Source organism: Lygodium microphyllum, chromosome 27, assembly GCF_053477565.2.
Source record: "Lygodium microphyllum isolate KBCC chromosome 27, Lygodium_microphyllum_v1.1.10, whole genome shotgun sequence".
In the NCBI taxonomy this organism is placed as follows: Eukaryota; Viridiplantae; Streptophyta; class Polypodiopsida; order Schizaeales; family Lygodiaceae; genus Lygodium; species Lygodium microphyllum.
The window spans coordinates 114,886,277-114,947,224 of record NC_141161.1 but is presented as its reverse complement, the minus strand read 5'-3'; the positions used below and the strand labels follow the sequence as shown (position 1 = coordinate 114,947,224).

General features: G+C 43.2%; 1 protein-coding gene across 1 annotated transcript; it reads left to right on the top strand.

Moving 5' to 3' along the window:
• Positions 1 to 10,621: 10,621 nt before the first annotated feature.
• Positions 10,622 to 45,534, top strand: LOC148012730 (protein SYM1-like). Its single transcript, XM_087669320.1, has 7 exons — positions 10,622 to 11,090; positions 22,793 to 22,880; positions 22,972 to 23,066; positions 23,250 to 23,322; positions 23,544 to 23,636; positions 23,713 to 23,799; positions 44,953 to 45,534. The coding sequence occupies exons 1-7, from the start codon at positions 10,696 to 10,698 to the stop codon at positions 45,043 to 45,045; spliced, it is 924 nt and encodes a 307-aa protein (XP_087525446.1). The 5' UTR covers positions 10,622 to 10,695; the 3' UTR covers positions 45,046 to 45,534.
• The last annotated feature ends 15,414 nt before the right edge of the window (positions 45,535 to 60,948 follow it).

Below are 60,948 nucleotides of genomic sequence, written 5' to 3'. Positions count from 1 at the left end.
ATCCCCGTCCCGTACGCATGTGCGGGTAGGGGTAAAAAAATTTGCAATGATAAGGTCAAACGGGCAAGGATGGTGACGCACAAGCCACAGATGCAACGGGGGCATCTTGAGGTGCGTAAACCCAAAAACAGGCGCATTCACACGCGACACGAGAAATGCGGTCACATGGGAAAAATGAAAAAAATTTCATAAAATCCAAACCGTTCGTCGGATCGAAAAAGCATAAGAAGGAAAAATGTGCCGGGAGATAAGGGAAAAGGATGGAAACATGCAACATCAGGTCTAGGGCAAAATCAGGGTGTTCACATGGGAAAAACGCAAAAAACAAACCCGAAAACACATACGTGTATTAATATTGGAAAATCCGCGTATTGGAACGAAGGGTGGAAAGAAGAAAAATGTGCAAAACAATGTGTCCTACAACCTTATCATGACAAAACATAGTTCCAATTGAGATAGGACGCGTTCACATAGGACTCGAAAATTAATACAGGAAAAACCGTGCGCCGGAATAGAGGACGGAAAAAAGGAAAAATGTCAGCGGAGAAGGAATTCACAGGAATGACACATCAAAACTCAGTCGGAAAGGAATTTGGAGGGATTCACATGAAAAAAACACGAAAAATGCATCCAAAAACACTTGGAAAAATTAATAACTAAAAATTCGGCAGTCGAAAGAGGGTGGAGAAAAAAGGAAAAAGTGGGGGAAAGGCTGGCAGGACATGGCTGTCAAGTTAAACCGGAATTCCGATGAAAATAGGGCATGTTCACTAAAAATGTGATAAAATAAGCACGAAAAGGTCCCAAAATCCGTAAAATTTAATAACAGATCAATCGTGCATTGGAGTGACATGGAATAAAAAGAAAAAGTATAAGGGGAAATGGGTAGGACAGGGCTGGCACATCAGATCAGGGTTCCGAAGCAACAAAGATACGTTCACATGGAAAACCGTCCATTTTATGAGAATTGCTTCAAAAATTAATAACTTGAGAATCGTCTATCGGAATAGGGGTCGGTAAAAAGAAAAAATAGGCATTTTGAAGGGACAAATAGGGCTGTAAGGTTGGATTAGGATTCCAATGAACGTAGGGTCCGTTCATATGAAATAAGCGCAAAACCAAGAATAAGGGCAAACGGTCAAGGAACAACTCTGAGGACAGAGGGAAATAAAACGGAAGGGTGGGAAAGGGACCCCATCATGGTAAAATGAAGTCACGGCATAGATGCATAATCAGAACAGGGTATATGCCTGGGGGTATACAACATAGACGCGCAGGGACGCATCCCCACACTTAAGACGTTAGCAGGAAGGGAAAACCGAACATCAAGGACCTGGTACCTCACATCAGACCAACCACAACGTCCCCACACTTAAGACATGACCATCACTGAGAAATAGAATGTGTAGGGTTAGAAAAACTTGGCCCATATTGCTGAGGAGAAATGTCAACTATCGAGGTTGCGTCTTGTGTCATTGTCGGCTCTGCAGAAGGTAACAAGGTGTCTTCACAACACATGTCCTTCGTCCTTTGTGGCAAGGACCAAGCAGGAGCACCCAGGGAGATAGCTGGTTGAAGGAATCATAGGAAATTCGTCGATGGCAAGGGATATTGCAATCAACTCATGAACACTCAAATGGATTGAAAGAGCAGTCACTCGCCCCATTACTAACGTCGCTCAAAGAAAATAATTATGAAAACCCAGAGCTCACACCCAGTTTAGAAATCGACAAAGGAATGGTGCAGAGGGAGTATGCCAGGGTGCACAATTGCCGGTGCATCAGTGCGTCCAACCCATCTGGCATAGGTGCAAGGAGGAAGGCCAAGGAGCCTTGCAGTGTAGCACACATAATAGAATGGCATGTCCTGTGCTAATGGCAAAGACCCAACCCGTGGGTGCATAGGAAAACGGGAACGTACCTGACCCCAATGGTCACAATGTCCCTCAATCCTCACTTCTCAATAATTGATTGAAGAAACATAGTCAAATCCCAAGTCTCATTCTTATGCAAGGAGTTTATGCATCTTATGCATCTTGCCACTAGGTAAGGAAACCAAATCCCAAGTCTCATTCTTATGCAAGGAGTTTATCTCAAACTGCATAGCCCTCTCCCAAGAGTGACTGTCACCCCTACGCATAGCCTCATCATAAGTGAAAGGCTCTCTTACATCTATAACCAAGACATAATGCATTGAGGGCTGAAATTTGTCAGGGGGCATCTAGTAGAACGCCACTCTGTAGGCTCTGTTGCTGCTTGACCAACATTCTGTTCAACACCCTGGCCATGAGCATCTACTGTTGCTGTTGTAGCCTGTCCAGTTGGCTGTACGGGAGCACGTGGCTCCTCTTGAAATATAACCCTGTGACTTTCCACACCTGCGAATCCCATAGATAGTAACCCATCTCTCCTACATCTCCATAACCAAGGAATATACATTTAACACTCTTAGGATCCAACTTGTTACGCTTGTCCTTGGGCACGTGGAAAAATGCCTCACATCCAAAGACATGTAAATGCGCATAAGAGGGAGGCTTTCCTATCCATACATCCTCTGTAACCTGAAAATCAATGGCACTGCAGGGCGATCTATTAATGATATGCACGGCAGCCATAACTACCTTAGCCCAAAAGTGTTGGGTAGGTCTGTATGGTTAATGATACTGTGAACCCTTTCTTGGATGGTCCTATTCATCTACTCAACCATACCATTTTGGGGAGGGGTATAAGGGGTGGTAAACTGACACTTAATACCCCTCTCAACACATAACTACTCAAAAGCACGTGATACATATTCACCCCCAATATCTATCCTAAGGCATTTCAATGTATGCCCAAAATGGTTTTCTGCCAAAGCAAGCCATCTCTGAAGAACTGCCAAGACATCAAACTTCTGCTTTATGGGATAAGCCCATACCTTACGTGAAAAATCATCTATGAAGGTAACAAAAATACTTCTCACCACCCAAAGAATGACAACGCATGGGCCCTTAGACATTAGAATGTACCAAAGCCAAGGGCTCGCTCATACGTGCCATATCGAACTTCTTATGCGTAGACCTAGTTTGCCTACCATAAACACAATGATCACAAGAATTAAAATGAGAATAGTCAAGGGACGGTAAGTATTGCAAACCAAAAAGCATTTTCATTCCCTTAACAGATATGTGCCCCAAATGGGCATGCCAAAGAGATACATGAGGTAAAGACCCCACAGACAAAACATGATCAATTGTAGATCCAGAAACAACTAAGGGGTAGAGGTTGCCAGCCTTGGCACCTCTCGCAAGCACAAGCCTACCATGAATAATCTTCCATGCAGAATCTCCAAAATATACATGATATCTTGCATCATCAAGCTGTCCAATGGACATGAGATTGCATGTCAATGCAAGGACATGATGTACATCATGCATAACAGAACTGTTGCTTGAAGAAAACTGCAGCCTAATGTCACCAATGTCGATAATCTCAAGAGACCTGTCATCATCCAAGCGCACAGAACCCGAAATAGAACGGTATGAATGGAACCACTCTCGGCACGGTGTTACATGAAAGGGCACACTTGAGTCCAAGAGCCAATACTATGCATACACATAGTGTATCTCTATCATCTACGAAGCACTAGATGAAGATACTACAAGGATATAATCCCCATCACTATCCTTGGGCTGCATAACATTGATCTCTTCAATTTTAATACTTGACTTAGTAGGTACTATGATGCGATCAGAAGACTTTTCCTGCATCAAACCAGGATGATTCAACGTGAAAATACCACGTTCTGGAGATATATGCTTGCTATAATAATTTGCAACAGTGTACAATGAGAGCTAATGGTAGGCGAAAAAACAATATTTCGAGTCAACCACTGACTGTCAATGCAAAACTAGCATTAAGTGGGCATAAACAAGCACGTAACAATCAAACTAACATGAGGCAACACCCAAGCATGTCAAACAAAGTCCATCAGTAAAGTCGGTACACCCACCAATCAACAAGGAAAAATGTGCATACCACTACCAAGACCTGACACAAGTTAGTATCTGCTCAATGAATACCAAACTAAATCAGCCCAAGTACATCTACACAGACCAAGGTATATCAACCATACATCATCCACAAGGAGATCCCAGTCTCAAAGATCCAAAAGCTCAATATGCATAACCCGCAAGGTATATCAACCATACATCATCCACAAGGAGATCCCAGTCTCAAAGATCCAAAAGCTCAATATGCATAACCCGCACTGCTCAATGTCTGATAAGCATACAAAGATACTCCCACTAGCACAAAATCTGTAAGTGTCAAGGAAATAAGCTCAAACAAATCATGTAAGAGCACCAGTGATGGAGTATCCAATATCATACATCAATAAGACACCCAGAGCATATGAGCGGTCAAGTATCCAATGATAGCATCCAATGTCATGAAGACAATCCCAATCAATCTCTAATGAGCCAAAGCAATACCAAAATAAGCTCCAGAATATCCAAAGTCAAGCCCCAACGAAGCTCTAGTAGCATTCAAGTCTAAACAATGTAACTAGCATGTGTAGGTAACATAAGCTTCAAGCATGTACCAACGGGTCATATATAGACCATAGGTATAACATCTGTCACAAAGCATGCCAGTGTAGACTAATGTCAAGTAAATGCCAACCAATACGGAGCTCAAACAAGGCTCGAAATACATTCTAGAACTATCCAAAGCATTTACCAACCTTCATTTGTATCCTAATAGTCATATGAAACACTCGGGAAGCAACCAATAGGCAAAGCATAAAGTGACTAAATAAGCTTCAGCCCTAGAGTGTACAATAATGATCTATTGTGTAAAACAGAGTATTTCATGCAATCAATTCCAAATGATGGCCAATCAACAAGCATACATTCCCCTAACATTTGGGGACCATTCGAGACCAACCGGGCATCAAATGTCAATGCTATCCAAGCATAAATATAAAGTGTTGATGTAACATTGTTTGTGGCTGCATGTGGACTATGGAAAACAATCCTAGACTGAGGTAAATCAGTCCACAAATCAATGCTAATGATAAACTACCAATGCCAAGCATCAAGGGGGTGTTCCCAAGTGCCAAATGAAGTGTTTTTAAGCTGCCAATGAGTGTCAAGGGAGGGCTAAAGTAAAAAACAAATTTTGTAGGTCTTCAAGCTGGCCCAAATAGAGCTGATGTTGTTGGGTATGCTGCTAGTCCATGTGGCATTAATGGGGTGGAAGGGGGGCTCAAGTAGGGCCAGAAGAAGGCCTACACAAAGCCTTATCAAGCCTAATCAGACTGGAGCTAAGATATGAAATGGGGGAGCTCTAATGGTTGGCCCTTCCTGCTATACCCTACAAATTGAAATAAACACTCAAAAGAATGCTTCAATACCTTTGAAGGAATGCCCTGAGGGTGCCCAAATGGGCCAGGTAGGTGCTCAGGAAGCTGAGGAGTGATTAGAGCTTGAAAGAGTCGGATATGGTTGCCAAGAGTGAGAACCAATGGTGTAGGGATACAATGAATGCTGAAGGAGTCACGGACCAAGCTTGAATGCTCAAGAAACCACACTTTGATCAAAGCTTGCATGGGAGAGCTATGGCGGGAGATCAAGAGCAAGAGAGAGAGATAGACATAGAGAGAGAGAGAGAGAGAGAGAGAGAGAGAGAGAGAGAGAGAGAGAGAGAGAGAGAGAGAGAGAGTTACAATGTGGGAACTCCAATAGTCACAATGTGTGATTGGCCTTCACTTTATTCATATGTCACTAAAAGAATAAAGAATAAAGTGACGGTGATGGGCGCCCGCTACCTGTAGGTGTGTAGGCACGGGTACTGTCAGTGTAGTAATACATGGGCGCAACTAGGCGAAGGTGCCTTTGCCCCCAACACTTAGCAGGCAATCCATCGAAAGGATTATAGATCTCTATTGTGAAAGCTCTCCATTCGACCCAATACTCCAAGCAAATCATGAAAATGAAAGATATTACAGTTTGCTCGAAAATGTAGTTGAGCCAAGCCAAAAATAGGCATTCCAAATAGCCAATCAACATGAGTTCATATGCATCATATTATAGAATAACAACAGTCTCATTGAAAGAACAATGACATTTAGGAGAGGACGCGGACGACTTGCCTGCAAAAACCTCACCCTGCCTAGATATCACCTTGGAAAATGCAATGTTTCCGTCCTTATTCCCACTTGGCCATGGTGCCTACAATGGCAACATCTACCTTAGCGAATATATCAAGATGCAAGCTTCAACCCTGTTCTTTGTGTGCACCTTACACAAGCCTTACATTCTGATTCTACATCAGCTAAAATAGGCTGTCTTAATTGCAAACAACACAAGCACGACTTGCCTACAAAAAGTTACATTAACAACTACAGGCGTGCAAACAAGTACAGTTCCAATGAAGAGGTCATCAAGCACACCCTCCAATACAGTGTCCTTGCCTCAATACCGGGATCCCCATCTTGGCACCAGCATAACTTGAAGGACCTTATCATAATGGGCTGACATATGGGGAATGCCTCATTTCTTCCTTACGTTCACTACAGACGAGGTCACCAATACAAGGTGGGTTGAGATCAACAAGTTGGAATGCATTGTAAAGGAGTTTAATCCTAAATTTTCATGGAAAGACTATACCGTCAAGTGTGCCATCCTCTTCCACACTAGGTTCCATCTTTTCTTCAACTAGTACATCCTTGGTAGGCCTACCTACATAGGGCGCATCCGACATCATGTCATTAGGTATGAGATCCAACCTAGGGGCTCATTACATGCACACATAATCCTATGGTTACATGAGGCAGACATTGCAAATAGGACTAACAAGATATGCGCATACATTCCATCCAATGATGATCAGTGCAGTTTGACAAGAAAACCAAGAGCCCTCATCATGACAAAGCAAATTCATAGGTGTCATCGTGCATGCTATATAAGCAATGATAGCGAAAGCTCACAAGGACATGGAATATCATCATGTACCCTCTAGACCTTTATTATGCTTGGCCATCGAACTTAGAGCATTTAACATTCTACCACTACCACAAAAACTATAGCATAACCAAAACCACCACTACATCTAATCATGAATCCACTCTCTGCGAAGCTTATGGCAATACAATGTGGGAGCATACGAGACTGTATGTTTTATCGATTTTCACTTAGGCCACCAAATTGAAGATTTCTTCTTCGACACATTACTGCAATGATAAACCTTCAAGTTAGAGAGTGAACTAATAAGCATCAAGAACATGGCACAATCATACTATATCAAGTGCTAACTCCATGGTCTCGTGTCCAATGAGGAAGACCTCGAAAGGTTCATCATGGACTATACACAAAGAAACTTGCTCACCTTCGGACCGAATCCACCAACTAATGAACATGATCATTTAAAAGATCCCTTTCATCAAAGATAACCCAACAACATTCACAGTACCTCCAGCATCTTCTGACTGCAAAAGTGCCATCGCATCAATACATATAAAGATGTTACAACTCACGAAAGAGTTCTAAACAATTCTTGAAAGTACTCTAACAATAGAACAACAACCTCTCTACAACCACCTCATCGATGTGACATACGACCTACACATCGTTAACGACACACTAGGCAATGGAAAAAGCTTCCTCATACATTACTATAGTTACAACCTCATTACCAACAATAATATCAGTACAATTGCAAGAGACAAATGAATGCTACATTACAATAAGAGAAGCTGATGCAATCATCATCAATGAGATGTCCATGTTAACAAGGACAACGTTCGATATAATAGTGCGTCAAATAATGAGCATCTGCCAAGGCTCACTGCTTTATCCATTCAATAAGAAGCTCATGATACTATTTGGCAATCTTGCACAGTTACCACCTATTTGCAACCATCAAATCGAGTCTTGAGAACAATGTCACATCACGTCCTTCTTGTACTGGTGGGCACATGGAAAGCAACACACTCTCAAACCTTAATTCGGCATGCACGTGACTTGGAGTTCCTATAGTTTCTACAAGTGATCAGGCATTGTTGTCTAACAAAGTGAGAGATACATGAATGCTTATGTCAGTGCATGATCGACGAGAAGGACGTCCTAGATTTTGTCAACCAAAAAACAACAATCATATGCACACATACAGAAGATGTTCGCAAGTACAACAATGAGATTCTACACAAATACTATACAACTGAACAGATCCAGACTGTCAATGTTCATACGAATATAAAGGATGAGCCAGCATTGCAGACTTGGCTACATGACAAGAACTTCCACGAGATAGATGAGATAGTAGTTGGGGTAACTGTAATGATAACTGAGAACATTGACCTCACCATAGGTGTAGCAAACAATGTGATGTGTAAGATCAAGCGTATCGACACAAAAAACGAAAAAATGATATCAAGAATCCAAGTCACGATACTTTCAATGAACCAACAACTCACCTCGCTGCATAGCAAGAACCAACGCAAGGCACTGAATAGTAAGTGGTACTATAAATCCACATTCTCTTTAACCCTCGCATATGCGATCACCGATCACAAATCGCAAGGAGCCATTGTAAACCAAAAAGCACTTCTACACATTAAAAGTATGTACGTGCCATGACTAGTGTACGTAATGCTCTCCTATGTAACCAAAAGAAGAAATTTGTGTATCATTGGCCTTCCAGATTCATCTGCCTTTGCTTCGATACCTTTCTTGATACCATGACTCAAGTGAAGAAACAACACAACTCAACAAAAAAAAGAAGAAGATTAAACACAACACATTCTATCACACAACAATCTCATTTGCTTCTTGTAGCAAGTAATAAATTAAAACTTCTATATCTTCTTTCAACGTTGTTTGTTAATAGACCAATGGGTTCTCCAAATTCTCTTCTCCAACTAATAGATTTAATAACAAACAAATGTGCTTTCCTCATTTTCTCCTTTACAGATACACAACACCTGTTAAGGCAAAGATGACTTCAGATGAGGTATGTATAAACCAAACAATACCTACTATGTATTAAAAAACTAATAGATTACTTTACCTAGCCACATTCATCTATGCATGCAGATGTTCCAGCTATATATTCAAAACCACAAGAACACCTAGCACCCTATCAAGAACCGTCTTGTATATATGCAAAATCACATATACGTAATGACAAACTAGATGAGAATGGCAAATGTCGTTGGGCAAAAGCCATCAACATACGTCAACGGCTTCACAATGTACAATGACCTCCAAAAACTGATGGCCGCATGAACTCAAGTTCTCGACAATGAACAACGCCTCGCATCACTGGTACATAACCTCCTAAAACTTTACAACCTTAATTTCTACTACAAACAACAACACTAACTCACATGCACTTAACATGTAGGATTCCTCAAATGCATACTTGACAGAGTTGAACTTGAGTATGAAGATATGACTGACAATCCACTACGAACAATCATGGCCCAAGTGCTATTGGACACAAGAACAAATGGGATCGGGAGGTATCCAACAGAGCTGCTGCATTACGGATTTAACATCTTGCTCAACTAGTTGGTAGAAGTCACGAAAAAAGAAGGAAAGGACACACTAGAATATTACATGAGAAATAACCAATACAATCACGGTCATGATAATTTTGCAATAACGATCGAGAAGGTCACATACATATTGAGCATAGAGGTCTACACCAAAAAACATGGTTCCAACTCCAATCCATTCAGTGACATAAACTATGTAATAGGCAAGTTCTCAAACACATCTTCTTCTGAAACATTAAAAAAAAAAAACTAACAAGATCAAATTCTCTCGCAAAAATGCAGACAAAAGCAAACCAAGAAGAAACCAAACTTTTGCCAGCGCTAAACTTCCAGCCTCAACCACTGCAAGTCCTACCACCAGCTCAAGTACTTCTATATTGTCCGACATCGTTCCAACCAAGACCCACGAGCCAATCCAGAAGCGCCAACGCAGAGACACAAAAACAAGTACTTCATCTACATCATAAGATGCAAGAAAAATGGAAAGAAGTACTTAGGATAGATGACGAACATCGAGAAAAGAATCCAACAACACCGAAGAAATCCCCTCAAGAAAATGAAGGAAAACATAGAAACATTCCAGCCACATTAGAGGTTAACTACAAAATTAATAAAGAAGTAACAGTTGATAGTATAAACAAAGCTATGAATTTTGAGCACGCCACCATCCACAAGAAAAATGCAATCGTGACAAGGTACAACAACCTATATGGACACCCAACAAGATGTAAAAAATATTATTTTTTGAAGAGAAGAAACCTCATTTAACATACCAAAAGAAATGTGAACGTTCAAAATCACAATCAGTGACTCGAACTACATATGCATACATAATCTCCTTGCAACATCCTCCATGTATTTAAATAACACAAAAACTTATTTACAATTGTACTTTGCATCGAAACACGACGCATGTCTATACACCATCAATAAAACTGCTACATAACAAACATGCAAGAACTCCATATAGAACTTCATACTCCTTTACTAGTTGCACCTGTCAACCTAGTTAATAAAGTCACTAACCCCAAAGTGTTGGCTTTTTGGCACCTTACGCTACCGCATAAATTTAAAACCCCGTTCAAAAACCTTAACCCGTCTGGAGTAGCAGCAGTCGGCATTTGAAACCGGGATTTGAATAGGTTCATCGTCGCAGCAATGGTGGTGTGCTGGAGCCGTCTGGGGTTGCACAACGCGCTGGCGGCACTCTCGTCTCCATCATGCCTCTCCCTTCAGATTCTTCGCGGCCGCCCACGTCTCCTGCCTTCCTCCTGTAAGCTGACGCCGGACGTTGTTTCAACCTCTCTTCAACGCCGTAGTTTCTTGCACAACATTCCCTTTTCAATCTGCTCTTCTATGGCCTACCCTGCTAGAAGTTCGTCTATCTCCAGCCACAGTGAAAGCAACGTTCCTGAAACTGGCGTAGGAGGAGGCGGAGGTGGTGGCTTCAGTGGAAGTGGCGGAAGCAGTGGTGGCCATAATGATCAGAATTACTCTAGCAATGGCGGAGATGGTGCAGGGGACGGCTCTGCAAAAAAATCTTTCATCTCATGGTACTCATAAAGCTGTTCAGTTTAGTTAATTTGCATTTCTGTACCCAGTTTTGTTTTAGGTGGTGGATGTTGCACCTTTTCTTGTCCACATTTCTCACTGCATCCAGTGTAGTATGGATATGCAGTTTCACATAATCCCACTCTACCACATCCTTTCACTCTGGGACAGTTGTGATGGGAATTTCTCTCACTACCCTTGAACGTTCACAACCCCCCCACACGACCTTTCAGACATAGGGACATCCATCCTATGCTTATAAACTGTCGTCACACATTCCTTGGATAACTCCTACGCAAGGATTTCTATCCATTGCTCCCCGTGTCCCCATCCCTCCACCATGGGCTCCATAGATAGTTACCATATCCATATCCAATCCACCCTTACCCACATTTGGATCTGCTATGCACACTTCTTGTATGCATGGTGAGCTTTACTTCATCTCCCTATCCACTCTACTCCCATTACACATCTTCTCCATCTCTTAGTACTACCACTCTTGTTGCAACAACCAAGAATGCCTTTACAGATAAGACTCGTTTTAATAAGTCTAATTTCACCACTTGGTTGAACTTCATGCAATAAGTGTTCGAATCTCAAGGACTTTGAGACCTCGTCCTTGTATTGAGCTTATGCATGTTAGCTCACCTTGATTATATCCGTCAATGGAGAGCTTGTAATACCACAGTTAATATTGAGTTAATGTAGGGGTTGCTTCTTGAATTCTACTCTCAATTATAGCATTGTCCCCTCACATTTGAGTGTTGGAGTCATCTCATTGACCGCTATGCGGCTTGAGGTCGGACTCGATGCATCAATCTTGATTTTGAGCTTCAGAAGTTCTCCATCAAGGAAGGAGATGATTTAAAAGTCAAGTTGGCCGAGTATCGGCAGTTACTCGTCTAGTTTGCTATTATTGGCTCCTCGAAGTCAGATGACGATCTTAGGTCACGTTATTCTTCAACAAGTTACTTGACAAATACTTCAATTTTAGCTAGCACATTATCTCACAACCTAGATTGTTGACCTTCTACGAGTTTGTGTGAGTTCTTGGATTATGTAAGGTTGCATGATCAAGCCCACAAGAAGTCCTCCAAACACATTCATTTAGAAGGGTGAGGGTTGGTTGTCTCTTCTTCAGGAGGAAAAGCCAACAATGGCAAGCACTCGTAAGATGTGAAGGCAAGCCAAAACAAGGGTGACACCACTTCCTTCAATGGAAACAAAGAAATACGACCCCTTTGGCAGCAAATTCCTAAGAAAAATAGGTTTTGCACACATTGCTAGAGGTCGGGCCATGTGGATTAGGAGTGTTGTATCAAGGTCCAAGGTCTTCCTTCTAGAAAGCCATAGCAGACTACTGTGATTGCCTCTACTCTGGTTGGCCAGTCCAGTGGGGCTACGTCTCTCTCTTGTTGCGCCATCCATCTACTCCATCTGTCCTAGCGGTTATTGAATATGTGGCACGCGAATAGCCTCAGCAGTCTATCTTCTTCACTACTCCTAAAGGATTGGTTGATTGGTTTGCTAGTGACTCACCTATTGCACTTTACGCATCCATTCCTAAGATATTCATTGCATCTTCTAGAACCACTTTCCCACCTTGTCGTTCGCATTGGTGTCCACACGCTTAGCCTTTTTCTTTTTAGGCTTCCGCGGTATACTTAGATACTCATTGCATGGCACTTAGCTTTGTTTTATTTTATTTTATTTTCAATTTTATCTTTTGGAGCATCTCACTACTCATATTTGTGCTTGTAGATTTTGATTTCTTTTGCAAGGTTTTATATTTCAATGTGGGGCTAACATGTAAGCTTGCACTAGTCCTTTTTGAGCTGGAGATAGGAAATGCGGCCGTTCCTTTCATGGTTCCATCTACTTGGAGTTTTGCTATTCTATCAGCATGAAGGCTTCCTCTTTCGTGGTGGATCATGTAGCATCTCTCTTGATGCTGTCATGGTGGTGACTTCTATCCTTTCTCTAGTAGGGATATTTCATCATTTTTGTCCATATGGTTCTCAGCCGTAGATGAAGACCGATATCGACATCCAGGTCGAGAGGGGATTTCTACCCTTCTTGGTATTCTACAGGTTTCGACACTTGTCTTCGATATTGGCATTTTTTCCTTTGTTGTATCTTTCTCTATGCATTGCATGATTTCATCATCTTTGTATTAGGACACTTGGGCAAGTGAACAATTTTTCATGAGGTACATTGTCCAAGCGACACGTGTTGCATGAGCATCCTTCAACATGTAGCATACTATGCATCCCATTGTGCAAAGCACCATTGGATGGATCCTAAGCTGTTTCCATTCGGCGGATTACTCCACCATTCTTTTTCACATGATACTTGATCATTTTTTCCTCGTCATCAACATCCTTGAGTGATTGGATAAGCTTGTACTGCTTTGTGATGTGTTGGATGTATCATTCCTAGACATGTCGTTTGGGTCACTATTACTTAATCAATCGCCATGCTTAAAAGTAACTTTTCATTGCAAAAAAAAAAAGTTCAATGTGGTTTCATTTGCCTTTGTAGGGCATGGTAGGCCATTGGGTAGATAACGGGCACTCTTTGTTTGATGCCCTGTCCTCTCTGGGGTGCCTACTTGGACTCCCTTGGTAAGATAACTATTGCCTCTATAGTCTTGGTAGGCCATTGGATAGTCGACGTGCACCCTTTGTCTGATGCCCTAGTTGCTTTGGGGTAGGAGCCTTGGGATAAATATTGCCGGCCTTTTCCTTTTGGTCTCAGTTTTGTGTTTGAGAGGGGGTGTTGAGCTAACACACGCTTTGCATCTGATTAGCATTTTTAAATAGCCCCAAAACACCCTTACTTAATGAAAAACACAAATTTGGTGCGCGGTTCGAGAGAGTTTTAGTGGTCCCTCCAAACCCTAATTTTTTGGAGCATCCTTAATATCTATAAATAGACGGGCTGCCCACTCATCCTTTGGTGTAGGCTTTTCACTCTATTGTGCAGATTTCAGCAATTAACTACCTACCATTTGTCGTCTAGCCATCATCGACTACAACCCATCACCATCCAACCCCAGGAGTGTGTTTTCAGCCATTACCTTGGTGTTTGGAGGTCTCCATTTATTGCATCATCATAGCACCTAGTCAGTCTGCGTTTTCAGCATTTGGTGCTTTGGTGTAGGTTTCTCACTCTATTGTGCAAATTTCAGCCGTCAACCTCCTATCATTTGCTGTCTAGCTATCATTGATTGCAACCCATTACTATTTAGCCTTAGACGGTCTATTTTCAGCCATTGCCTTGTTGTTTGGAGGTCTTCATTTGTTGCGTCATCATAGCACCTAATTAGCCTATGCTTTTAGCATGTGGTGCCAAGCGATGGTTTGTTGCCATCTCTCCCACTAGGTGACTATTTTAGTACTTGCGTTTTTGCAGTCTAGCAGGCCGTCTACATCAACAAACACCTCTCTTGTTGTTGCCTCAGTTCTCTGACACTCTAGTGATCAATTTTTGGTATTTCTTACACTCTAATACTCTGACTGGTGGTCACAACATTTGAAATCCGTCTCTGGTGGATATCACTCTTTGATATTGTATTGCTCTCCCTTGGACATTTTGTACACTCTTACTGTCATGAGGACATGTATTTTTTAAACCTCACTTAACATGTGGATTAAGCTTTAATCACATGATTAAGTAAATGTTACATATGTGAGGTGCAATTGGGCTTACGAGTCCGAGACCCGAAGAAATCACGGGATGTCAAAGGCTAAAGTTGCTATAAGTTGTGTCACACAAGTACTTGGTATTTGGTGCCAGTTGTTGGCCTGGGTCATTCATTTGGCCATAAGTGTCAGTTGGTGATATTAGAAAAGTGGTGTTTAATGGTACCTAACGTTAATCGGATGGTTAAAGATGGCGCAGAGACACTCGGGAGTGGAAGATGCTTAGCCAATTTAATTTTTGGCGAGTCAGATTATTTTTCAAGGCATCGAAATAATTATTAGATTAATTTTCAGTATTTAAAGATTGAAAATTAATATTTAATTATGGATAATGCCAGAAAAACCATTTGGGAAGGTTGTCACTTATTAAAAATGTCTATGCAAGATTGAAAAACGTCTTTAGAAACTGGAGAGAGGCATTTTTAGTGTATTCAGCCTGCAAAAGAGAGAGACGAGATGTTCCTAGTTTGATTTGCAGCCATTGGAGGACCTTTTGAGGCAGCCAGGGGCTAGAGAAGACCAATCAACAGTAGGTGACAGCATCTGTAAGCTGTTGAGACAGGGCAGCAATAGTAAATGATTGATTTTCTTCAGTTCTTTGCATCTACAAGCTGTTGAGACAAGGCAACAGCATTTAGTGACAGATTTTCTTTAGTTTTCCACGAAGAAACTCTGAATTTTCTCTCTACAGCTTTCTCTCTCATCTCCCAGCCATTTCACAGTCTTGCTTTGAAGATCTCAGCATTTGGACCCTTGGAGGCTGAGAAATTGCAGATTTCTTTGTTGTAAACCCTAATTTACAGAGCAAAAATCAGCATTTAGCAGCGGCCTCGAGACGCGTGCCAGAAATTGGAAGCTCCAAGACTTGACTTTTTCAAGGTTAAAGGTGAATTTCAACTAAATTCAGGTGGAGGACTAGCCAGCCATTGAATTTGGGGAATTTCCATCGTCTATGAAGTGGGTGAAGACCAATTAAGTGCTCAAATTAAGGGGCAAATCAGATTGAAGACTTGCTGGTCACTTTGGACAACAAGGGGAGCTTGGATTGCGAAGGGGATCGGGAGAATCCCATTGTAAATCAACTTTTTCTTCAATAAAGCTAAAGAAATACCGAAAGGGGCGCCAATTTTGGGACCAATCAGATGTGCATTGTCCAAGATCTACTAGTAGGTAAATTTGTATTTTCAGATTTGCATTAATTGTTTGTTGCTGTAATTAAGTTGTAATCAGGGATTTACCACCCATCCACGGAAGGAAGGTTGGTTTCACTTACATGGTGTTCTGACATTTAATATGTGAGTTTTGGGGATGTTTAATGAGTTGAAAAAGTGAATTAAAATTAATTAACCCTTTGTTGCTTAGCACTTGTCTCAGCCCAAAAAGTCCAGCCAAGAGAGATTGCAAAGTGTAGCTCATCTGAGAGGTCTCACCCCAAAGTTGTTAGGGTATCGGACAAAGGGTGTAGGTTGGTTGACCTAGGCCTTCCAAGACTACATAGGCGATGAGAAAGTACCTCTATTTTAACTCGAGATTCTCCATCCCAAAGCAACTAGGGCATTGGTCAATTGTTGCATGTCGGCTACCCAAGAACCTCCCAAGACTATAGAGACCATGGTTATCTTCCTTGGGAGTCAAGTATTTAACTGGAGTGCGGGGATCTCAAGCAGTGAGTACCCTTTTACAAGTATGAATCATCCATGTAGTATTAGGAGGTGAAGTAGGTGAAGAGGCATACACAAATGACAATCAAACCATTGAAAGTACAATGGAGAAGAGGAAACCGTCTCCCTACTAAGTCATGTTGATGGTGGAAGAAAATGCTAGACCCTAACTCAACCTGCTCTCTAACTCCACTGGGACAGATGGTGTAGATGGGACAAACTAGAGCCGAATAGTTCCTAAGTAAACCCACTCTCTTTGGAGAACTGGAAGTGCACCTCCACATGCTCATATTGGGGGTTACAATTGGGTTTCTTGCAATGGTGATGGTGGTTTGGTTGTTGATGAGGATGGGGGACGAGGGTCAAGAGATTGTTCTCAATGAGCATGGAATGAAAAGTAGATGACCTCACAAGTGGCATCATAGAAAACTCTATACTTTGTTTCCATGGAAGTAGCTCTAACAGTGTACTCATAGTTGGACTAAGAAATAGGGGCTGATCTGAGAGAGAACATATAACTACTGTGGGACTTTTGGATACCTTGGTCTCTAGCCGAGTCTAAATATGTGAATCCTTGCAAACTCTGTTAGCTTGTTAGTCAATCATCTCTTGGTTGTGAGCCCTAGTCAGAGTCTAATAGGGACATTTGGAGCTCTGACAGTGTTTTCTCCTCAGTCTAGTATGCATTTCCAGTGTTTGTAAACTTGTGCTGCTGTAGCGGATGCCACACAGCCCCAAACTGCCTGCGAACTGCCACATCAGCATGGATATGCCATGTCAGCATTGATGACTGCATTTAATGCAGTTGGAGTCTGGACAGATTTTCAGATGTACTGCTATTTATAGCAGCTGGCTTGGTTGGACAGATCATTCTTTGTCTCTTGCAGGTGCTCCGATAGTTGGCTGCAGTCTTCTCCATCTTTGTCGTGGACTGCAGGCTGCACCCTCTCTGTCTCCATCACCATCACCATCACCGTCACCATCTCTGTCACCATCATGGGTGCTGTCATCATTATTCAGCTTGGTCTGGTGTCCTCACTGACACATTGGGCTGTGTGCAGGGACTGATTAGTCCTCATTATATTCAGCTTTCCTTCATTGTTCAGTGCAGATTTCTCCTCATCTTACTTTCTCTTCTCCTCTCCTCTTCTTTTCTCTCCGTGTTCGTGATTCTCTTCCGTTGCGCACTCTTACACAGTAATCATTGCCTATGTGAGGACATGGAGTTTTTAGCCAAAGAGGAGGCCACATTATTGCTGAAAACTCAAATTTCAATCTGCTGTTTGCTATTGTAAATGCAAAATTTTTTGGCTTTTCATCCATGACATTCGACAAAGGTGGGATATCCACAACTCTCTTCTTCCAGGTGTTGCTGATTTTCCCTCCGTTTGGGCTCTGTTACAGCAAAACGTAGTAGTCTTTGTGTATTTACAAGTTATATGAAGATGTCTAACCCTCGGTTCCAAGGCTTTGATGACTTGGATGAGGAGGTTTCCTATCACTCCTTTGAACGGTAGCATGATTATTGCGAAGAATGGAGGTCATTGAGCCCTTTTGTATGGTCTCATCATTCGGAGTAGCCTTCCTTTCCCCCCTCTTTCCATGTTTCACACAACTCGTTCTACTGGCTTTAAAATACCTAACATGGCACTACCTGTCTAGGTGCTTGTTCTTCCTTCTTTACCCAAAGAGGACCGGCTAGATGGTTTCAACTATTCACTTTGGTCATGTAAAGTGGAGTGCATCCTTGACACCTTCGGTCGTTGGGAGGTTGTTACCATACCTATACTTTGCCCCATGGAGGATCCTCATGAGCGAACATCAATGGATTGTGTAGCCCCTATGGGATTGGGTCACCTCTTGATAGCGGTGGAAGTGTGGAAGAAGCTTGCGTCTTCGTACCATTAGAAGATGTTTGCCCATAGGATTTCTCTTGAGAAAAAATTTTGGATGCTCAGTGTGACTCTCCTTCCACGAAGATCACATCAACAAATTGGAGGACACGAGGGATGAGCTTGCATCCCTCAGAAGGACAATATATTCAAAGGATATGGCAATGATTCTCTCTCCCAACTAACTACCATCTCCAAAGTTCGATGTGTTCTATATCAGCCTTTTTACATCAAGGACTCAAGAGACTCTTCTTTGGGAGGAGCTTGCTTCACTAGTCTTGGAGCATGATGAGTGGCTTATAGGTAGGAGTTAGTGGATCTAGCTCAATAAAGGCTTTTATAGCAAGTTGAGGAGGAATGAAGAAGAAGGAGAAGCCTAAGGCTAAGAAATAGGATAATAAGGATATGGGATGGGTACATATCTGAGTAGTATTGGTAGAAGTATTTCCATATGAAGCCCAAGGAGGGGCCTAAGGATTCAAAGGCTACCCTAGCTCCACCACTGAGTTCGTCTTCGCACGTGTTTGAGAAGGAGGATATTAGTTGTGCTTCTTCAACCGGGAGAAGCCTTGGCTTGTGGATAGTGGGGATTTTTTCCACATGATCTATCAACACGATTGGATTTAGGACATGAGTTCTAGAGAGGGATCTGTTACCATTGGTGACAACTTTTCTGTATCCATTCATGGAATAGGGACCATTTCCTTATTATTGGATCGGCAACATTCTTCCGCCAAAGTTCTTTTATGTATCAAATTTGTGTTTTAACCTACTTTTTGTTTATAGTCTTACATAGCTAGATACCCCAGCTGTTTTAACCCAGATGTAGTGACTATGGAGGATACTTCTACAAGAGCGGTTCTTTGCATAGGTACACGAGAGTGGGCTTTATACGTTCACAATTCTTGCTGTGAAGACATCCCATGAGCTAAGACTGCTTTGGCATGTCCGATATGGGAACCTCAACTTATTTTTTGGAGTATAAAATTGAGGCGTACTCCAACATCTGTGATTGGAAGGTGTTTGTGGAAACACAAATGTCTTTCAAGCTTTGAGGCACATTTGAGTAGACCATGGTGGCGAGTTTTGTTTTAATATATTGCCCCTTGGTTTGCTTGGGGATTGGCCTTCACCTTGCTCCTTTGAAAGTCGAAATCTGATACGGGTTGGTTAGCCTCTTGATTCTTCTTGAAATTCTTTAATTTTAGCAAGTCCTAGACCCTCAATTTTGAGCACGCATCCTGAGGTGGTTGTTAAAACCCTAATTTCTATTGTAAATTAGGATTTATAGTTTCATATATCTCCACATTTGATGACTCAGATGGGTGGATTTTATTGAGATAACCTGAAGATGGCTGTAGGATGAGAGAGAATGCTGTAGAGAGAGAAGTGCAGTTGCCTTGCTCAAACAACACATGGAAGTTGTTACCTATAGCTTAGGACAACCACAAAGGCTGCTGCCCCCTCTTGTATGGTGTCATCTGTACTAGAAGGGCCTTGGGCTACTGTTATCTACACCTGGAGGGTCCTAAATTTGTTGTTACTTGCTATAGGATTGGTCCTTGGTGATTGTAAATCACATCAACAAGATCTCCTTGCTCTCTAATAGCCTCCTCTATCATGATGGCTGGAATAGATTACTACCGGTACCCTACTACTAGCCCCCAAAAACGTTTTGCCCTCTTGCATGGGCAAGTTTTGCTAAGTGACAGCCTTTTAATCCCATTTTTTAGCATTATTCTTCTAGTGCCCAGAAAAATAATTCCAGTAGCCAATAATGAAATTGGCTAGGTCAAGTTGTCTTCCAAGTTTTCTTGAGTAGTTATTAACTCTTAGATTGGCATAAATTTATTAATTATGCCTCGTCTCTAATGTCACTGTTGACATTAGTAGCCAATAAATTGGTCTAGGCCAAAATTTGACATCGGGTACTACCTAGTACTTGTTAGATATAACTTATTACAATTTTGGTGTTTGGCATTAAGTGATATTTCAGGGTATTGGGTTCCACATTGTGAAATAATTAACTTGCATCTCACATATGCAAGTCACATTGTCACATTTGATTAATTTTCAATGAAACACTAAGAAAAGCAATAAAATTTCATGTCTCGTGACACATAATGTAGCAAAACATATCTAAATTTGTAAATATGTACAAATTTGGATAATAAGGAGAGGATTGGAAGGATTTTTGTCCTTAACCACCAATCAATCTAATCATATCAAGCATGTGGGGCTTGGTTTAGCCCATAAAGGGCTCAAAAAGGCACTTTTGACATCCATCTAATACAGTGGCCACTTATGATGGGCAGCCAAGCGTATAAGGTGGATGTACATTTGGTGAGTAGTAGGTGCAAAAGTCTTCTTGAGGCTTGAAGTCCATACCTTCTTTTCAAGGGAAACCCTACACAACTAAGCAACCCTTGTACTTATTCAAAGTACCATTTGCCTTGTACTTAACATTGAAAATCCACTTCGTGCGAATCATCTTTTTGTGACGACCAAGATCAACAAGAGTCCAAATCCCATTTTGACAGTACTGTCTAGTTCTTGCGCCATGGTTGAACGCTAGGCAGGATCTCTTAGAGTCTTCTATACTTTTCATGCTCATTATGTGCGAGATAATCAGACATGAAGATTGATTGATGGAAATATATTGATGCAAGCCTTGTGAGGCATTTAGAACCATCAAAGCAAGTTTTAGAAGGGATTATGCTAAAGTCTTTCATGGTTTGTCGGTACTAGTAAGGCAATGGGTCCCTTGGAGGTTCTTTGAAAACATACAGCACAGTCATCTCTTGTTTGTGAGCCTCAGTTTGAGTCAGATGGGGACATTAGGAGCTTTGCCTTTGATGGAGGAGGCAGTCTTGTTTAGAGCATGAATTTATTTTTTAGTTGGTTTTAGGTATGTTTACACCGGCTAAGGTTTATTTCCAGCCTTGCATTTCTTTTTAAGTGGTTGGAGAGTAATTAGGGAGAATATGGTGAAAACTGAGTTTTTTCGTTTGTCCTCATCCGGAATCGGAATTTTGAGCTTCAAGAGTCGTTTTGGGGGGGTTCGGCACGCTTCGGATGCGATGGTGATGCCAAAACGTTGAGATTTTGATATTTGATTTTTCTTTGTAATTATATGTAAGATATGAATGCAAATATCCATGTAAAACTAAAATATATAATTAGGGATGGCAAACCATGGCTTTTGCCATGGGGGAGGTTGGGCCGATCGTGCGTTTTTCTCTTCTTTCTTAATCTATTGAGTTATTCAAATCCTCTTATGTATTATAATGTTGTTTGTATTTAATAGATGAGATATTTGATTTGTTAGATTTTTCCACTAAGTTCTATTATGTGTATCATAAAGTTGTTTATGATTGAGATTTGATTTGCTAGATTTGCCACGTGTTCCGCTTCGTAACAATATTCACACCTTTTTCTTGTGGCGAACAGCTCATACTATAGGTGACTGCAATTTCTTAGAGAGGGGTGGAAGGTCACATCCACTAATGTGAGAATGATAGATTGAAAGTACAATCCCTAAGGTACTATGGTACCACATCCAAACTGGGTAGCCACATGGGGAAAAAGCCCTTCTCCACTAGAAGGTTAAAAAATGCATGTGGATAAGGGAGCGTTTACACCAGAACGATAGAGAAACATGATAAATATAACACATTATGAGTAGATTTGTGATCAATACAAGTTGATGACCCTCATTTTGGAATATGTCACCATGTGGGACAATGTTGCAGAATTTTCACCAAGGCTCTTGCATTGAGTAGCCTTGACAAGCTACTATATAGAGTTGGATTTTGACCTCCATCTTTCTCACCTTCAAATGGGGCTGCTAATTTTTGTTCCCATGGTACATTATTGTCATTTTTTGTCTCTCAGCACACTTATGATTTGGGTGCTCGTTCTGCTCCTGAAAATGGCACTGTGAGAGGGTGTTGAGTGTTTAGTCCAGCTCCATTTCAATGCTTACTTTTTGGACTGGCCGACCTGGCTGACCAACTAGTTGGACCATGTGTGGTGACTTTGTTGGACCATTTCTTGTCAGACCTGCTCTCCACATTGTATATGTATGGAGCACATATACATAATAGAAACGATTTCATTGCAGTTTGTTCACAGTCTCACATCTGAGTGCAAGTGTTTTTTCATTTTGAGTTTTTGCTGTCCAGTTCATTTCTTTCAGTTTTGTGCAGTAATTTGTTCCCTAGTGGTGTAGTCCATATTGAGCGGTAACTCAATTTAATGACTCTTCCGATCGTTTATTTCCAGTTTATGCTAGCTCATATGTTACATATTAATAAGATATTGTTTTTATTTGCTGTACTTGGTCAAGGAAATAGTGTTATGTTGAACTGCAAATAATAATTTTTTAAAATTAGTGATTGCTATGTGATGAGTTTCTGAACTTACATGCAGTTTACAAATTTTCCAGGTATATGAATCTATTGAACAGCCATCCAGTTGCAACCAAGGCCATTACTTCAGCTCTTTTGACTCTTTTTGGAGATCTTTTCTGTCAGGTAATTGGCTTGGCCTGTACTCTTTCCATTTAAGGTCTATAGAGCTGGTTGATTTTGCAGAATGCTCATAGGTTTTGATCATGCACTGCAGTTGGTCATTGAGAAGTCTGAGGCTGTAGCTTGGAAGCGCACTGGAATGTTCACATTACTTGGTCTTGTATTGGTTGGACCGACCCTCCATTATTGGTACATGAACCTTCAATCATGATCTCTTATTGCCTGCACAAGGTTAGATTATTGCATGCTAATTCACAAGATGCCAATTACACATGACATGGGATATTGAATATGTTCAAGATGCCTAATAGCTTTTTCTCTGTAGTGTACCACAATGCGTAGGATTTAAAGATTTTGGTTGTTTCCTTTCAGGTATCTAAACTTGAGCAAAATGCTGCCAGGGCCTGGAGCTGTCAAAGCAGGTCTGAGGCTTGTTCTGGATCAGGTGAATAGCCAAGTCCTCTGAGGTTGCATGTAACTCATGTGCATGCATGCATGTACAGCATGGTGGTAGGTATGGACCTCACTCTTTTTCAGGTCTATATAAGGTAGACTTGCAAACCTTGCGAAATTTCAGGGTGTATGCATTTTTGTCTTTGGTTCAGTAGGTGGACACAGCATCACCTGCAGCATCACTTGGGTAACATTGTTTTGACTGGATGGCAGTTTGTATTCTCTCCTGTGTTTATTGGAGTCTTCTTCTCAGCCCTGTTGACCTTGGAAGGCCGGACATCAGAAATTGCTCCAAAACTTCAGCAGGTCAGCAAAGTTCGATGCTATTTCCAGATGGTGCTGAGATTTAAACTTTAAATCCTCACAAAGTATGTTTTTTCAGGATTGGTTTAGTGCAGTTGTGGCTAACTGGAAAATATGGATACCATTCCAATTTCTGAATTTTTTATTTGTACCACAACAACTTCAGGTAATCATGTTGTCTGTCTCACCCCTGGCACGGCTCTGCTATTGTTGGCTTGACAAAAGTGCAAGTGTTTGAACAGTTTAGATAAAATTTCTGATGAAAGAGCATGCTGCAATGGTTATGATTAATCTTGGATGCTGATAGATAACAACTTATCCATACAACTGTTTGATGCTGGTGATTTTGAACTCATATCTTCCTAGAGGGTCAGAATAACAATTTGCTGTGATAAGTTAGAATAAGCTTTGTGAGAGCTTTGTGCAGGTTCAGTGACTTTACATGTACAATACTAGCTAGTGCGAATAATTTGGAGACAACATTTACAGGTTTCTTGTATGTGTCCATAGGCATCAGGGTGGTGTGAGTTAAGTTGTATCATGCCAATTCTCTTTGGATTAATTTATGCGCTGTATCTCTGAACCTGTGAGAGTGCATAACAGAAAGGAACGGAAACACAAAGACAAAGGAATAGAGAGAGACTGCAAGAAGAGAAGAATGAAATCTGCGCTGAACAAGGAAGAATGCTGATACAAAAAAGGGAAAGCAGAAGGAGATTGTTCAGTCCTTGCATGCAGCCCACAGCATCAATGAGGGCCCCAGATCAGGCTGATGATGATGGCAGCACCAAGCATAGTGTTAGAGTGTGCATCTATCAAGGAGGAGAAAAGACTGGAGAGAATGAATAACTACCAAGTGGGGGGACTGGCTATATATAGCCATAAATGCGAGAGTGCGCAATGGAGGGAACATGAACACACACACACACACACACACACACACACACACACACGCACGCACGCACGCATGCACGCAGAGCAGAAGATGAAAGATTGTACTGACCGAAGAAGAATGCTGAATTAATGATGAGGATTGATCAGTCCCTGCACACAGCCCTAAGTGTCAGTGAGGGCACCAGATTAGGCTGAGATGATGATGGTAACACTAGAGTCGGAGAGTGACGGAGTTGAAGAGTGCAAAGCATGCAAAAGACAAGTAATCTTCCAAGTGAGGGAGGGCTGCTATATATAGCCAACTCCCACCAAAACTAGCCGACTGCAGAAATATGTCATAAATTTGGCTCATTGCTCTTGGGAGTGGCAATAAATGTTGGCCGACTACTCTTGTGCAGTCCAATTGCAATAAATGTGTAGTTTGTTGACGTGGCAGCTCATACATGTGGCACATAAAATAGCAGACACTGTCACAAACCTATATAGTCTAGGAAATGCACACTAATTCATGCAAACACCAAAAAAAGACAATGCACCTAAAACTGTTAGAGCCCCCATGTCTACATCAAACTTTGATAGGAGCTCACAACTAGGAGATGTCAGACTGGCATGACTAAATAGGTAGACTAACATCTTCTCTCAGATTCTAGGAGTGTTTGAAGACCCATAAACCTCATGTAATGAAGCATAGAAGCCTTAGGCAAAGGCTTCATGAAGAAATCTGCTGCACTACCTTGCATTGTCCTATGTGGGACAGTACGCCACCGCTAGCCCGGAATCCATGATTCACTCTCGAACATAGTGATACTAAACCTCTATGTGCTTCATGCAAGCACGGAACACCAAGTTCTTTGCCAGAGCTAGAGCACTTTGGTTCTCCATGCGCAACGTTGTAGGTCTTGTTTGTGGAAAGCCAATTGCCGCCAACATACAATGGAGCCAATTGCTTTCATAGTGGTGGAACATAAGGCATGATACACTCGGCCTTTGTAGAAGAAATGGCCATAGTAGAGCATAGTTGAGGAAAATGGGGAAACGGAAACGGAAATGGGAACGGGAATGGAAATGCAAACGTCAAATTTTGAGGGAGGGGGAAATGGAAACGCTGCATCATCTTTGGGGGGGGGGGGGGGTTGCATAGAGTCTAGGTGCTTAGAAGCTAAAACTTATAATACAAGTTTCATACTCAAAATCAAAGCTTTCTAATTTCCAAGTTTTTAAAGAGTTCTACAAAAGGTGTAAGCTCAAAGGAGCTTTTTGATGGATATAAGCATTTTGACACACAATTAATATGCTGATTGGAAAAAAAGAACAATTGTAAGTGCGTGCAAAACCATACAAGAGAGTGAGTGATAACTAATTATCTCAAGGATTTTGGCGCACAATTAATATGTTGATTGCAAAGAAAGAACAATTCTAAATAAGTGCAAACCCATACACAATTAATATGCTGATTGCAAAGAAAGAACAATTGTAAGTAAGTGCAAACCAATACAAGAGAGTGAGTGATAACTAATTATCATCTCTTGGTTCCTCTTCCTCTCTCTCCCTCTTCCTCATCCATGTCGTAACCTTCTGTTTTTGTAGGCAATTCCTTTTCATTATCATCCTTCATCTTAGTGAAGAAAGTTGAAATGGATATAAACGACTCTAAGCTTAATCATTTTAAATGACCAAATGTAAAATATTTAGCTATTTAAGCTTAATTCATGAAACATTTAAAACATTAAATATTAAACAACTATTTAATGTTATGAGTTTTAAAGAAAACATAACATTAAAAGATTAAACATTTAACAATGAAACATTAATAATGCTTAAAGAACATTACTAAAAAAAGCGTAAAGTACATGAGAATAATAATGCTTGAATGTTACGTATAAAGTGCAAAGAACATGACGATTATTAATGCTACGCTTAACAAGCATAAGGAACATGATGATTAATAACGCTACATTTGAAACAAAAATAATATACTATGTTTTGCTAAAAAGTTTGATTCCGAACGATAGAGTTGAGCTCATCCTTCATAGCTTGCCGCCGAGCATCTTGTGCAAGAGCATCATCAACTGTAGTAGGCTCTGAATCATGGAGAATCTAAGACATAAGAGCATAGTTCACACAAAGTGAACTATCTTGCTGGGCTTGTAATTGGGTTGATCTACATGGACTTGAAGGAGTAGCAAGAAAGTGAGTAACATTTGAATCTTGCATGAGTTGCCTGTATCAATGAGGAATCTCGATAGGCTCCTCTTGTTATGAGGGAGATTGAGCAGCCTTCGGATCCTACAAGGCACCTCTTTGTGTAAGGGACTCCCCTCACTGAGTGAAGGTAGATCCTTTCCATTTAAAGAAGGCTCCCCGTCTACTGAAGGGAGGTTGAAGGGGTGGAAGTGTTCGGTGAAGAGGTAGTCACATCTGTTAAAGGTGGAAGGGAAGCCATTGTAGAGAATGGAGAGAGAGGAGGGGGAGAAGCCGAAGACAACGGAGGGGTACTAAGAGGCAACTTGGAAGGAAGGAGAGAAACTGAAGGTGGGGAGGGTTAATTGATGACAAAGCATTACTTGCAATAGAACCATCCATGGGATTCTTGGAGGCTGCAAGCTTATCAAGGATCACATCCCTACTCACCTCAATCTTTCGTGTCTTTGGGTCGTAGAGACGATATCCCTTTGTGGTAGTGTTATATCCCATGAAGATGAGCTTCCTCGACTTCGAGGCGAGCTTTGTCTTTTTCTTCTTCTTGTTCACATGGACAAATGCATCATTTCCAAAGATGCGAAAATGAGACACAAGGCTGCTTCCCAAAGAAAGCTTGATATGAAGTCATGTCCTATAAGGCAGAAGTCAGAGATCGATTGTAGATGTGAACCGCAGTAGCCACCACCTCATACCAAAGGGAATGAGGAAGACCTCTATGCTCCAACATCAATCGTGCCATCTCCAGTATGGTCTGATTTGCACGTTCCACCGCATCATTCTTCGATGGTGTGTTCGGATGAGAACACTCCACCCGAATGTTGCATTGTAAAATTGAGAAAAGAGGTGAGAAGTAAACTCGTTACTATGATTTGCTCATATGCCATGGACTTTGAAAGTAGTTTGCATCTCCGCAACTCCTTTACTTGGTGAATCAGGAGTATACCTCGCTCTTGTGCCTAGGAAATAAGACCATATATAACGACTGAGGTCATCTACAATCAGTATTAGATACTTGGCCTTTCCAAGGAAGGCAGTGCCCATAGGTTCGCAAAGGTTGGTGTGCACCAATTGAAGCGGTGTAGAAGCCCTCCTAGTGGCAACTTGTGGATATTGTTGCTCCAAGAGAAGCAATGAAAGCTTTTCTCGTAAGAGTTTCTCGCAGGTTTTCAAGGTGATAAGATTGGTGTAGAAGACATTGAACTGAGGAGATAGTAGCTGAGTCAAAAGGATCAGAGCCATGTACTTAGAAGAGATCTTTTGTCCAAGAGAGGCAAGCTCACCCCTCATATTCTCCATCTTCGTGATGTGCTCCTTCAAGGAAGGAGAGTCATCGAGATTGAGCATCTGCAATTTCTTCTCAAGGGAGATTTTGTGGGCAAACATCTTCTGCAAACTCATAAAGAGAAAGGATCTAGCTTGAGAGTTGAGCCAATCCCATAAGTTTGCATGGTCCATGGAAGGCCCATCTGTGTTGGATCTTCCTTGGGATAGGGATAGAGGCAAAAACTAGCTCCCAAAGATCGAAGGTGTCAAGTATACACTCCACGTTACATGACCACAATGAATAGTTGGAACCATCCAGTTTGTCTTCTTTCACCAAGAAAGGTAGAACAAGCACTTGGATTGATGGTATCAAGGAAGGCATCTTCACTTCAGTTGGAGTCTTTACTTCAGGTGGGGCTCTCTGTGATAGATGAGCAAAAGAGGGGTTGGTTTGAGGAGACTCCTCCCGACGACGCTAATCATGAAACTCTCAATAATCACGTGTCCGTTTAGAAGTGTGGCTAGACAAAAGCTCCTTGTTTGAGTCATCAAAGCCTTGAAAGTGGTTTTGGTAAGACATCTTTCATACTTGCAATCACCCAGAAAGTTGCCACAGAAGATGTTGTTGCCTCCAAAAGATGGCAACTAGCTGCACAAGCTGACGTGGAAGCAATAAATGCTGTTGCCTGATGAAGAAAAGCTACCGCCTATAGAAGAAAGCTGACAACTGGTCGCTAGGAAGGGTCGCCTTTGTCGAACTCCAAATGTGGCTGTATTTGCAGCAAACACAAGGTAGACAACTTGCGTTTTGGCAGCTGGGAAGCTCCTCTACAACATATATCAACACGGGGCTATCACTTAGGCAATGATACCATGCGAGAGTGTGCAACGAAAGGAACACACACACACACACAGAAGATGAAGGAAGAAAGACTGCACTGACTAAAGAAGAATGCTGAATACAATGAGGACCGATTCATCCTTGCACACAGCCCTAAGCGTTAGTGAGGGCACCAGATCAGGCTGAGATGATGATGGCAGCACCAGAGTTGCAGAGTGTTGGAGACAGAGTGCAAAGCGTGCAAAAGACAAGTAATCTGCCAAGTGAGGGAGGGCTGCTATATATAGCAAACTTCCACCAAAACTGGTTAGATTGTAGAAATGTGCCCTAAATTTGGCCGATTGTTCTTGAGAGAGGTAGGAAATGTTGTTTATGTGAGAAATGGGGGATAAAGTGGGATTGATTAGAAGGATTACCTGTCAATTTGTTGCCTGAAAAGTCACTGCTCTGGAAAGAACTGACAAATGCATGATGACAATTTAATTGGGATTGGTTTGGAAGTGGAAGCATAGAGAATTTATGGAAAAAAAGAAGGATTCATTTAGTAATGTACATTAGGGTTTCCAGCACTGTTTTGCTGCTATAGAATTAGGGTTCTCTGGGAATAACAAGCCTGGAATGATTGTGCATTTAGTTTTCACAGGCAGTAGTGCCCTTGGAAAAGGAGTGCACAGGGATTTGTCCCTTGAACCATTGACAGCTGAGCAATAGCACGTGTGCCTCAAAGTGTAAAGCTGGGACTGATTTGCAGCGGCCATGGTTAGGGCTTGTAGTGGAACATTGATTGGTGGATCAAGAGTGCATGGTCATTGGTCAAGTCCGTCGTAAACCTTAATCAGTTGGGCAATTAGAATTTGAAATGTTCTCCAAAAATCTTAAGAGGCGCTAGGCTGTGGGGCCCATTGGTATTGTTGCCTTTTATTGGGAGCATTTTAGCTCAATTGTGAGTATTTAATTTACTGATTACTACTTTAAGTTCATTATGCTTGCAAAGTTTGTGTCAACTTTCCTTTGGATTGATAGTGAAGCTCAGTTTCAGTAGAAAAAAACTTGCTTCGTTGAATTGTACAACAAGGAATGGTGAGCAGCCTCGAAAACAATGTAGATAATGTGTGCGTGTAGCAAGGAAGCACAACACAACAGCATGCTGGGAAAAGAAAGTGGATGCTCTCATGCTCTAGGGGTATTTCCCTCTTATATAGGGAAAACACATCCAATTTGGGAGCTGGCCAAAGTGGCCAGCAGATCAGCAATCTGACTTATAGCAAGTTGGTTTGCACGTAAAACCTATGCCATACTTGGGTTAGGTACCCTGCATCTTGTCTGAGTGCCCCCCTAAAGGTATGTATAAAGTTGGCCTAGAGCTGGTGGTCTAAGGGATGTATAAGGTTGGTCCATTGGATGCATAGTGTCCACTTCAGAAAGGTGCAGATGATACAAAAATTGCACAATAGTGAGTGGTCCAAATGGTTCTTTCTTCCAAGCCAGTACAGAAAGACTGATTTGTCAGTTTCTTTGTGCTTTCCCTCTCCTCCTTTCACTCTCAAACTTTAAACATTAAATCCTCATCTCTAAACCATCCTCTCTCTTGCTCACTCCACCTATCACCTGCGAAATAGACTAGGATATAGACATTAGAGTTCCCTTGGTGGACTAATGAACCTATCTCACCCACAAAAGAGATCTTGAGTATTAGTCTTTTGTTCGATGGTTAGTTTTGTGTAGTTTCATGTTACTGTCTTTTGTGCTTTATCTTACAAGCATGAAGGCATTGGATAGAGCCATTGAGAGATGCAGAGTGCACCATCCATGGGTCCCATGTCCATGTCCCTTCTTGAGGCACCATCAGAGGATATCAACAATATTGGCACATGCAACCAGCAGCCTACCTTGATAGTCGTGTCAGAAGGCAGCCACAGAGGTTTCAATCATCTTTGGATTGCATTTTATTGACTAATGAAGGTGAGCCATAGAAACAGGAAACGGCCCGAACGGCCCCCCCGGCACACTGAATCGCCATCCTCAGCCGTCATGGCATGTGTTCCAAAATTGTGGAATGTTCCCTGTTCTGTTTCGGATAGGGAACGCCATGTGGCATCCCACTTACCTCCGGCTGCTCCCACCCATTGTTTCGTGCTGCCTACTGCTCCTGCTCGCTTGTTGATCTTGCGCGCTCCTGCCTGCCTGTTGACTGCACGCTCCCTTCCGCCTCCTGTCTGTTGCACGTCCCGTCCACTTCCATTTTGCTGCAGCCTGCCCTAGGCCCCCGTTGCTCCAGCCTCCAACCTCTCTTCTCTTCTTCCTTCTCCCTTCTCTTCCTTCCCCCTTCTGTTCTTCCTTCTCCCTTCTCTTTCTTCTTTTCCTCTCTCTTCCTTTTTCTCCATGTTCCAAGCATAGTTGTCAGGTACAAAAGGTATGATACGGTACGGTACGATAAAATACGGTACTAAATGGTACCTTAAGATTTTATAAGGTACGGTACGATATTAGTACGACAAAAAAATACCTTGATTATTTTAGATAAAAGATAATAGAATAGATATTTCAAGTCTAAATAGCAATGCGATTAGAGCATATAAGATGAGTACTTGAGGGTAACATACCAAAACCTAATGCAGAATGCGCAACATACGCTACTGCTACCTACAACTTATAACTACATAGATGGGAGTGGATACATCATACATGCATGATCGTACAAATAAGAGAAGGTGGGCTTGAGAGAGAGAAGGTTGAGAGAAATTGTTTGAATCTCAAATAACCTAATCTCATGGGAGAATCTTATTAATATAAGGAGCGTTTAGCTTGTTCCAAAGTGCAGTTCGAATGGGAAAGATGCATCCATTAAGTTGGTACCTTATGGTACTAATACGTAAGGTACGGTACCTAAAGTATGGTATAGTATCAAACCTTTCGTACGTGGTACTAGTGCAGCGAGAGAGAGAGAAAGTTGTAGACTCAAAGTAGAGCGGCCAAAAAGTGCCAATTTTCTCGTACTAAATCGTATGGATATATACCGTACTGTACCGTACGGATCAGTCCGTACTACATATGGAGACAACCTTGGTTCCAAGTTCTCCATTCTTCTCCTCTTCTCTTCTTCCTTCTTCCTTCTCCCTTCTCCCTTCTCTTCTTTAAAAAAAAAAAAAAAAAGTGCCTAGTTCTCAACTTCTCTCTGGGGCTTGGACCCTCACTCTTGACTCTTGAGTCTTCTCCCTTCTCTTGAAACTCAAGTTCTCACTTCTCTCGAGCCATTTTTATTTCAATTTCCAGCCTGAAATGGCTTCATCTTCTTGCCCCGCTTGTCGGGCGGATAGCCGAGGAAGAAGGTGCGATGATTGGTCATGGTGGGAAGAAGTAAATGTTGACCGCCCCTGACCGCCCATTGAGTGGTGGAGGATTTCGACCATGGGCTTGCAAGCTTTGCCCATACAAGTGAACTAGTGGAGTAAACAAGGTAATCCATTGAACTGAGCATTTCTATTTCAAATTTTTATTGATTTTAATTTTTCAAAGTTACTTAAATATTAGAATATGGAATACTAATTGCCACTTGTTTTGTTTGATGTATAATTAGGTCCAAGCTCATCTCTTGCAAGAGCCAAATTTAGAGGTACAAAGGAAACTTCGTGACCGTGTAGCAAGTCAACAAGCTTATCTTGTATCTAGACCACGACGTGATGTAGTTAACCCGGCAACTTTTGTGATACCATCCCTATCAAATGTGTCTAGAGCAGGGTTAGTATTAGGAAGTGCTACCTCCACACCTATTGCAGGCATTGCATTGGCCATGGCATCAACAACGCCACATATTGCATGCAGACAGAGCACACTTGATGCTAGTTGGGATCCCAAGAAGAAGAAAGAGATGGATACATCAGTGTCACACTTTTTTTATTATGATCACATTCAATTTCGTGCAACTAGGTCACAGTATTTTAAATTGATGTGCAAGAAGATTGGTGAGTATGACCCTTCGTATGTACCTCCATCATTGGAGACCTTAAGCACCACTTTGATTGGCAAGGATGTTGGAGCTCAGCTGTGGATGTGCAGAAGTTCGAGGAGGAGTGAGCGTGAGAGTGTGACGGCTGGTGAGAGAGTGGAGTGAAAGTACGATCCAATATGAGTGTACCAACAATTGTGTTGGTACACAAAGAATAAAATGTATTTATACTTAGGGCATGTAAGGGTGCATTCACATGTACAGCTAAATAATGTGTGTGCGTGTACTATACATGGAGGTTAAACGGGCCTTTATCCCAATAACCTCCCACTTAAAGGTCCGAAGTGAACCTCTAACCAACTCCCACTAGTCGTATGCAATGCTCATGTTGAGCTTTGCTTAGACTTTTAGCGAGAACATTTGTAGGGTTGTCATGTGTTTTGATCTTGGTCAATGTGATTAGACCATCTTCCAGAATTTATCTAATGCAGTGATATCGCACATCTATATGCTTTGTGTGTGAATGATACATGGCATTCTAAGCCAGATACCCAACACTTTGGCTATCACATCCCAAAACTGTAGTACCCATAGACATGCCGAGATCCTCTGCAAGTCAGCTCAACCATATAGCTTCCTTAGAAGCTTCAGTAGTTGATATGTATTCAGCTTTTGTGGTACTCAGTGCGACGATATTCTGTAACCTGGAGCACCAAGAAAATGTAACTAGCATGTAGTAGTGGCATAGGCTAGGCATGTCAAGACCGGTCAGACATAGGTAACATACATGCCATATGTACATCCAAGACGGAGCATCAAATACATTTCAAAGCTGAGCTCAAGCTCAAATAAAGATCCGGAACCAAAGACAAGCTCGATGTGGTACCCTGAAGGTCAATACTTCATTGCATATCCCAAAGACATAGCGCGAAACCAATAGGCATAACCAAACCTGCCATCATCATCAGCCTGATCTGGTGCCCTCACTGACGTTGTGGGCTGTGTGCAGGGACTGATCAGTCTCCTTCCACCTTCCCATTTGTATTCAGCATTCATTTCAGTCAGTGCAGATTTCTCTTCCCTATTTTCAGCTTTCTCTCTTTCTCTCTCTCCCTCCGTGTTCGTATTCCCTCTTCCGCAGCGCACTCTCACATGGTATCAGAGCCGAAGGAGAGTACACGGAGCTGAGTTCTACGTGGGAGAACACCCACAACCTTGCGTTTGCTGGTCAAGATGTCTCCAACAGCAGAGGCGTCACCTTCTGTACCATCTTCTTGATCAAGGCGGCCTGTTTTGGTGTCACATCTTTGCGTTTGCTTCTGGCGTCATCCCCAAAATCTGTGTTTTCAGCCTAGGCGGCCCTCCTCTAGCTGGGCGATACTCCACCAAGCTGCGTTTTCAGCTTTTGTGGCTGCGTTCAACCTCTGGCGGCACTTCTCCAAGATGGCGACCTCATTTCTCCTTGCGTTTTGAGGCAGGAGGTTGTTTTTCTGTGGTGATTGCATCGTTAGCACTTGCGTTTGACATCAGCCTTGCGTTTTGTGCAAGGCGGCCAGCTCAGGAGCTTCTGGTGTTTGTGTTTCGGCACCGGCAACCTTCCCTTGTTGTGTTTTGGTGTTTGTAGATATCGAAGATGTCTTATCATCAGTTTACGAGCTTTGATGACTCAGATGACGAGCTTTTGTCTCAACACTCATTTGAACGGAGGCGTGATTTCTATCACGAGGACCGTCATCCGGAGTCTATTCCTCTTTCCCGTCCCCCTTCTATTCATGTATCTCGGCGAGCCCCTTCCAGTGGGCCGAAGATGTAGCCTTTGGTACCCCTTGTACAGGTACCCGTACTTCCTCAGCTGCCCAAAGAGGATCGGTTGGATGGCTCCAACTTTTCTCTATGGTCTTGCAAGGTGGAGTGTATCTTGGACTCCTTCAATCTTTGAGAGCTTGTTTCTGTTCCTATTCCCCGGCCTAAGGTGGATCCCGCAGATGGGACATCTATGGATTGTGCAGCCTTATGGGATCGGCTCAATTCTAGAGCCAGATCTTTCCTCTTTCTGAGTTTGTAGGATTCTGTCCTTGTTCATGTTCACAGGTTGAAGACTGCAGCAGATGTGTGGAGAAAGCTCGCGTCTCTCTATCAACAGAAGACGTTTGCCCACCGGATATCTCTCGAAAAGCAGTTGTGGATGCTTGCTATTGATGATAGTTCTGTCCTTGTTCATGTTCACAGGTTGAAGACTGCAGCAGACGTGTGAAGAAACTCGCATCTCTCTATCAACAAAAGTTGTTTGCCCACCGGATATCTCTCGAAAAGGAGTTGCGGATGCTCGCTATTGATGATAGTCCTTCCCTGAAGGACCACATCAACAGATTACAGGATATGAGGGATGAGCTTGCATATCTTCTGAAGACATGGCTATGATTCTCTTGACTCAGTTGCCATCGCCTCGGTTTGATGTCTTCTACACCAGCGACAAAGAAAACTATTGAACCACCCTTTTCCCTTTCTCTTTCACATCAACAGCTTTATGACTTCTCCATTTCACTTCGAATCACGTCTACCAGATTTGCTCTTTGCAAACTAGCAATGGAATCATGAGAAGGAAATTGCTGTTGCTGAGAGCGGTAAACATTACGAGGGGCCATAAGTCTCCTGTGCGGATCAAAGCGCAAAGGAGAATCTGAAGTCCTTTTATCCTCCGCAGCGATTGCAGGAGAACGTGAGGGTTGAGGTTTCATGTAGAAGCCCTTATCTCTACGTTGAAAAGTCTAAGTTATAGGCAATGGAGGAGGGTGGGCAAGAGATATAGCATTGTGTCGGACCATAGTAACCCAATAATTATCATGCAAAGGCAAATTCTGACTAACTGAAAGTGATATACGCTCTATACCAGATTGAGCCACATTCTTCTTACCATCATCATGTCCATGTTGGACAAGCGGCTCATGATCTGCTTTTGGCTGTTGAACCACTTGCTGAGGATGATGCTCATACATATCCGTGTTAAGAACCATTGAACTATGCAAAACATTAGGGCTTTTGTTGGATTCAGAAATGAAATGGCTCAATTGGCTGCATTTGAAACAGTGACCAGCAAATGCACCTCATTTCAGCTCGTAAACCAACGTTTGCAATCTTGGAACCTTGAACCGGACTTTAGTCGGACAAAGTTTCCCTATATCCCAACGCATGCATGCCTTGTTCCTGTTGCGGGAGGCCAACTGAGACTCCACCAACACCTCACCAAGAGTTCTCAATACCAAGGGTAGAAGTCTCCAAAAATGCGTAAGAATATCTACCACCTCAACCCAAATGGACATGCCTGCCTAAATACCTTCTTAAATTCCACCATAGGTCTATAAGGAACCATATGCACGAAATAGCTTTGCATACTGCTTTTCGCCATGGCATCGTAACGCTACTCCCCACCTCCATTTGATCCTCTGCCCCCCCAGTCAAACACCTTGTGCATCATCCTCTCTGAGGAACAACTCTTAGTCGTCTGGGCCACAGAGTTGGAGCTGAAAGAAACAACGATATTTGATCAGGTCGTTGGACACTCCCCATCGAGGGCCCAACTGCGGGATTGGCTGAGCTCGCTCTATGTCTCCACGAAGGGGGTTATCTATATGGTTTCTTTGTATAGCGGCTTCACTGTGGAGACATTTGCGCTCCACAACAGTTTTCTTAGACACCCAGTCACTCTACTTTTCCTCGGACTGGCGGTAGAGTACCGCTAGTTAGTGGAGGACTTTGGATGGCTCTTTGGCACAATTTTTCTTGCCTTCATCGCGGATGTAGTGACAACTGCAGGAGTTCCAAAGGTACGGGTGGCCATGAAGGACACAAAGAGTATACCAAAGTTCTTCGAGATTGAGGCAGGAGGTCACTCCTTTAGGCAGCTTGTCATTGTGACAAGGCAACCACGACAGTGCTTGCGTTGCTAGGACTTTGGGCATCAGGCATCAAATTGTACGCGTTTTGGAGCCAAGGCGGCTCTGTCGACAAGCCCATAGGTGGAGGTTGGCAGCTTCATACGGGTCCAAAGACGACAGAGAGGGAAACGACAGGGGGGCCGCAGCCAGCTCCTCAGACCTAGCCCCGGCAGTAGAGAGCAGGAGGGCGGCCGACGCCTCCTTGACAGAGCACTTCACAGCCCTCCCTACATGCCCCACCCGGTAGGACTGCAGTCCTCCACATCCACCACCTGCACCACAGACTACCTCACCTAAGATTCTATAGCGCCCCCATCACACCACGCACACATCTACCCACCCCCCCCAAAAACGTCCCGGTCTCCCATGCCCCCCTTGACCCTAGCCCACAGCCTCCCTCCACCTCCCATGCCCTCCCTAACCCTAACTCACAGCGCCTCCCCTCCCCCCCCCTTTCCTTCTAGGACCACCAGTTTTCTCCCACACTCGCCACGTACATCCCACCATCCCTTGACCCTCTTCTCCTCCACCACCTCCCTTGTCGAGTATCCCTTTGGATCCGCACCCGGTTTAGGTGATCCCCCCTAGACCTACCCCCCCTCCTCCCACAAGAGGTGAGGAGCCACACACGTCTACATCCTCCTCGTGCCAGCAGTGCTCCCCCTTCCACATAGCCACCAACTCATTTGCCCCTACCCCCTGTCATACGTTCCTAAGACAGGCACAATTGTTGCCATAGGAGTTCTTCCGCAGTGGTCCATGGTCCTACTTCAGAGTTGTGGAGCGCGAAGAGTTCCCACTACCTCTCGAGGTGGGGATTTTCGTGGTTTGTAAGTCAAGGAGGGGCAAGGTCCATCTACTAGCACCACCGGATGGACCAGACTACGCTTTTTTTCTTCAGTTCTCTCACTTAGAGGATTGGACGACGACATAGATAGAGGAGGAGCTGAAGAGTCAGGTGGCGGATGGGAGAGGAAGAACTAGCATTGTTTGCACAACAATGGCCTGGTTGCATGATGGACATTAATTGGTGGACTGGTGCCGAGGTTCCACACTTGAGCATTATCTTTCGAGCCCCTCCACAGTGGAGAGCTCCGCGGGATGTGATCGAGTGGCCCCTGGCACAGGCGGCCCAATTCTACCAGTGTACAGAGTCACGAACCTCAGCATGGCTGATAGATGCATTGATAGTACCACTTGGAGCATCTATCACTTCTATTGTCCGTTCGAGGGCCATGATGGGGGACTAAAGTTCGTCGTCTAGACTAGCGGCAAAGGTACTTGTATGCCCCATAGTTTTTTCTCCTCATCGGCAGCCTCCACACCGAATAGATGCGTGTTTGATCAGCCATAGGTTTCCCCATGAGCTTACACCTTGCATCCTGGAATGTAAACTACAATGGGGCACGAGATTCCAAGAAGTTCATTGTTCAGCAGGAGCTGCAGCTTGCCCTTGTCTAACGGATCGACATCTTACTTCTATAGGAGCACAAGCTCACTTCCACCCAAGCCCAACGGGTTGGGAAGGTACTCCCGGGCAGCTCGCACACTTACTGGGAGCACGCCATAGGTGCCCACAGCAGGAGTGGATGCGTATGCACCTCTATTGGTCCGAGTCTCACTGCTTGTGTACGAGACCACGGGGCGATAGTGGCAGGGAGGGTTCAATGGATCCGATTGGATATTGGGGACTCGTGCCTTGGAGTCCTCAATGTCTATGTCCCTACGGAGGTTAGGGCACGTAGCAAGTTCTGGGTGGAGATCGCGGATGAATTCCCAGAGGTAGACTCTTGGATCGTTGAAGGAGACTTCAACAACCCGGAGGCTTTGGAGGACCAGTAGGGCAGAGGTAGAAACTACCAAGGCATGGCGGGGGAGGAGCAGGAGGCATGGGAGGTCTTTTTACTAGCAGTTGGAGCACGCGATGCCTGGAGAGACCCTGCCTTCCACATGAGGGAGAGGTCGTTGGATTTCTCTTGGGGATATAGACGACTAGGTGAAGTCCTCTTGGAACGGTTGGATAGGTTTTATGTGGGAGAGTGGGGTGGTTCTCGTGGAGGCCAAATTGAGCAGTTGGTGGGCACCATGTTGTCCATCATTGCCCGATTCTCATGACACTTGATCCCCCAGCGTCTGCCCTAGACATACGATCCTGTCGGATCCTTGACTCGATCTATAGGAGGGAGGAGGTGACGAGACAAATAGAACAAATTTGGACCAGGGAGTGGGGCAGGAGGGATCGGATTGCAGAGGAGGTGGTAGAGGCCCTAGCCGAATCGAGCAAAATCTGCCAAGCGGTAGCCATACAGGCGAGATAGCACTGTTGGGAGGAGAGAGCACTCTGGCGGGACCTCGCAGCCACACAGAGATTATTACAAGAGGCACCAAGGGATCCCACCCTCCACGTACAGGAGGTGCGCGTGCGAGCAGCCATTGCTGGCCTAGAGGACAGGCATTCGGAGTTCGCTTTCCGCACCTTAGCAGCCTTTTGGGTGCGGAAGGGGGACACGATGTGCAAGGAGTTTTTCCAGGTGCACCAGCCTCACACCGCAAGAGAGTAGATACGCAGCTTTCGGGACCAGTATGGGAGGACTCGTTCTAGCCCAGACGAGGTGATGGAGATTGCCACCGACTACTACGGGCGTCTTTTCCAGCAGGAGACAACCTCAGCTAGAGGACAACGATGTAGGCAGTAGGTTTGGGATCATATCCCGTCCCTTGTCACAGAGGAGATGGTTCGCTCCCTCCTAGCCCCCTTCACAGAGAAGGAACTAGAGGAGGCCTTCCATACACAGGATGGGCAGAAGTGCTCGGGAGAGGACGGCCTCTCTAAGACCTTCTTCGCTACCTACTGGGAAGTGGTGGACCCCCTATTGATGGCCTTTCAGGAGATTTTCACTTCAAGACAGATGCCGAGGAGTCTCTTAGCAGGTCTTACTTGTCTTCTCCCCAAAGGGGGAGACTGGTTGGAGCTTTCCCAGTGGAGACTGATCACCTTATTGTCAGTGGCCTATAAGACACTAGTAAAGATGATTGATAAACGACTACGCCCCGTGCTTCTAAGACATCATCCATGACACACAGACAGGCTTTGTCCAAGATAGGAGCTTCCTAGACAATGTGTTTACCTTCTTTGAGGGGATAGCGTGGGCTCAACACAGTGGGCAGAGACTGGCCATACTACTTTTGGATTTCGAGAAAGCTCATGACAGGGTGGACTAAGATCTCCTAGAGGGCACCATGGTGAGGTTGGGCTTTCCCCAGGTCTGGATTGGCAGGGTCTCCGCACTTTACAGATCGGCCACCGGTAGGGTCCTCATAGGTGAAAGACAAGGGAAGGAGTTTCTGTTGGAGAGATCGGTTTGACAGGGTTGCCCCCCTGGCCCCATTCCTGTTCCTACTCTTTGTAGAGGCGATGTCTCACTTCCTCAGGTCACATGTGAGTGGATTACACGGCCTCTGACTTCCAGTGAGAGAGGAGACTGAGTTGTTAGACTGAGAGTATGCAGATGACACAATACTCTACATAGAGGATGATGAGTTGATGTTGGAGAGAGTGAGGCTAGCTCTTGAGGTGTTCTGTTTTGCAGCGGGAGCAAAATCACAGACCCGGACTCTAGCACGGAGTGGGGTGTCCACCTAGGATTTAGATGGGTAAGCAGAGGGCAGACCGTCCGGTACGTAGGGTTCCAGGTGGGACTCGACATTACTCTTGCCCAACAGTTTCTTCTTGTCCTTGATTCTATTCGGAGGAAGCTGACCTATTGGAGCATGGCTCACCTCTCACTAGCCGGCTGAGCCCTAGTGGTCAACGAGGTCCTCCTAGCGACGGCTTGGTACATCGCCTCATGTTGGTGCTTTTCCTCATCTTGCGTAGTGCAGCTTTGCTGCCTAGTGCAGAATTTCCTTTAGTCAGGGTGAGATGGCTCAAGAGATTCCAGGGCCAAGGTGGCGTGGGCGACCATCATACGACATCGGTCAATGGGAGGGCTTGGGATCATAGACCTAGAGTATCATAGTATGGCCCTCTTGGGTAAGCTAGTTGTCCGCGGCCTCACACCAGGCAGGAAAAACTTGGAAAGTCTTATTGCAGGAGGGTCTTCAGGATTGTAGACTGAGACTTGGCGGGGAGTGGAGGCCGTTCTTGAGATAGATCTTTACGTCAGCCCAGATCATCCCCCCTAGATCACCTTTTCTACGTAGCTTACTCCGCGTGTGGCAGGGCCTCCGTAAGGCCCTAATCCGGAGCTCCCTAGGCTGCCGGGAGGAGATAGACCGTCAGCAGGTGATCTTGAACCCCTAGGTTAAAGATCAGGAAGGGGCACAGATTGGCGAGCGCACCCAATTACAGTGGGCTGGTTGGGAGGCCGGCCCGGCTCGTACCATTAGGACTTGGTGGGAGGTGTACAGGATGGCAGACAAGGAGGTGCTGCAGTGTGTATCAGGTTGCTAGAGAGGAGTGGAGTTGAGAAGAAGGGAGACAGATGCATCGATATCTCTAGAGTGGCTTGCTCCCTCGATACAAGAGCCGATAGAGCCCGGGGAGGTATGGGCTGCTAGTTTTTCACTAGTAGACATCCTCGTGCAGGTGGCAGGTAGAGTGGGTGGTGCCCCGCAGGGGATTTTCTTCACCGTTCAGGAAGGGGGGTGTCGCCCTTGACAGAGGGCAACATGATGTGGGGATAGTTGCCCTTTCGTGGAGGAGGATTCGGGTGGTGGGCCTTAAAGAGAAGACATGGCGATTGGATCCCTATGTTTTCTGGAGGGAGCTTAGGGAGTAGCGCCTTTGGATTTGGGAGGACAGACCACTTGATGAGCTGGAGTGGGACCCAGGAGAGTGGCTATGACCGGCCATTGTAGTCTCCAAGAAGCCATCGAGGTTCATGGAGTACACTGCCAGGATTGGCAGACACGTACTGATGCAGGAGGATATGGATTGGGTGTCGTCACATAGCAGGCACTGGGCAGAGCACAGCATTACGGAGCCTTTTCGACACGGAATTTTTGGCGCCATCTATGGGATAGCTGGAGGCTGAGAAGGGTATCATATTTTTTATGGCTGGTGGCACATGGAGGCTTGGCGGTGAGAAGTTGGCTTGCCCAGATGCAGAAGGAGGGATGTTGTAAGCGTTGCACACAGCAGCCGTTGGAAACCCCAAAGCACTGCCTTTGGTCATGTGAGGAGGCGCAGCTCGTGTGGAGAGCAGCATGCTACATTCTTCGCCGTATAGCACCTAGCCTTGGATGTATCTCATGGGGAGCTTTCTGCTGGCAAGCAGTCAGCCAGGGCCGTCACCTTCTGTATGAGGCTGAGATGCAGGACACGATATTCATTATCAAGGCAGGGTCGTGCGCAATGGTTGGTTCAGAGGCTCTACCCATCCATCAGGTATTGGAGCCCACAGTAGACCGCTCTGAGGTATGGGAGATCATAGGGAGTTTTACTGGATGGCATATCTAGAAGGTGTGGTGTCAGGAGACTTTTGGCAGAGAGAGACTTTCAGCACATGCGACCTTAGCAGAGCTCTGGACCTCCATCATCCACTCCCTCCGCGGTCGATGGGATCAGGTGCAGGGCGAGTCCAGGGCTCGTCAGTAGCTCCGTTGTCATTTCATGCGCACTTGGGGCGGCCAGGACCTGTTCTTCGTGATGCAGGCAGGCAGCCCCACATGGTGATACACCCCCCCTCCATGGCTTCTTGCCCCTATCTCCCCGAGACTGCCTTGAGAGGCTTGTATACATGATGTATTTGTGACTCTGCATCAACTCCAGCTAGTCTGTTGAGCATGAGCACTCCATTGTAATCAAATTTTTTGAGTAATATAATTAGCCACATTTTACTTGCAGAAAAAAGGAACCATAAGCACTAACTGACCATCCATAAACAAAGGGATACATTGCATAATAAAAACATGCACTTCCGGGGAGCGAAACAAGACTTCAAAGAACCCCTTCGGTCCATCGTAAATCTCTTCAACAAGTGGGCCTTGCACTTGTGCTGAAGCATCATCTTGATCCATCTCAGCACTAACAAGCATAGACTGCAACCAGGTTCGAATTCTAGTGATCAAAGGAGTCCTTCCCGTGAAGTAGACGATGGCTGCCCTCTCATGGAAAGCAGCAATCTGCTGTAAAACTAGATTTGTACCTATGACAGCTACCACATGTTTCCCTTCCAGTAAAGAACTCGCTTTACCCTCATTGGCTTTAGTGTAATCCGACATCAGATTATTAGCAGAAGCCAGCATAAACTAAAAAGGCCCGTCAGGCTGTGAGCATGAAGCATGAACATCTGGCCAATGCAAATTCTGGGCACACAAGTCCGGTTCCTCAACCGACATTTTACGACGTTTACCATCTCATCCCCATCCATCAACTGTCCAGCATCTTCTGCTGACGAGTCACCATCTGATTCGCCCGAATCTTTATCATCCCCATTCCCGATATGCTGGTCTAGAAAATCCATATCAATACCATTTGACTCCTGCAGTTTTTCCATAACCAGGCCTGAAAGTCCTTTCGATGTGCTCCAGTCAGAAAGTCTCTGCACAGGTCGAAGGTCCAGCAGCAGAGCAGAAACGTTGGAGGTGTAATGTCAGGGCAGATCAACAGCTGGGTGCAGAGCAGGACAGCAGCACAGAACCAGGTCAAACAGAATGGCAGACGCGCAGGAGCAGAATCAAGATCAGAGCCACTGTCTGACCCGCCTGCTAGGTCGTTTGCTCTTGATCGCTCTCTCTCTCTCTCTGTGTACTTACAGGCGGACACACAGAAGCAGGGACCCACAGTACCTCGTTCCAACTGCGCGCAGGAAGACAGGGCGAAGTGCAATGGCTGTACAGGAGGCGAGACAAGACGTGACAGAGCGTGGCGCAGTCGCTCAGTTAGTGACGGAACAGGAACAGGGGCGAGGCGGCTTCGGATCGAGCTCCATCTCTCTCTCTCTCTCTCTCTCTCTCTCTCTCTCTCTCTCTCTCGTCTCCATGAGAGACTTCATGGGATGATTTGGGTACTTTTCTTACCTGTGCATATTATCATGTCAGTTCCATGCTCATGTAATGTTGCCATATTGGTAGATGTATCAGGTTCCTAGTTAGATGTTGTCAGTGATGTTTTCTTTGCTCTACTTGGGAATCTAATCGTTCTCTGAGTTTGGATATATCTAGTTTTGTCTTATAGGTCAATTTAGCCTCTTGAAGATGTTAATGCACCTTCTTCTTCCTCTCTATGTGTGCCAACTTGAAAGGCCACAGCCATCTCAAAACAAGTTAGTATGAGGAAAGGCCTTACCTTGCATCAGCTGAGCTTGTGGGACCCAATTCAGAGCTTTCAAACACTGCAAGCTTTCAGTTGCTACATTTATCAGATTTTGAGATGCCTACTGATGTGTCATCCATGATCTACGATTTCTGTGACAAAACATCAGATGAAAAAATTAACTCATGATTGGGACAATTCATTAGCATCAGTTTTGTTCGACAAACAACACTTTGGCAGGTATATTTAGGCATAAATAGTACAGTTTTTGTCCTTTGCTTTGTAAACTTAAACTCCTTTCTTTGAATACATCTTCATGACACATGCTCAATCAAGACATAAACCAAATTAGTTAGTAAGTCTCCATGCAACCTTATGCTTCTTTCTTTACTTCAAGGTCAGCTAAAAGGCATTAATTCTTGTTCTAAGTTCTTTAGTACCAACTGTGCTGCATCTCTGCTCAGACAGTGAAGGGCACAATAACTGATGGGAGACAGGTTTTTCATGCATGTCTGCACATTCCAATAGTAACAATGGTTAGATTAGAGCTGTTAATCTTGCAGCAAAAATAAATATCTGACAGAATAATCTATGGACATTGGAAACCATCATCAAGTATAAACTGTAATTGATGAGTTGCTGAGTAATGTATTACAACATCATATAATGCCATCCACATCCTAGTGGGTGTTTGAAAAATACTCCATCTTTCTATGATAGGGTATTTGGTCTTTTTCCTGGTTCAGAAAAGGGTGCTTTATCTTATGAGTTAGGACTATGTGGTAAGCATTCTGTGTAGTCATCCAATTCTGTTTATGTGGTATACTTCGAAATATCGCAACATCTCTCCAGATTGAGATCCTTGTTTTTCCCTTTTCTGGCAGGCTTTAGCAGCCAGTACCATTGTTCTTGCAGGGAATGTGTACTTACTTGAGATCCTTGTTTTTTTTTTCTTTGGTTTGGGTACTTTTTTCTGGCAGGTTTTGGCAGCTAATGTCATTGCTCTGGCATGGAATGTGTACTTATCGTTTGCTACACACAAACATGTTATGCCACCTGTAGAAAGGAAGTAAGATGAGGGTTCTGAAGGTGAAGAACCGTATATAACTGAAGACAATATGTGGGATGGCTTGTCATTTTTTGAGCAAGTCTATGCCTAATGCTGATTGTAATTAGTCTGAGAGTTGGCTTCAGGTAACTTAAACAATCTGTTTAGATATCAAAGGTCAGCTTGTGGACTATCTAGCCTCTGTTTAGCAGTCTGCTCATTAAATACCTTACGCGGAAACTCAAGAAGAAAGGGAAAGAAGTTACATGTGCAGGTGAAAGCAAGTAGATGTCCAGAAATAATGTTGTACTGCATCGATCAAAAGAGGGCAGCTGAAACAGTTGCACAAGCGAGAACAGATAGGAGAGACTCTGACAACTTAATATTTGCAGGATTTAATAGGAGTATTGGTGGTTGTCTGTTCCTTACATAACAGGAGCTTAAAAGGTCCATATGCATTTGTTGAATTGTGAACGTGCTGTTTTGGTGAAATACTCGTGGTGTTTGTATTGCAATGTTCAGAATTTGATGCAATCTGTTATAAGACTTGGAAGTACTAGAAATAGGCAGTTTTGGATGAAGCTTCTTTAGGTGTTCGTTTAGGTGCTTATTTTGGATGCTGAAAGGACAAGAAACGTAAATAAAATACCATCGGAAAATTTACTTGGTTATGATGGTTTGCAACTTGCAATTGTCAGTGAGGTTCTCGTAGTTGTGGGCACTCCAGCAAGGCAGGCAGCTGCAAAAGATGCAAATAATGCACTCTTAGGACTGACATGGGCTTCAATTGGTTACATTGAATAGGTTTCTCAGCACTTGAAGGTAACTCCAATAGCTTCGGATCTGTTAATTGCAAGGCTGCTAGGTTGGTCAGATTGATACCATATTAATGTAAAAGCCCCAGTTAATAGTGGTATTTTTTTGGTAATAAATACAAATGTACTAGAAAGCAGTAACTGTTGTTGATTGGCTATATTCCATCAAGAATCAAGGATACAAAATCGAGGATACAAAAGTGGCTCTATGGCATTGTCTGTTTGCCTCTCTGCTGACTTGCATAAGGTGTTTTACATAGGGATGCATGACAAGTCTAATGCATTTAAGAAGGATATGGAAGGGACATGGAATGGGAGGGAGATGCAAATGTGGAAGGATTAGATGCATGCCAATAGGTAAGAGGTGGAAATTGGACATACAGGCATGTCTCACGGACATGCATATGCAAGGACAATGATGGAAGAGTGAGACGCTTGGAGAGGACAGGCACACTATGTGAGGTGGAAATTGGATATAGGTCTGAATCGTAGACTGCTAGAGGACATAGATATGCAAGTGTGGAAATGAAAATGAGATGTTTGGAGAAGAACAATTGCATTGTGTGATTTAAATTGGATGTAGAGGCATGCCTTATGGAGGCAACACAAACAAACTACAAGAGATGATTGGAGCTACCAATGCCCCCTTTTGAGCACATGGATGGTAGGAAGAGGGATTCGAAAGAGGGAAACAGCAATTCGGAGAAGAGAGCTTTCTTATCTATGAGAGTGCAGTTGGTTATGAATGTCAGGTCTGCCCAAGTTGCACTCTGACAAGAATATATATATTCAAGGTGATTGATGTGTTTGACAAGGAAAGATGGGTTGTCAATTGAGATGATGGGCACGCAATTGTGCCATTGTGTGTTTGTGTGATTATGCACAACCTATGAGATTGAGCTACAATGGCAATACAGCATTGTAATGGGTTCTTAAAATGGATGCGAGTGTCTTTGAGAACACTTTTAGATGATAGGCCAATGCCACATTTGCAAAAAACCATCAATGCACAGGTTGCCTACTACAAGTGAGAGAACACTATTGGGAGTGCGTATGTAGATCACCGTGTACATTTAGAGGCAAGAGGGTTGGAATGGGTTCCAATTTTGGATAAGGAAGAGTTGTTGGGTGGGGATGAAGACAGAGGTTGATCACTTGATGGGCTCAAATGACATTTCTACATTTTTAGAATCTTAGTCTTGCATAGGTCCCTTGCTAAATTGTCAACCATGTATCTTGATACCAATTTATGCAATATACACTTCTCACTAGAGTGGTATTTTATGGCAACAGTTGTTCGCCCTAGACTAGTTTATGCCCTTTGGATGTAGGCAATTGGCAAACACCTCGTAATTAAATTGCTTGTGCCTTCTCCCACTTTAGGCACTGTCTTGTACTCAAATAACAAAATACTCCATATTTACTATGGATGTCATGAGACAAATGCTAGGTTGAATAGAGAGGTCATTTTTTTGGTATGATCACGGATATCATGAGACAAAATGCTAGGTTGAACAATGAGATCATTCTTCATGTTCAAACCCATGTATAGGTTCGAATACTCTTTAGATCCTCAATGAGAAAGAAGTAGTACATCTATGTTTCTAGTTTAGGATAGGATTTATACTAGCTCATTTTAGCAAAGGATAGCCTCGAGCATGGGAAATGATATAAGAGTGTTAATTGCGAATAGGGAATACAACTTGAGGATTGGTATGCTTATGTTAAGTGCCCGTTATGATGTATGAAGAAAGCTCTTGAGAAGGAAAACTCAAAATATAAAAGAAGAGTGAAGAATGATGAACACCGAATTCATGTTGTTACAATGGAGTGAAGCTTTGACATGACGACATTGTCTTGTAGTTGATCATGCAAAAGTACTCAGAAGGGATTGTGATGATATGTTAGAGCTTGCATTGAGAAAACACATAATGTATGAATATGATTAAAAATAAGAATTCATAGTAATGCAAGAAATGCAAACCTTAAACACAAGACTCAAGCTCAAAACTCTAAAAACTAAAACACAAACACAAAAAGAGAGAACTTTGAAGTGAATGAATCAATGAAGTAAATGAATGTATAAGTATACAGAATGGTGAAGGGCAAAGTGGTGAGTAATGACATCCATTGGAGATGGATCTTGTGTGCTAAAACCATTATTGGGAGTTGTAGGAGTGTGAAAGAAGGTTGAAAATTGATCACAAGTAGTAGAAAGCTAGGTGACAACACAGGAGTCAAAATGATCGGGGTGGCCTAGTGGACAACAAAATGTAGCAGCAGGCAGTAAGTGTTAGAGAGGGGTGGCAATTAGTCAACCAACAATAGGTGTAAATGTAGGTTGAGAAGGTGTTGGGGACGAAAACAAATGGCAATGGTAGTAGGATTGTAAGCGCACATAATGGGAAGATCTAGGTAGCAAGGTGACAATAGTAGACTGGACGCTAGAGGCTAAAAGATATCTAAATGTAGTTGGTAGGGATTGGATAACAAGGTGGATGATGGCTAAACTTTGAATGTTCGAGATAAATTTGCATAGAAGGATGGGGTTGAATTACAGGTAGCTTCTCTATTTGTAGATGCAAAAGGATCATCCCAAATTAGAGTTTTACACATGGGACATAGAAACTCTATAGAGTTGCTTCCCATTTAATGACACTTTATGTAACTTATATGTTTTGGGGTTATTTTAAAGAGCTAATTAGTATGTAATGAATCTCTAGCTCAACACCCCCTCCCAAGCCCAAAATTGGAGTCAGAAAGGGGCTATTAGAAAAGCTCAAATGCATTTTTACCCCAAGACATCTCATCCCAAAGCAACCAAGGTATCATTTAAAGGATGCATATTTGTTGCCTAGTGGACTACCAAGATTATAGAGGCAATGGTTATCTTACCAAACCCAAGTGATCATCCTAGAGAAGCCAAGGCATTAGACAAATGTTGCTCATCGGTTGCCCAATGGCTTTTTAGCACTTGCAAAGGTAGATGGAATCACATTGAACTTTAATTTTTTTAAAAAATAAGATATGGTTGGTGGTCTTTGAAGTAATCGTGCATTGTGGGGAGAATGGAAAGGGATGGTTAGGTCCAACACATCACAAAACAAACAAGCTAATCCAACCACTTGAGAGTGGTGATAATGAGGGAAAGTAGTGAAGATGTATGGTGATGTGGTAGTAGGGAAGTGCCAGTGAAGATATCTCAATATTTTCTTAGGTTCACTCTATACAATGAGACGCATAGAGTAGTGCTACATAATAAGAGTGCACATGTAGTAGGTGCAAGTTAGACAATTGCCCTTATGGGGGGTGTTGGAGCTATATATAGATCAATCTATCTAGACTAGGTTTCACCTATATATATGTAGATTGTGATCAATATGAGAGTCTTTGGGAGTGTACATTGTGTCTCTTCTCTCCCTCTCGTGTCTACAGATCTTCTCTCTCTACATCTCAACATGGTATCAGAGCTATCATGATTGATCACAACCACTTCCTTGAAGAAGACAACTAGGAAGTATATCTATGTAGTATTTCTTGAGTTCTTGATTCATGTTCTTTTCATGCTTAAGTTTGATGTATTGTGTATGTTATGAGCATCTTATGTTATAAATTTTAAGTATAGAAGAAGTTCACTCGATCATCATCGATCATCATTTAGATTGCAGATATGTTGAATTATAGATATGCCTTGCTTGGATACCTTGAAAGTTTCTATTTGAAAAACTCTTAAGGAAATGCCTTTCTCAAGAAAACTAGTTTTTCTAATGTGCTAGGACTCACAAGCTTTCTTATTATCAAATCAATGCTCAATTTTTGTGCAGACTTCCATGACATAGGTTTCGTCACAATTACTCACTCTTGCATTTTTTGCATTTTTGTCAAAATTAGCTAGATTATTATCTTTTCTTGGCGAAAAAGTAAAGCAATAATGTTTTGAGCATTCATATTTCTCACCTATTTTGAGCATTCATATTTCTCACCTATGTTGGACCGATTTTTTCTCTTACATGTTTGTCTATTTTGAGTCACTTTATTCTTGCCCACGTTTCATCTATACTTTTGGAGTATGCTTTTTGAACTAAACATATTTTCTTACAGCATAGCTTCTACGTACGATTTGTTGTGTTACACTTTCGTCTCGCCGTTTTGTATATGGTGTGTAGATTTTGTGATCTCATATTGTACGTATTCTCTTAGCTAGTTATGTTGAATTCTATCATTGTCAATGGATTTTCTTTTGGACAACGTTATGTTCCTCACTTTCAAGGACAAGGATTCCTTGGGTGGAAAGTAAAGATGCTGCTAACTCTTGAAGGCCATGACTTGCATGATATTGTTCTTGGTAATTATGAATGTCCGCCTCAACCAATTGATCAGGCTCATGATAATAGCCTTGTAACTGAAGGATCTATCCTTGAAGAATGACAAACTATTTATAATGAGTGGGTCAAACGTGATAAAGCAGTTTATCAGTATATTCTTTCTGCTCTTCAAGAATCTCCTATGCTTGATGTATGTAATCATTCAATCTCATAAGTTATATGAGAGTATTTGATAGCAAATTTCAAGAAGAAATCTATTACATAAATACTTTATCTTTGTAGTCAACTCACTGAGTTACAATATAACATCAAAACTTCTATGACAACACATATCGAATCATTCAAGAACATTATTAATCAGCTTACTACTACTAGTGATACTATTCCACGAAAGCAATTGGTAATGCATTTTCTTGATACTGTAAAGGATCTTGCTTATGATAATATTATTATCATATTATCTAACAAAGATGGGATTAATTTTGATCAAGTTTGTATATCTTTGATTGAATATTCACAACGACATGAATGACGACACACAAATTAAGAAACAATTATGATCTCACAAGAGAACACACAGTCAAAACAAATCGACCAAGCTTTACTTACTCGAAGGTGTCCCTTTCCACGCTCTACATGTAGGAGGAGTTATGGTAACTTCTCTCATGTTAAGTTTCCTAATAGACATTGTTCTTATTGCAATAGAAATGGTAACACTACAGATGATTGATAGGCAAAACAATATGATAAAGAACATGGTATTACAAATAAACAACCACGTTTATCTAACGATTATTCTCCTTGTGACTACTGCAAAAAGAGTGATCATCCAACCCATCTATGTTTCAAGTGGCATTTTGATTCAAATCGTAATAGATCATATGCTGCAACACATGACAACACTACTGAAGAAGCAAATTGTGTGAGTTATTCTATCTCTGCGAAAAGGATACTTCATATTCGTGATAGATCTCTTTTTATTATTGATTTTGGCGTTGCGGGAAACATAACATATGAGTCCCAATGGTTACATAATTATCATTCTATTCTTGTCAAGAATTTGGTTTATCTTGGTGATGACACAATTTGTCAAGTCAAAGGTATAGGTGATTTATATCTTGGTACTCTTTCTTCAACAAGAATTCTGCATGGAGTTTTACATGTCCTAGATCTATAGAGGAATCTTATTTCAATTGCAAGAATTGTGGATCTTGGTCTATTTGTCAGTTTTCATCATACCAAGTATCACATTGAGAAAGATGGCCAAACCATAGCTGTTGCTCCTTGAAATGGTAATCTTTTTGAGTTATCTTTAAATGAAGATGTTGCAAATGTTGTTACAACTCTTAGCGATCTTAGCAACAAAATATGACATCGTTGCTTTGTTCACTCTGATTTTTGTAAGCTTGTTGATCTTTATCTACGTGACCTTGTTCAACGTATGGAATTCAAAGCTCATCCTCATATGGGTATTTGTGAATATTATGCACTTGGAAAGTATTTTCACAAACCCTTTTCCATTTCCACCACAACTCATTCTAGAGATTTGCTTGATCTTATTCACACTGATGTTTGTGTACCTTTTCCTCCATCAAAATATCAATATCGACATTTCATGACTTTTGTTGATGACTTCTCAAGATACTCCAATGTTTTTCTCTTGCGACACAAATAGGAAGCTTTATTATCTTTTATGCAATATCAAAAAGTTGCAGAACTTTATACTTGTCGTCGCATCAAGAAACTTCGAAGTGATAATGGTGGAGAATACATTTCAAATGATTGTGATGATTATTGTAATAATCAGGGTATTCATCATGAATATACAGTTCCCTACTCTCCTCAATAGAATGGTATTGTTGAACGTAAAAACACGAATATTCTGAATGCCATGTGATGTATGCTCATTCATTCGTGCTTATCTCGATGTTTTTGGACTGAAGCGGTCTTAATAGCAGTATTTGTGCAAAATCATCTTCCTAGAACTGCTCCTGCTCTAGTTATGATCACATTGTAGGAGTAATCATTATAGAGCACCACATCACTTTGAAGCCGAATACTAGATTAGTAATACAAAAGTTGCAACGATTGGGGGTCATAAAATAAAATGCTCTCCTAATGGAAGTAAAAAGGCTCTTAAAGAGAGGTTTTATCTATCTTGTGTAGGATTCTAAATGGGTTTCAATGGTTGTGGTAACACCTAATAAAAATGAAAAATGAAGGGTTTGTGTGAAGTACAAACCATTGAATGCAACGACAAAGAGGGATCATTTTCCTCTTCCATTTCAAGATAAGATCCTCAACGAAGTAACTCGTCATGAAAGAAACACTGTTTTGCATATAGGGTCATGCCCTTTGGTCTAACTAATGCTCATGCTACCTTCAATGTTTCTTGAACTTTGTCTTTTAGCATTTCTTTACTAAGTCAATGAGGTTGTTTATTGATGACTTTTGTATCTACAATTCTCGTGATCTCCACTTGGCTAAAATGGATGAAGGGCTAAGTAGATTAGCACAAATGGATGGGCTACTCAATATAGATAAATGTTGCATTGGGGGAAGAAATGTGGTCTTGCTAAGCCATGTGGTGTCAGAAAATGGAATTGAAGTGGACCTAGAGAATGTTCATGCTCCCTTGACACTATGGGCCCCTACCTCAATTAAGGAGCTAACTTCTTTCATCCAGAAGGTTAGATATCTAAGTTGATTTATTCATGATTAGCACAATTGGTCTTGCCCTTGCAGTGACTCGCTAATGTAGAAATACTTGCTTGGAATAAAGACAGTGAACAACAATTTCAAAAAAAAGAAGAGATTCTAGTATCTCTTTCCATTATCCTACCACCATGTTGAGACCGAGATTTTTATTTGAGTCCTAGTGTGGGATCAAAGTCTCTAGGAGTAGTACCACTCTCGTACTACTATAAAAGTATCCAAGGACCTTACTCATGACACATGTCTACTTTGCTAGTAGAGTGATGAAACCAACGAATAAGAACTACACTCCTGTTGAGTAGATTATTATAGCTCTTATGTTTGGTGTGAAGAAGTTTTGTTCTTATCTTTTACCAAGGCACTTCGTTGCTATCACTGTAGAGGAAACCTTTTCGTATGTTCTACACTATATACATATTTTAGCGAAGATTTCTAAGCGGGTAATCCAGCTGTAAGAATTTGACTTTACAATAATGGTGAACAATTCAAGTCGAGCATGCCTTGCCAGTGTGCTAACTCAAAGATACCATAAGAAGAAGGTAAAAACCAATAATAAGCTCATACTACAACCACAAATGGAGCTATCTAAGGTACTAAATGAAGCCTTTGCAATCCACTTTGATGAAGCATATAAGAGAAAGGAAGGAAAAGTAACAATAGGTATAGTAGTTTTTAATCCTATGGAAAACACGGTAATGGGAAGAGGTGTTTTCATACAAGGTTTGAGATCAAACAATAAGGCAAAGTATGCAGCTCTTTTTGGGTGACTCCGTGCTATTGATCAAACAAATTCAAGGCACTTGGACTTGTAAGATTGGAAATTTGGCCACTAGATTAAGGGAGGTGAGAAGTCTTATCAATAAATTTAAAGATATATAAGTACACTTTGTTCCAAGAGATAAGAATCAAATTGCAAAAACCTTGGCTAGTGAAAAAATGTGAGATTGGATGGTGAAAGTTGTAGTGCTAGAAGATCCTAAGTTTTAAGATAGTGAACATCTACAATATATTATTTATTTTTAGAGACAAGAGAGCATCCAAATCACTTGACTAAGGAGCAACGAAGGTGGCCAACTCGAAATATAGTTAGATATTCACTCATCAATAATGAGCTCTATTGTCAAGAAAAAGATCCAGTTATTTGCAAGGTCCCATCTTGCAATGAAATTAGTGATATTTTGGAAGCTTGCCATAATGGAGTATGTGGTGGCCATTTTACCCATGATATCACTACTAGAAAAATACTCCAAGTAGGATATATTTGGCCAAGTCTACATTAGAATGTGCAATTCTAATGCAATGCTTGTGATATGCGTGTGAAAGAATACGACCAAGGAAGCTTACTCATGAATCTCAAACCCCTATTAAATCATATGGGCCATTTGAAAAGTGGGGGATTAATGCAATTGGCCCTCTTACATATACTAATGCTTGAAAGGAATACATCATAGTGGGAGTGGACTACATGACCAGATGGACAGAAGTTATTGTGACAAGTAGAATCATTGCCAAAGAAGTAGACAAATTTATTTTCAAATCCATTTGTTCAGATTCGAAACTCCACCAGAGATTATTTTAGATAGGGAACTAGGTTTTAATGGAGACCTTGTAAAGGACTTTTCTTATTATTTTGGGAAGCTTGACTATGAAAACTTATGCATACAAGACAGTAAGATGCATTGTGAAGGTAGCAGACTCCAGACAACACTATTTTACATCACGTGGAGTATTATCAAATTTGGTACTCTAACCAATCAAGGTTATACTTGATCAATTTGGGTTAACAAATAGTATAGTCAAGCCAAGTGTCTTTAAAAGGAAGCCACATTTGAGCCTTTAATGGAGAGATACACATACTCCACTCTACCACTATTCTCACTACCTCTGCTCTCTTCATCTCCTTTACCATTTTCCCATCCCTCTCCACTCCACCACCCTTCTTTCCCACTTCATCACACACACTATCTCCTTCATCGTCACCCCTATCTATCTTTCAACTCCATCTCCTTTCTCTCCACATCATCATACCCTCACCCTCACCCTCCCTTACCCTTGCTCTCATCCTCTCTCATTCTCCATCCCTCCATTATTCCCTTTCTCCCCATTCCACTACCCCCAACCCATTCCACACCATCATCCTCGCTACTCCCTCCTCCATTTTGGGTTGGGATGCATTAGTTTGCAATGTTAAATATTCATGTCTTTAATTATTATCTTCATATTGCACCACATCTTCTCTTGTTTACCGCAACACAGAGGAGCGGGAAATGGAAAAAAGGAAATAGCAAAAGGCGCATGTGCATGACAAAAAGAAGAAAAAGGCACCTTAACCGGTAGCCAGACCTTGGAAAAAATTAAAAGCATGGGCACGACCCTTAGGAAGTCTTAGAGTCACCCAAGGAGAGTAAAAGAGTAAAAAGCACACCATTAAGTGTGAAAACGCTCCCAAATCCTTGTAAGAGAGTGCCAGGCTCACTCTTGTGCAAATTGTATGCATTAGTTGGGAATAGGATAGACTAGAACGATGGGAAATGAGAAATGGGCCTAGGTTAATGGCCGGCCATGTAAAAAAAAAGGGATGACCGCCCATGAAAAGTAGGGCATGTATATAAAGTTGAAAAGTGAATGAGAAGCTCATTCTTGTGTGTGGCCAAAGCTTCTTCTTCTTCTTCTTCTTCTTCTTCTTCTTCTCTTGTTTCTTGCCTCCTTGCTTGTGCTTGAGAGAGGGATTGAGAGAGTGTGAGGGAGTGAGGGAGAGATTGTGTGAGAGTGAGGGATCTTGGAGAAGAAGCTCTCCATCTTCTCTCTTCATCTTCCCTTCCTCTCTTCTCTTCTCTTGTCTTGCGCGTGGCTATGGAGGATGAAGCTCTTGGGAGAGGGATTGAGGTTGCTTGAGCTTGCCTCAAGGATCATGGAGCTATCGGTGTGTAAGAAAGAGGAGGGTACTCGATCGAGCAACAAGGTAAGCTCACTACACCCGTAAGGTAGGCATTGCGCGTTGGCTATGTGAGAGGTAGCCATGGCCGCTCGGTTCAAAACACTTGAGCAATAAGTGGTTTGTAGGTCTCGAGGTAGAGCTCGAAGCTCCCCTCCATTTTGGTTCCGTTGCCGGGACTAACGGAATCGAGCCTTGAGCGCTGCACGCATCAAATCGAGTATAGAAGTAGGGTTTGTAGCCTGAACTGGTGCTCGAGATAGCTAGGAGATTTAGGAGGGTTTAATCCGTGAAACAAGTAAGTAATTGGGTTTATTGGAAGCATTAGATTAGGACTACCATTCTGCATCTCTGTTTTGCATTTTGGTTGCACTAGATTAAGGTAGATTAGGTTAAGAAAAGAGAAAATAGAGGTTTTGGCTGCTGCTGGAAACAGGGAAAGAGGGGACCAGATTCAAGTTTCTGTGTGAAACAGGGAAAGGGAACTGGCAATAAGGTTTGCAGTGCTAGGAAAGGACCTTAAGAGGCTTGGGAGGCCAAGACAAACCTCATTTCACTGGTTGGCTTTGTGTGTGTGTGAGAGAGAGAGCTTCTGGTTGACAGGAAGAGGGAGCACTATCACGATTCTGGGTGCCATCGATTTGTGCTGCTCCTGGTGAGTGTGGTGTTTCTTAATAGTGCTCTAATTGGATATGGAAAGTCTGTCGTGATTGTGTGCAACAGACATCGAGAGGGATCCAAACGCGTCGGAATCGCGCCCGTCGCAGACGCAGTCGCGGACCAGGTCGCAGTGGTCCGATTCCCAGAATGGGACCACCCGAGTCCTGGGGTTGAATCGTCCGATTCCCAGAATCGGACCGTCCGACTGAGGAAGTCAGACCAGCCCTATCCGATTCCCAGAATCGGACAACCCGATCGGACGTGCCACGTGGCACTCGAACTGCCCACTAGAGTCGGACCATCATAGTCAGACCATTATAGTTGGACTCGGACCAGTCCATAATCGGACCACTTTGAAAATAGGACCACCCTCCTGGTCCGATTCCCAGAATCGGACGAGTCCCAAAATCGGACCAACCCCGTGACTACTAGAGTCGGACCAGACCTGTCCGACTGCAAAAATTGGACCGTCCGACTCCTAGAGTCTAGACCAGCTCTGGACCAGCTCTGTCTGATTCCCAGAATCGGACCATCCTGCCAGAAGGAAAAGATAAGGATCTTTAGTTGACCCTGCCCCAGACCTGACCCCCAGGACGCAACCCTGAACACCCCCAAGACCCAGTTTGACCATTAGAGCCTCAGAGACTAATCGAACTTAGGGCAAAATAGAAAACGCAGCATAGACCTGCAGAAACACCATAGAATAGCCGGGAACCAGGTTGAGAACTCAAACTAGGCTAGAAATGTGGAGGGAAACAAGGTGGAGTTCGCATTAAAAGCTTTCTGCATCCGGACCGAACGTAGAGAGGGAGCGGGCAGCAGAGGCTGACATGACATTGAGTGAATTGGTAGCAAAGCGACTCATGAACAATACGTCCGTGGAACAGAGCGCTACTGCCCTAGCCACCGCGCTACTATCAGGATTGGGAGTCATGCAAGGGGCTAAAGGGCAGGCTAGAATCCTCATAGTAGTAAAACAACTAGCTAGATACGAACCTAGCAGTGACCCGTACAGCTTCATGGAGCAGTTCGAGCAAGTATGTGAGGCAAATGGTCTTAATGACCCTGCACAGCGAGCTCAAGCCTTCGGCCTGTGCTTAGGCGATAAGGGGAGGACTTGGTATTTGAGTCTGGATGACGCAGAACGTACGAACTTTGCTTGTCTTAAGGGCCTATTCATCAAGAGGTTTTTGGAGGCGGGGTATTCGGATAACCTCATTGTTAGGTTGATGAATATCAATCAAAGGGAGAAGGAGGACGTTAGGGATTACGTCACTCAGGTGCGCAGCCTCTACAAGAGAATCTTTGCCAACGAGCGACCTACTGAGAGGTTAGTGTCTACAGTGTTCATGAATGGGATTCGGAGTGAGGAGCTCTACAAGGCTTTGGCCAGTAACTCCACCTTGCAACGAGACGTGCTAGCTAGAGTCTTCGAGGAGGCAATACGCGTAGATGATCAACTCAGGGAACGTAGCATGAGAACTACCAACCGAGATAGTGCAAGCCAGAGGGACCCTGAGAGATCAACCACTTCGGGGGAAAAAGCAAATGCTAGTTTGCAGGATAAGGGAAAGAGTGTAGACCATGACCAAGGGATGGCAGAGATGAGAATGGAGATTGCACGGTTGCAAGAGCTTGTGAGGAAGCCTGTGAGATTGCATGTACAATGTGTATATTGCAGCGGCAATCACCTCCTAGTTGAGTGCCAAGATCCTAGATCTCGGCCGTGCTCAAATTGCAGTAGATTCGGGCATGATGCAGTGCATTGCAGGATGCCGAGGAGGTTCCCATATGCATAGCAGTACAACCCTTCTTACTTGGATAATAGGCCACCAAATTTATTTGGGAGGGGAGCCCAATTAGCTCTTCCAGCACCGACTGACTCAAGACCTGCCGTGCCTAGGTTGGAGATGAACCTAACTGGTATACCCAGGCCACCAGGGCCTTTTGTAACTCACCCATCTAGCGATGCTCCTGTTCACTTTGTGGAGGAACCTAATGAGGAAGAAACATACGTCAACCCGTTTTGATTAGAAATAAGCGGATTTTTAAGCATTAATGTTGGCATGGTGTGTTGACAGGTAGCCACCATGGCAGGACAAGACAAAGGGGGCAAACTCCCATTTTTTGAAGAAGAGATGACCAAGTTCGAGACACGAGGTCAGTCAATTCACCTTCAAGCACACCTGAATTTGGATGAGGCCATCCTGGAGGAACCTGCGATCAAAGACTTGGTGGACAGATGCCACCTCCACAAGTATGTGGAAAAGGTGGGGCAGGCCGTAGATTACGGCATGTGTGCGGATTTTCTGAGGAACTTCGACAAGGGCAGGAACTGTGGCACTGTCACAGTGAGGACAGGGGAGCAGGAAAGAAGAATTGAAGTGCCCCTCAATGCGGCAATCGTAGAGAAGCCCTTGGGGCTCGTACCCAAGAAAGAGAGGTAGCCGAGAAGGGATGTTTATGCCATGCTGGGGGTAAAGAAAGAAGAGGTGCACACCGTGGATGGAATCGGCTTGGCTGACATCCCGGATCCAGCAGTGAAATTGCAAGCAAAGATGATCCATACACTCTTCTCAAGCCAAAGGTACAATGCATTGATGAACAGGATCGGGGTCCCGCTGTTAGAAAGCATCGCAGTAGGAGTCCCTGAAGAGGTGGACTGGAATGGGTTCGTGCAGAAAACCATTCAAAGCTCAGCTGTCGTTCTCACCCCAGCGGAAGCACCAGCAGGAGAAGAATCCCCTGCCTCAACTGCACGCTCCACACGGAAGAAACCTGCCTCAAAGGCAGCCACAATCAGATACGGTAGTATTTTGACAACCATCATAGATGAAGCAATAAAGGATGCTGGCGTCATGGAGGAGCGAGCTGCGCATCAAAGCCCATCGCATCAAAGCCCACCTCACCACGAAGGAGGAGAATCAAGGGAAAGAACGATAAGTGACAAGGGAGAACAGGAGGTGCCGCCTACACAAGTGAGCAAACCCGAAGAACAAAAGAAAGGAGACAGGAGACAGAAGGAAAGAAAAGAGAAATTAAGCAAAGAAGAATGAGCTGACACATCAAGAGGGCTCAAAGAGAGTCTAGGAGGGCTGAGGAAGAAAGAAGGAGGAAAGAGGAGGAGGAGCTTGCAAGGATAAGAGAGGAGTCGAAGAAGGCAGAAGAGGGCAAGGAAAGAAGGGAGGAAGAAGAATCCGAAGAGCAGAGATTGAAGGAACTGGCCGAGTTGGCAGAGGCTACACGAAGATCTATGGAAGAGACCCATGGGGGTGGAGAGCTCGAACCCATGAGCCCCCGTCATAAAGCCGAAGCCAGTGCAAGTGTGGAAGCAGCTCCAGTGGTTGTAGGCAGGGGAAAGTCCCTACTACATCCACTTCTTTCCTCTTTTGTGCCTACAACGGTTGAAACCACTACTGCAATCACCGCACAACCCACACCTCCCCTTGTCACAGCACAATTCATGAACTTGGTGCAAATGCTAGTGAGCAAAGTGGTCGAAATTGGGCCAGAAACTAGATTGAAAAGGCCCACTGCCGTAGATGCAGAGTCCTGGCAAGACCCTAAACGACAAAGGTTGGAGACATCGACTACCACGCCCCATACTCCCATGCCTGCTGCCGACACTGACTATGACGCATATGTGGCCGAGCTACTGGCACAACTGGACAAGGCGAAAGAAGAGAAGAAAGTGGCCTTGCGGAGCTGGAGAAAGAAAAAGAAACATTAGCGGCCCTTAGGCTAGAAGTCTCAAGGCAGGGAGCCGATTGACGAAGAAGGCCCTGCAGGACCAACTAGAAGCAAAAACGAAGGAAGCCTAGGACAATGAAAGCCGCCTTAGACAAAGGCTGGAAGACGAGGAGCAGAACCTGGTGGTAAAACAAAGGAGTCTAAAGCTACTAATGCAGCAATACAATGATCTACAGCAAAGGGTCGCTCAAGTGGAAATGCTCAACCAGGAGGTTCAGGAAGGCAAAGCCAGTATACCACAAGAACATGCCACAGAGCCCCAGTCGTGGCAGGAGCTAGAAGAACAAAACATGTTAATAAGCGAAATCGAGTTCCTGAAGAGTGAAGGGCCAGGAGTCTCAGCACAGCTGAAGCAAAACGGATACAAGATGAAGTGCAAAGATTACAAGATGCACTGGAGACCTCCCAGGAAGATGTAGAGGCCCTCATGGCCATGGCTTTCAATCAAAAAAGACTATTCCTCGTCGCTGAAATCCAAAGCCAAGAGCAGTTGGTGCAGGAAAAATCAGAAGTACTGGTCGAGGTGCACCAAAGGCTCAGCATTGTAGATCAAGCCAAAGGGATTGCTGAAGAGCAACTGGCTCAGAAGTTAAGAAAAAGAAACCATTTATGGTTTTTAACAAATGAGCAGCAACAGGTAGTAACCACCCTGGCGAGCCAACTGGAGGAAGAAAGGAAAAGGATGGAGGAAAGAGCTATGGAATGGGAAAGGAAAAATTTTGACAGGG

What these genes read in the sequence shown, in the direction of transcription:
- LOC148012730 (XM_087669320.1), top strand. Translation starts at nt 10,696, where the DNA reads ATGGTGGTGTGCTGGAGCCGTCTGGGGTTGCACAACGCGCTGGCGGCA. An exon ending in AAAAAATCTTTCATCTCATG is followed by an intron (nt 11,091 to 22,792) that starts GTACTCATAAAG and finishes CAAATTTTCCAG; the next exon opens with GTATATGAATCTATTGAACA. An exon ending in TTGTACCACAACAACTTCAG is followed by an intron (nt 23,800 to 44,952) that starts GTAATCATGTTG and finishes TTTTTCTGGCAG; the next exon opens with GTTTTGGCAGCTAATGTCAT.